The 72,089-nt window shown below is 43.6% G+C and overlaps 3 non-coding genes and 1 pseudogene across 3 annotated transcripts; 3 read left to right on the forward strand and 1 right to left on the reverse strand.

The window, feature by feature from the left end:
• Positions 1-148: 148 nt before the first annotated feature.
• On the reverse strand, positions 149-263 carry LOC136751926 (U5 spliceosomal RNA). The gene has a single exon (XR_010817113.1). It is a non-coding gene; the product is annotated as a U5 spliceosomal RNA (small nuclear RNA).
• A 42,355-nt stretch (positions 264-42,618) lies between these two features.
• On the forward strand, positions 42,619-42,745 carry LOC136752050 (uncharacterized; annotated as a pseudogene).
• A 5,241-nt stretch (positions 42,746-47,986) lies between these two features.
• Positions 47,987-48,101, forward strand: LOC136751911 (U5 spliceosomal RNA). The gene has a single exon (XR_010817098.1). It is a non-coding gene; the product is annotated as a U5 spliceosomal RNA (small nuclear RNA).
• A 13,570-nt stretch (positions 48,102-61,671) lies between these two features.
• LOC136752063 (U5 spliceosomal RNA) lies at positions 61,672-61,786 on the forward strand. Its single transcript, XR_010817234.1, has one exon. It is a non-coding gene; the product is annotated as a U5 spliceosomal RNA (small nuclear RNA).
• The last annotated feature ends 10,303 nt before the right edge of the window (positions 61,787-72,089 follow it).

The following is a 72,089-nucleotide window of genomic DNA, read 5'->3' on the forward strand; positions in this document are numbered from 1 at the left end:
TGCCAGCCAGACTGCCTGGCTGGCTGGATGGGGGGGCTGTTTGCTGCTGCTGCATACCTTAGCAAGCTTATTTGCTTGACCGGCCTTCCTCCTCCTCCGCCCACATGCCCACCTATGCCCGATCTGCTGTTCACCTGGATCACAGCTCCGCCCCAACAAGGCAGAGCCTCCCAAGAATGGTACAAACTCATCCACGTTCCCCTCCATGGAAAGCTTTAGCAAAAGGCAAAAGCGTTATAAGTAATGAAGAGGAACCCGAGACGCTTCCGACAAGCCGTACATATTTGTGTGAATTAAAGATCACATTTTATTACATTTTGTTTTTCTGTACTTTATTACATCTTATTTTGATTTATAATTGTATTGTTTATTTTCCATATATATGTATGTATGTATGTATGTATGTATGTATGTATGTATGTTTGCATGTCCAATTGCTTTCACAATATAAATGCACTGAATTGAGAGAGAGAGAGAGAGAGAGAGAGAGATAGAGAGAAGTGCTAGGGCACATCTGTAACATAAACTAGGGAACATTCGTCACATGCTTAGGGAAAGGTACTAAAAGGTCATATACTGGTAAGATGTTGGGCACATTTGAAACAACAAAAATGGCATTTGGTTATTTATAAGGGACATTTATACCAGTCTGTGCAAATATCTATGCATATTCCAATGTTTGCTGCAGGACTTACAGATTGAGTGAGGGGGTCAATATGTTTGATTCAGAACCACTGCTTCCTCCATTTTGTATTTGAGTAGAAGTGAAGAAACACTGCAATAATAATCAGCCCCGAGGCGGCTGCTTTTCTAAATCCTATTTAACATCACAATCATTCTGCGTCTACACACAGCACAGATACATTGTAAAAACCAAACAAAAAACACGAAATAACATGTAGAAAACCAGAAACGAACATACAAGTATACGAATATGCTAAGATCAGTCTTTTATTTGTATTTATTTGTATTGATGCATTAAGGGATTTACATCCAATTTGCTATTTCAGACACTTTCACTGTATTGACTAAAATATAGGATGAGTTCACATGCATTCGTCACCATGCACACAGTTCACTTTTTCATTCATTTTGTGGTGTATCTTTAATTTTATTCTTATTTAAAAAACAATTGGCTAGCCTATTGATTATGGATGCGACTGTTTTGTTGGTTTTTGCGGCACAATTGTGGGCAGATCAATAAACTGTTGGACCATCTCAGGTGATGTTAATGCTTTGATGGGATATTGTGCTTATTGATGAAGTCTGTGATGAAGGTCTAAAATCACTGTTGCATTGTCCCTGATGCCAGACACACAGCAATGCTCGAAAGGTCCCCCATTTCATAATTACATTATCATAAAGCACCCAAGTCATGGTGGTGGCAAAATGCTATTGGTTGGAAGGAAACCTTATAAAAGGGAAAACAAAGATAATTTGAGTTCTCTTAACTTCTTCATCCTGCAACGAGACACAAGAGAGAGCTGGAGAGGAGAGAGAGAGAGAGAGACACACTGCTTCCTGCCTGACCAGACTGGCCTATAAGCTGTACTGTGAGGAGAAAGAAGAAAATGGGTATTATCTGTTTCTTACTGTAATCCAGCAGAAGCTTAATATTACTTATTTTCAGTAATATAATTGAATGATATTAGTTTCGTATTTTTGTCAAAATAAATGATTATTGCACATCTGTGACTTGACCGCATCTTCCCTCTAAAAAGAATCTTAAAAGAGAAACCAATTGACTATGAGTTTTCAGTTCAACTATTTATTTATATTGACTGAAAACCCAAGCATTCAAAATTCTCTTACAATTGTTTATTAACAATTATAATTGCTTGGTTATTTGGCTTCACGGCTGTGCTGTCACCACTGTTGTTATTATTGTCTGTGTCTATTTGTGTTTTTAGTTATTATCTTTGATAGCTAATCCGACTCTGTTCCGTCCACGCTCTGGGGCTCCGGTGTGCTTCGGTTTCGGCTACAAATTGCACACTTTCAAAATAATAGTTCTGTTTATTGTAGCGTAAGGTACACTTATAAATTTCAATTCAAGAAGTGAATTTATAGTATCACCTTATCACGAATCCTGGAATCTTGTAGAACTCAATTTCCGTAATAATTGGACGCAGACTCCAATTCCAAAGATATAAATTGTCAAATTAATTCAAAAACAAAGACTAAATGTAGCACTACACCAATTATACAAAAGTGCAAAACTAATTAACATTCATCTCTAGATCAACAACTCAAAGACAAATCACTTCCGTGACCAAATCAAAGACCATTTGATCGCATATGATATCACACAAATGGTTAAACAAAAAAGGTTATAAACACATTGACTACAATACCGGTTAGTAAGACGAAGGTGAGTCTCTCATTAGTATTGTTAGTCAGACATTAAATAACTACGCAGGTTAGTATTTAATGTCAGGTAACTTCTCGTTATATATATATATATGTCTCATTTACGTAGGTGCCGAGAAAGATCCTATCATTACTTGTTACCACAATTTCCCATAACTGATTATTATTCAATGATTAAAGATAGGCAGGGCCACCTATAATCTGGTGTCTATTAACTTGTGTCAATTTCAGACTAAACAGTTAATCAGGAATGAGAAGATATTTCTCGGCGTTGACAGATTTTATTTCTAAAATTATCAACAAAACAGTTTAATGCAACACAAATTTATATTGAAGAAAACGAAATGATATTACACATTCTAGAGTTATGAATCACAGATTAACATTTCTAATTGATTTCTCAAATGTCATGAATCACAAACTGTTAAACTTATCTGAACTTCGTCGCAGAGAGGCCTCTCTGGCTTCGGGCTCAGATAAAAGCACACGGCACGAGGTCCGTGTGATTTGGACAAAGGCAGTCCGGTTCGGCTTTGTCCAAGAACTTCCACTGAATCGATGCACCTGGAAGTTGGGGTTTCTCGAATGTAGAGTCTTTTCCAAACCGATTTTCCACTGGTTTGAAGGCTCCAAGGTTGTGCACAAAATCTTCTTTGTAAGCAGGGTTTCCACCATAGTTACTTGAAGACAAAGTCTTTGAGGAAAGCAGGGCCTTGTTCGTTCCAAGGGTCGAGTTTCTTAAGACTCAGTAGCTATTTAAATGACTGACACTTTCGTATACAGTCGACTTAGTCAATTGTCCAGCTGTAAAAACTCCACTGATCAGGTTTGCACAGGCGGTCAGTGCAGTCTGTAAAATTCTTTATTTGAAAAAGTCCTTTAAAAGAATTCTTCGTACGGCTCAATCTCCTTCTCCCAGTTTAACTCTTCTGTTGCCGGCAAAGACTTGGTTGGTTTCTGGTTCCAGTTCTGGCAACAGAGCTACAGGTTGAGCTGTGGCAGCGAGTTACTGGTTCAGGTCAGAGAGAGAGAGAGAGAGAGAGAGAGAGAGAGAGAGAGAGAGACCGTGTGCTGTTCTGTATACGCCTGTCAGATCAATAGGTGATTGGTTCTTGAGTTTGTGAGATTGGATTTCGGTTTCAGCCCCCAGTGTTCTATTGGAGGGGGGCTTGATTTATGAATGATGTCAATCCATGCCATCTTTTGGAAATGCCGGTTGGCCCGGGTTCGTAGCTCTAAGTCAGGATTTCGGCTCTCGTCCACTTCAAAGAGTTTTTATTACCTACAGGCCCACTTCTCCAGACATCCCACAGCAGGATTCCAAACTATTTGGCCTATTTGTGGTGCCATCCTCCCCAAAACTGTCACTTTGATGTAAACCAGTTCCAAGCTGATGAGTTAAGAAAATCTGATAACTTTGGGGGGAGAGGTCTTCATTAGATCAGTGCATCAGCTCAGAGCTAAAATGCTCTAATCAAAATACACCAAACATAATGCTACAGTGTTTATTAATTTCTATGCCCCCAATGCTGTGAGAGACAGACTGTCAGTGTTTTCGGTGCTCAGCAAAGCGCTAGCAGACTGTGGGGCTGAGGAGATCCTGGTTTTGGGGGGGTGATTGGAACTGTACTGTGGACTATAGATTAGATAGCAATCATTTGGAGCCCAGTCCACAGTCGACAAAACAGCTGGAAGGTAATACACAGTTGCACAATGTGGTCGATGTCAGGAGGAATGCCAACCCAAAGGTGATACAGTACACCTGGGTGAGGCCGGGTTCTAGCATTATGTCGCTAGCCAGGCTGGATAGATTTTATACCTTTAGACATCATGTCAATCTGATCGGTGGCTTCCATATCACCCCCTCCTGACCACTGACCACTGTCTCATCACTGTGAGTGTCACCCTGCCTCCTGTCCGGCTGCGCAGTGCCTACTGGCTTTTCAATAATAGCTTGCTGCAGGACAGGATTTTTTGTAATTCTTTTCTTTTTTTTTGGCAGAGATCAGAGCGCCCTAGGTTTGCCTCCCTGAGACAGTGGTGGGACATTGGCAAGGTTCAGACCAGGCTCTTCTGCCAGAAGTACACTGAGCATAGGACTGACAGCTTGAATGAATCTATGAAGGAGTTAGAAGGAGAGATTCAGGTGCTCCACCGAGCCTTGGACTCTGGAGATTCAGTGGCATTAGAGGACCTCAATGCGATGCAGCAGGCATTGTCAGAGCTGCTAAGGACGCGGGCTCGAGGAGCAATGGTGCGCTCGCACTTCCAGAGCCTGACACAGATGGATGCGCCCATCAAGTTCTTCTTTGGGTTGGAATGCAGGCGGCAGCAGAGCAGGGTGATGCTCTGCCAGAGGACGGCTGAGGGCCGCGTGCTGCAGGATGGGCAAGAGATGCGTAGTCATGCCGCCCAGTTCTATAGGGAGCTGTACTCCGCAGAGCCGGGCAGCCTGGAGCAGCAGCAGCAGTTTCTGCAGGGTCTGCCTAAGTTCCCACAGGATGGGGTCAAGGGGCTGGAGGCCCTACTAACTCTGGCAGAGCTGACCTGCGCAATGCAAGAGCTCAATAAAGGCTGGGCACCGGGGCTGGATGGGCTCACTGTGGAGTTTTTCTCAGAGTTTTGGACTGAGCTGGGCCCGGACCTGCTCTCAGTGCTGCAGGAGGAACTGTGAGCTGGGCTGCTGCCCATTAGCTGTCGTAGAGCTATTCTGACCCTGCTGCCCAAGAAGGGGAATCTGTCCTCCATTGTGAACATGAGGCCAGTGGCACTGCTGTGTCAGCACTATAAGATCCTGTCTAAGGCTCTGGCTAAGCGGCTCAGAGACATCATGCCGGCCGCAGTGCCTGTTTCAGGTGCTGAGAGCAGTTGGTGTCGGCCCACGGTTCGTAGAATTTATTCAGCTGCTGTACTGTCATGTGCTTATTGTGCTGAAGATCAATGGTGGCCTGAGTGAGCCTATCCCCATCCATCGAGACATCAGACAGGGCTGCAGTCTGTCAGGGATGCTATACTCCCTTTCTATCGAGCCCCTGCTGCACAGGCTGCTAGCCGGGCTGTCCATCCCTTGTCACCCAAGGGTGTCGGCCTATGCTGCTGAGACACACAGTCTGGCCAGCGAGACGTCCAGGTCATTGTGGGAGTGTCTGGAGGAGTTCAGCAGGGCATCCTCAGCCAGGGTCAACTGGGGCAAGAGCAGCGCTCATCTGGATGGGGTATGGGAGGTTTTTGCACCCCCTGCCCTCCCTGCGGGGCTGCAGTGGTCTCTCTCAGGCCCTCGGGTGCTGGGTGTGACTTTGTGCGAGACGCAGGAGAACTGGGCTGGCCTGCTGGAGAGGGTACAGGGCCGGTTGAGGGCATGGCGCTGGCTGCTGCCCCAGCTCTCCATTAGGGGGTGAGCAATTGTTATTAATATCTAGGTGGCCTCCATGCTCTGGCACACTTATGCATGTCCGGCCCTGGTGTGCCAGATACAGACCCCGCTCCTGGATTTCTTCTGGGACGGGCTGCACTGGGTGCGCAAAGCAGTGCTGTACCTGCCGCTCCAGGAGGGGGGACAGGGGTTGGTAGATCTGTTAAGCAGGCTGAGTGCCTTTCGGATGCACTACCACTGCATAGGACACATCTGTAACATGAACGCTACTGAATGGCACATACATTGAAAACTACGGAGAATTGAGACTTATCCAATTTACACTTCATAAATCATCTTAAAACGTTTCCAACCAAGGCAAAACCCACTTGAAATACGTTCATTCACATTTTTGGTAAATAAAAAGAGAGATTGTTACATATGTTCCCTATGATGCATCTACAGAGACAGAGAGAGAGAGAGAGAGAGACACAGAAAGGCAGACAGACACTAACACAGCCACCCACTCTCCCACTCACACACACACACACACACACAGTATCTCTCTGTCTCTCTCACACACACACACACACACACACACACACACACTCTCTATCTCTCTCTCTCTCTCTCTCTCTCTCTCTCTCTCTTTCTCTCTCCCAAAATTCAAATTCAAATTCAACGTGCTTTATTGGCATGAACAAAAAGAAGTATTGCCAAAGCAATGGTGACAAACAACAGTTTTGAACATTTATATGTACATTTGCATACATAAATACACAATATGTATGTTAAAAACAGGTAACTGATTAATTTCAATTAATAAAATTCAATCATAGTTCAGAGAGACATAAAACTGATATTGATACTAATAATTGGGTGTAGCATAGGTGTCATTGCCTGTGTCCAGGGGTGTCCCCTGTGTGAGTGGACTGAGTATCCACTGTGTCCCTCAGGCTGTGGCAGGCAGCTGTATACTGGGCTGCCAGTAATATGCAGCTGGTCTCCTCTCCCAGAAGGACTGGCACTTTCTCCGAGTCTGGCAGGTCTGGAAATCTCTTATAGAGATCTGCTATTTTGGGGAAAAATTTTGCTCATAAATGTTTATATTTTTCACATTTTTGAATAAAGTGCAGCTCTGTCTCGACCTCTCGGCGTTGGCAGTGGGGACACAGCCTGTCCTCTCTGGGCAGCCAGGTCTGCCTGTGTCGGCCCGTCTCGATGGCCAGGCTGTGCTCACTGAGCCTGTATTTGGTCAGGATCCTTTTGTGTTTTTTGTTCGTTATTCATTTAAGGTTTTCTGACAATGTGTAGTGTCTTTTTAGGGCCCAATAGCACTGCAGTTTACTTTGTGCTTGTGTGTGTGTTTCCCAATGGGTGATGTAGTTTTCTTTGTGCTGTGTGATAATTTGGTTGACTCTGATTGTGTGCATGTGTGTGTTGCTGTCCTGAGGCTGGCCGGTGTTGGTGTGTGTCTGCGCAGTGAGCCTGCGGACCAGCTGGCTGAGGGGGCTCCTCTCTGGGTTCAGCTCTTGGCATTGCAGGGCCTTGTGGTGGTAGGAGTGTGTGTCACTGTTTATTAGATGGAGCCAGAATTTAATTGCTCTTTTGTGTATGTTGATTAATAATGTGTATTGGCCTAATTCTGCCCTGCATGCGTTGTTCGGTGTTTTCCTTTGCACCTGTAGGATATTTTTATGCAAGGTTTCTATTGGGTGTGTGTCCCATTGAGCAAACTCCTGCCCTGTGAGGGGACCCCACACCTCACTGCCATAGAGAGCAATGGGCTGGATTATGGATTCAAATATTTTTAGCCAGATTTGTACAGGTATTTTTATGCAAATGTGTCTCTTTATGGCATAGAAGGCCCTGCGCGCTTTCTCTCTCAGTGTCTTCACCGCCGTGTTGAAGCTTCCTGTTGAGCTGAGTGTGAGGCCTAGGTATGTGTAGTGGGTGCAGTGTTCGATGGTGCTGTTTGCTAAAGTGACGTGGTACCTAGTTCCCTGAGGCCTGGCCTTTTTCTGGAATATCATGGTATTTGTCTTTTTCATGTTTACTGCCAGGGCCCAGGTCTGACAGTACTGCTCCAGCAGTGCCAGGTTCTGCTGGAGCCCCTGCTCTGTGGGCCACAGCAGCACCAGGTCATCTGCGTTGAGCAGGAACTTGACTTCTGTGTCATGTAGGGTGAGGCCGGGGGCTGCAGCTTGCTCCAGCATTGTGGCTAATTCATTGATGTAAATATTGAATAGCGTTGGGCTCAGACTGCAGCCCTGCCTCAACCCACGCCTCTGAGTGAAGAACTCTGTTCTTTTATTGCCAATTTTAATTCCGCACTCGTTTCCTGTATACATTGATTTGATGATGTCATATGTTTTACCCCCTACACCACTTTGGAGAAGTTTGTAAAATAAACCTTCGTGCCAGAATGAATCAAATGCTTTTTTTAAATCTATGAAACAAGCAAATATTTTATTTTTATTTTGGTTGACGTGTTTGTCAATGAGGGTGTGTAAGGTGTAAATATGATCGGTTGTGCGGTGTTTTGGGGGAAGCCAATCTGACTCTTACTCAGGACACTGTGCTCGGTAAGGAAGGCCAGTATCCGGGTGTTAATGATACTGCAGAACACCTTCCCCAGGTTGCTGCTCACACAGATGCCCCGGTAGTTATTAGGGTCCAATTTGTCTCCACTCTTATGAATCGCGGTGATCAGTCCTTTATGCCAGCTGTCAGGGAAGTGGCCCACACTGAGCACCAGGTTGAACAGCCGTAGCAGGGCCTGCTGTAGCTCAGGGCTGCTGTGTTTCAGCATCTCGTTGGAGATGCCATCAGGCCCGCATGCTTTCCTGGGCAGCAGGGCACGCAGCTTCTCCTGCAACTCCTGCTCAGTAATAGTTGAGTCCAGGGGATTCTGGGTGTCTTTAAATGCCAATTCCATTCTTTTTAGTTTCACACTGATGTCATGCTGAGCTGATTTCTCAGTGTGGTGAATGTTTTCATAAAGTTTTTCAAAATGGTTTTTCCAAATATCTCAATTTTGAATGGCCAATTCTTCAGGTTTTAATTTATTACATTTTTTCCAGTTTTCCCAGAATCTATTTGTGTTAATAGACTCTTCGATTATTGTCAGTTGCTTTCGAGTGTGTTGTTCTTTTTGATCTAAGTGTTCCTTCGTTCCTCAGTTCCTTCCTTATTGTATTGCACTCCTTGTCAAACCAATTCTCCTCTTTGTATTTTGTTGGGATGTTCTTTTCAATTTTCAATTTTGACTGTAAAGCTGCTTTTTCAAATATATGATTTAAGTATTTTATAGCCAGATGTATTACTTCTTTACTATGTTGATTTGGGGTGACCAGAAAGGTTTGTATTAGTGATTGGATGTCTTGATTGCCAATTGCTTTCTGGTACTCTTCTGTGCTGTCTGGAGCCCATCTGTAGGAGTGTCTGAGGCTGTACAGCTTGCTGGGCTGTGTGTGAGCGCTGCTGCTGTGCTCTGTCCTCTTCAGGAACACAGTGATTTGGCTGTGGTCTGATAGAGGTGAATGCACTGAGAGAGAAGGGGTCTAGGTCTGTGTTGGCATAGTCTACCGTGCTGCTGCCAAGAGCTGAGCTGTAGGTGTATCTTCCCAGAGAGTCTCCCCGGATCCTGCCATTCACGATATACAGGCCCAGTCCCTGACAGAGCTGCAGTAATTTTTGCCCGTTTTTATTCACTCCCCTGTCGTGGCTGTGTCTGAGGGAGCTGATGTGGGTGTTTAAGGGGGTGTGGCCGAATATGTGGCTGTCTCCCTGTGTGCTGGTGAAGTCAGGCAGGCTGCCTGTCCGGGCGGTCAGGTCCCCACAGATCAGCACACTTCCCTGGACCTGGAAGTGGCAGACCTCAGTCTGGAGGTTGGGGAAGATCTCCTCATTGTGATATGGGGATTCTGAGGGGGGAACATACACGGCACACAGGAACACATCGGTTTGTGTAGAAATGATTTCTTTGCTTATTTTAAGCCATATGTGTGACTCTGCTGTTTTGATGGGCTGTATGGAGTCACTGAGCTCTGCTTTGTACCAGATTATTATGCCCCCGGAGTCCCTGCCGTGTCTGACGGAGGGCTTCTTCAGGGAGGGCACTATGACCTCTCTGTAGCCTGAGGGACAGTGACTGGACACGTCTGCCCGACACCATGTCTCTTGCAGGATGATGACATCCTTGTCTCTCACTCTCTCTCTGAACTCCAGGTCTGTGCTCTTCAGCCCGAACACTGAGGAGCCAAGGCCCTGGATGTTCCACATGGTGATAGATGGGGATCGCATTTCTTTCTACTCTAATTAAGCAATTTATATACTCCTTTGGAATGAGATACATCTGGAAATGTGTGAGGTGGAAAGTAAACAAATAAATAAATAGTAATACTGGTGATATGTAAAAATAGGAAACGAATAAATTAAAAAATAAAAAACTCCTGATTTACACTCCTATATACATACGCATACACACATATATCTACATATATACACATATATGTAAGCATCCATATATCTACATAATTTTTTGAAAATATGTCCATATATATCAGTATATAACTACATTTATACAGGGGTGATTTTCGGATGTGGTACTAGCTAGTCACCTCCTGCAGTGGTTTCTTTGTTATGCACAGTTACTTATCTTATCAGTCGGGTGCAGATGAGGTTGAGCAGGTGTCGGATCTCCTGCAGCTCCCCGGTGTCGGCCACTCTGCTGACCGCTGCTGCGTAGTTGCGCTGGCTGTGCTGCTGGGCTGCTCTGTGCATGTTCTGGATGGGCTCCACTCTGGGTCTGCTGTTCTGTGGTCGGCCGTATCCAGGCTGGGGTCTGCGGTGTCCGGGCTGGGGAAGGTGGTGTGCAGGTGGAGGGCGGGGGCTCCCAGGGGCCGCTCTCCTGATTGGCTCGGGGTTGTTCTGGGTGGTGTGGGTGCTGGAGAACCTTCTGTGGCCATGTGGGGGGCTGTCTGGGTTTCGGCCCAGGGCAATGTCTTTGAGTGTCTTTGCGAAGACGCTCACTGCTTGTTTGTGGAGATTGACGTTGTCAAACAAGCTGTGGGCCCCAAGAGTGGGGTGGTGTGCCAGGTGCACATTTGGCATCAGAGCACATCCCCGAGAGATCTCAGCGTTGATCATGTGGATGGTGTTGGGGTGGAAGGCCTTCCTGTGCAGCAGGGTGGAGATGATGATTTTGGCGTGGGTGAAGGTCTGGGTGGCCCTCTCCGCCACTCTTCTGATGGAGCTGGCCACCTTGTCCTGCTGGGTCCTCAGGTCGTTTGTGCCTGTGTGTATAATAATATGGCTGGGGGAGCCGAGGCTCTTCTCGGACTGCTGCTGAATGGCCCTCTCTGTGGTCGGACACCAGACCTTGGAGATCTTGCCATCAGGGAAGAGCCGCCTCTCATTTATGAGTTTGCCATTTGAGTCTATCAGCAGGGCTACTTCAGTGTTCTTCTTCATGGTAGTCTTTCTGCGTGAGGGGGTCTCATCTGTGTTTGGTTCAGCCTGTGTGTGTGGTGCGCAGGTTTTGTTAGTGGTTTCGGGCTCAGGGTGTGTGTGAGTGCTGGGTGCACTCTGTGTGTTCGGGTCGGGTTGTGTGTGTGTGTTGGGTGCAATGTGTGAGTGGTGTGTTGTGTGAGAGTCAGTATGTCTGGATGTCATTGGGGTGGGAGGGCTCTGCACATTGTGCACTGCTGGGTTTCTTGAGGGCTTGTTGTTGTGGGCAGTGAATTTGTATAGCTGCTGCTTCAGGATCTGCACTGTCTTTTCTCTGCATTGCAGTTCCTCTCTCAGGGCCGTCAGCTCCCTCCTCATGGCCTCCCTGTCCTGCTGCAGCTCCCTCACCTCCTCCCTCAGCTCCCTCACTGTGACCTTGTGCTCGTGTTGGACTCTGTTGAGCTGGTCTGTTAGCTGCTCTGTGGTGTTGGAGGTTGTGAACATGGCCAGCACCAGCTCTTTTAGCTCCATCAGCTCCACCTCCAGCAGGGACATGTTCTCCCTCAGCTGGGACACTGTGTCGGTGTCTGAGGGGTGTCCTGCGCTGGGATGCGTGTGGATTCCTCGCTGTTCTCTGGCGCGGCGCTCTCCCCTCCGTTGGCAGGGCAGTGTGGGGCTGGACTCTCCTCCTGTGTGGCTGCGTCTGTGCTCTTTTGGACACGTCTCTCCTTTTTCTTTCTGTCAGCCAGCGTTTTCAGTGAGTGGAACTGATTTTCAATGGTGCCCAGGCTGCCCTCGCTGTCCTGTATTAAGACTGTTCCAGTGTGGTACAGATTGATTGTCAGCATGGAGGAGTCTGGGTTGTCCTCCTCACTGATTGACACCTGCCTTCCTTTACTGATGCCTCTCTTTTTAATGTGCCTGTACAGTTGACAGATGGCAGCGTGCCAGGCGTCGGTGTGCTCGGTGTAGAAGACCAGGTTGCTGGTGACTTGCTGGTCTCCAGTCTGAGAGAAGTCGGCTCTGAGAGTCTCTGGGTTGTCCTTCAGTATGTGTTGTCTGAGACTCTTCCTGGCCTGAGCGTTCTTCAGGTGCTCTGGGTACTGGATCGCACAGCTCCTGCAGAGGGGCGGGGCTTGTGCTGCTGAGCTGCTCATTGTATCTTTTATGAATTGATACTTTCAAATTCAAACCTCTGTCACTTTTCAAATGTCAACAGCTTTTCAGTATAGACACAGTTCTGTGTTGATTATATATGTATAATATTGATGATAAATACATGTATAAGGTGAGAGGCTTACCATATGTCTTAATTAATCCTTTCTATGGCTGCAGATATAAATCCTTTCCTTGAGTGTTGTTATCTATTTTTTCTTTCTTGTATTCTTTATTTTCCTTTATTAGAATCTTCTCTTTTCCTTTTAACCTTTTACTTTCTTTCTCTCTTATTTCTGGTGTTCTTTCTTTTCTTTCTGGTATATATCCTCTTCTTTGCAGTTAAGTACTTAGTTTGATTTTGCTGTGTCCAAAGCTTATTTTTGATAAAAATTATCGTCTTCTTCTAGATATATTTATTATTATAGGATTGTATTGTATTTTGTTTCATTTATTTAAGTTTAATTTTCACTTCCAACTGATTTTCTAATTCCAAAGGAGCATATTAATACATTACTTTAGGAGCTTTGTTCAACATGACCTCTCTCTCTCTCTCTCTCTCTCTCTCTCTTTTAATTCTGTGCATTTGTATTGTCAAAGAAATTGGACATGCATACATACATACATATATACATACATTGGTATTACCTATGTGTATCTTTAAAAGTTTAAAATTCCTAAAGGTTTTTAATTGATCTTGCAAAATAAGTGTTTAGGGAAAATTTGTAACATAGAGTTAGAGTTAGCCACTGGGTAAGGGTTACATCTTCAGCAGTAAGTTAATTCATGTTAATTATTCTCATCAATTTTAGTCAATACAGTAAAAGTGTCTGAAATAGCAAATCGGTGAAACTCCCTTAATGCATCAATAAAAATAAATACAAATAAAAGGCTGATCTTAGCATATTCGTATACTTGTATGTTCGTTTCTGGTTGTCTACATGTAATTTCGAGTTTTTTGTTTGGTTTTTACAATGTATCTGTACTGTGTGTAGACGCGGAATGAGTTTGATTGTGATGTTAAATAGGGTTTAGAAACGCAGTTGCCTCGGTGCTGATTATTATTGCTGTGTTTCTCCAGTTCTACTCCACGCTTGGGAATGCCCACATCCAGTGACGTCAGCGTTCATTCCAAAACCGGTGGAAAAGCAAGCCGGTTCACAAAAAGATCAGCTGGATCCCAGGACGAGCAGCGGCTCTGGCTCCAGCACCGGCACCATGTCGGTGGAAAAGTGATAAGTGAGCTCACACTGAGCTCAGTGTAATGTCTGCTCTGGAGAGCTCACAGTGTGACCTATTTGTGATTTCACGTCTTTACTGGGTAGTCCTTGACAACTTCATCGACTCAATTCTTGGGCTTAATTGGTCAAAATTACCATTGGTTGAAGTTACTCAGGGACTGATGTGTAGAGAAACTTATTAAAACTGCAGGATTGTGGTTTTCCCAGAACAGAATTAACCAGCTCACCACAAAGGAACATGGATGTTGCTATTGCAACATGGATTACACAAAAACATTTAAACCCAAGTTTGCAGTGGTCCTTGGGCCATTGCGTGGTGATCCAGATCACTTCAGCACGAATTTTGCAGTGGTCTGGACTACAACTCCAGGGACTACTGTGCAGTGGTCCAGACCTCAGAAACTGTATGCATATGAACAGTGAAGTAGGCATCATAACTGTAGCCAATACTTTGTGGTTAAAATGCTTAATTGAATCCCTGTATTGTACGGAATAGACTAGAACCCTTAGAATGTAATAATATGAACATTTTCATGATTAGTATGATTGTAGTTTGGATGATATATTAATGCAAGTTGATAACATATTTTACAGAAAATGGGTTTTAGGAATTGTGTCAAAAAACTAAAAGAATTGTCTTAGGGACCACTGCTCCTTTTTTCCAGACCAATGTATAGCCCACATTTCTTTTAAATTATGTTTAAAACAAAATTGAGGAAGCAGTGGTTAGTTCTGAATCAAACATATTGACCCCCTCACTCAATCTGTAAGTCCTGCAACAAACATTGGAATATGCATAGATATTTGCACAGACTGGTATAAATGTCCCTAATAAATTACCAAATGCCATTTTTTTTGTTTCAGATGTGCCCAACATCTTACCAGTATGTCCTTTTAGTATGTCACAAAGGTTCCCTAATTCGTTTTACAAATGTTCCCTGTATGTTATGAATGTTCCCTAAGCATGTGACGAATGTTCCCTAGTTTATGTTATTAATGTGCCCTAGCACTTCTCTCTCTCTCTTTCTCTCTCTCTCTCTCTCTCTCTCTCTCTCTCTCTCAATTCAGTGCATTTGTATTGTCAAAGCAATTGGACATTCAAACATACATTTATACATACATACATACAAGCATATATATGGAAAAGAAACAATACAATTATAAATCACAATAAGATGTAATAAAGTACAGAAAAACAAAATGTAATAAAATGTGATCTTTAATACACACAAATATGTATGTATTTGCCTTTTGCTAAAGCTTTCCATGGAGGGGAACGTGGATGAGTTTGTACCATTCTTGGGAGGCTCTGCCTTGTTGGGACAGAGCTGTGATCCAGGTGAACAGCAGATCGGGCATAGGTGGGCATGTGGGTGAAGGAGGAGGAAGGCCGGTCAAGCAAATAAGCTTGCTATGGTACGCAGCAGCAGCAAACAGCCCCCCCATCCAGCCAGCCAGGCAGTCTGGCTGGCAGTGACTGAGTGGTTGACAGACGGCAAGCAACGCAATGCACGTGCTCTGTGATGTCATAGCAGTCAGCTCAGAGAGAGGTTCGTGATGTCATCGCTGAGCTGGCTGGCTCTGTGTGTCTTGCTGGCTGTGTGTGTTGAACCATCTTAGAAATAAGTGGAGAAGTCGCGGAGATAAAGCAAACAGAACTTTAATCGAGCTGCTCGGAAGCCCCACATCAGGAATAATTCCTTCAGTGAGACTTAATGTTTACAAACATGAGTACAACTTTATAGGAAAATGACATAACATCTTATGGCCGTTCATCCAATCAGAAGATACAGGTCCGGGTCCGTTTACGATCTGTCCTCCTGTGAAGAGGTGATGGATCCAAAGCAGATGTCCGTCTTTGATGTGCACTAGGAAGATGCGATCCCACGGTCATCATTTACCTATTGTCAATCGCTCTTTAACAAAAACAATTCCTCCCTATCTGGAGACATGATTAAGTCATAAACAAATTCACAGCAGACATCTGTAGGCTATTTCGGCACTGTGTAATCTTTCATTACTGACAGTAGTTTCTAACAAACCAACCTTCTTGACCCTTTACTTGTCCTGCTAATTCTAATCTGCTAATCTACTTCTAATGCTAGTATTAATATAAAACATTATATAATTATCACAAAACACTTTCTTCAACTTCCTATACAGAGTCTTCATTCCCTGCTGTTTGGCAATAGAGCAAAGCGGAAAGAAGCCAAAAAGTTATGTTTGTCAGTTACAAGTTAATCCCCTTAGGGGTTAGGAAGATTTGATGCTTCTTGATTGAGGATTGCAGCTCCTTCATCCCAACCCTTCCCTGTGGGGTGTATATGTGTGTACGGCGAGTGTAAGGGTGTCCCTGCTGTCAGGGAAAGCGATATGTGTGTGCCCCTAAGTGTGGATGTACAGAATGTCCTGAAGGCGTCTCATGGAGCTGAGTGACCTTTGTAATAATATCTTACCAATGCATCCTTTGGTTTTCCTTGAGTCATGAGGTTTAATGCCTTTGATACTAAATCCATTTGTCCTCAGTCACATGGAGCCTCCAGAACCAAGGGGATAGAATAAGATTTGTGTCAATGGGTGTGTGAGTTTTGCTTCTCCCGAGTGAGGGACGGTGTCGTTTAGTAGAAATTTAGAGAAAGTCTGCCAACGAGGGTGTTTTAATTGCAGCTGTAACCATAGTAGATACATTATGAGGTTTACAAAGTTTTTGAGACAGTGTATTTAAGAAATAAAAAAGAAACTTACAGACATAGCAGAATATTAACTACTGATATCAATCCTTGTAACACAATCATACCCAGATTACCAAAGGTATCAGCAAGCCATCCCCAGAGGGGTTTTCCTCCGGAGGACTGGTGTATCTTTGTAGTTGCTGTCCTAATGTGCTCTATAAGATTACCAATGTGTTCAGAGTTATCTGGTATGTAAGTACAACATTCCTGCCCTATAATGGCACATGTCCCTCCTTGTGCTGCTAGCAGGAAATCTAGAGCTAGCCTGTTCTGGAGGGCAACAGTTCGCATAGCCACTATTTCAGTTGTTAAATTGCTGAGAACTTCAGTTGTAGAAATACTTAATGTTTCTAATATACCAGCTACTAATCTGATTTCCTTTATTGCTCTTCCGACTCCATACATAGGAAATAGTATGGAAGCAAACCTGTCTCCTTCCCCTATCTCACGTTTAGGGTGAGTAAATTGTTCTATATCTGGAAGGTATTTATCTTCAGTGTGGCGCAAAGCTGGCACCACAAATCCTAAATAACAAGAACCTGTGAACTTACAAGGAAGTTCCCAATATGCCCGCAAGCCACATATCCAATAAGTCCCATTCCATGGGGCGTAAAATCGACAAGTCTGATACCTAAAGTCAAGACCATCGATAGCCACAGTATGATTACAAGTGCTATTACCTATAAATTGGGATTGCATGGTTTGGTTATAGTATGAAACATACACAGATCCTTTGTTACTGTGAGCCAAGTCAATATATGGCATTTTAAAATCTCTTCTATTCTGATCCATCTTCGGTACCATTCTCCTGTGATGCCTAAGGCATAATCATATGCATATCGTACATTAGAGGGAACTCTAAGTTGTGAATAATCAGAAAATACTAGAAATGGAATGGGGATCATTGGAACCCCTTTCTTAGTGTCGTGTGGAATGTGGGAACAAACCCAACATTTTGTTTTATTAAGGGCATTTGCATAGGTGCGTGTAATTTGGATACATTTGTTATCTGTCCATGATTCAACTAAGGACAGGCAGATCAGTCCAAATACTGTAGTGTACACAGTCGTCTTCATGCTGGATTATCTCTTAGTACCTGTAGGGGGACAAAACCTTTACCAGTTAGGGGAATGTCTCTCAAAATTCAGGAAATCTGCAACTGTTGCTTTCCTAGGAATGAGAAAAGATAAAGGTTTAGTACACAGTTCTCCTGGATTATAATTTTTTACTTGTGACCAATGTTTCCATCTTGTACCCCCCTCCTGTCCGTCAATACAGACTGAAGTGTCTGTAGAAAGAAGGACATTATGCGGTCCTGTCCATTTGGGCCTAAACCCTGGTCTGCTTGGGATTATTTTTACCATCACTTGCGAACCAACCTCAGGAAGTGTTGTTGGCATTTCCTCTTTGAGTTCCAAGTCCCTGAGGGACTGGAGATCACGTGCTTGTGTTCTACGTTTTTTTAAGTGTGTACATAGCTGTGCTACATACTGTTTAAGATAGTCTTTGAATGGAGCACTGGGATCACTGGGACCCCAGATGCCAGCAGGGAGTTGCATAGCTCTCCCTGTCATTAACTCATATGGAGAAAGCTGAGTACTCCGATTAGGTGACGCTCTAAGTTTATACAGCACAGCGGGGAGTGCTACTGTCCATCCCTTGCCTGTAGTTAACAGGGCTTTTGCCAAACTTTCCTTCAGTGTCCGGTTAGTGCGCTCCACTAAGCCTGAACTCTGAGGGTGATAAGGTATATGAAATCGTTGTTTTACCCCTAGCAGTAAACATGCTTCCTTCATTACCTTACCGGTGAAATGAGTCCCTTGATCTGAGTTCATTTGACGGGGCACACCCCATCGGGGAATAACCTCAGTCGCTAGGACTTGTGCTGCAGTGATGGCAGAGCAGTCCCTGCAGGGGAAAGCCTCAATCCATTTTGTGAAATGGTCAATTATTACCAAGCAATAGGATTTCCCATGACATTTTGTCAGGGGTCCTGTAAAGTCAATTTGAATATTTTCCTACGGACCTCAAGGCCGGGGCTGGTGTGATTTAGTGACTTTGATCGGTTTACCTGGGTTTACTTGTGCGCAAGGAATACACTGTTGACACCACTTCGCAGTGTCCCTGCCTATGCCAGGCCACCACCAGTGTTCACGCAATTGAGTTAACATGGCCTTGCGACCCGTGTGAGCAGGGCCATGGTACTGGTCCAGAAGCGTTGAGCTAATACACTGGGGTGCTAATACACATTGTAAGTTAGGACTTCGCCACAAACCGTCTGAGTGCACTGCACCTCCCTTAACCCACTCTTGTACTTCATCCTCCTCACAGTTTTTCTGTAGCTGTGCGAGGTCAGTAGTTTCTGGTTCTCGGATGCTCGCAAGTTTACTAGAGCAGGGGAATCCTGCTAACGTCACATGACTGCCTGTCTCTGCTGCCTTTTTTGCAGCTAGGTCTGCAAAGTGATTCCCACAGGTGCGCGGGCATCCATCATCAGAAAGACTCTGATGAGCTTTCACTTTAACTACTGCTACCTTTTCTGGAAGGTGTGCTGCCTCAGCTAGGGCTATAACATACTCATAATTTTGTATTACTTCTCCTGCTGTTGTTATAAACCCTCTACGTTCTCAGGTTGCCATATAGTCGTGTACTACTCCAAATGCATAGCGACTGTCAGTGAAAATGTTAACTTTAATTTCGCTATTTTTAATGAATCAGTTAACACCACGAGTTCTGCCACTTGGGCTGAACAGTGTCCTGAAGGGATCCAGATTTTACAACGGTGCTATCATCCAATACCACTGCCCACCCAGTGTGGGGGACTCCATCTATTATTTTCCTGGATCCATCAACATATCGTGCCAAGTCAGGGTCTGTGAGGGGGTTTTCTAGGAAGCGACTGTGGTCCTCCTGGAGCACCAGCTCAGAGCATGTATGCTCTTCTTCCTCCCCTGCTGGGTTTACTCGTGTGTCTTTTATTATTTGTATGGATTTATCTCTGGGGAGCAAAATTGCTTCCCATCTAGCTCGTCTACGGAGACTGAACACAATTTGCCGGTGTGTAATAATTAAACTAATGTGTGTCCTGTGTGCAGAATCAACTGTGTGTTCATTACAATCGGCTCGCATGCCTGCACTGCCCATAACTTTACGCACAGCCCTAACATGATGTGGTTTTGGCATATTTAGAATGACTTCTTGCCTATTATGTGTCATAGATTTTTGTCCTTGTGAAATGTTGTGTCTGAGATATTGAACCTTAGTTAAGCCTATTTGTGCTTTCTTAGGGCTTGCTTTAAATCCTGCCTTTTGTAAGACACTGAGGACTGTAATTAATGCGCCTAAGTGTGCGGTCTCATCAGGAGATGCAATCAAAAGATCATCCACGTACTGGATGATGAATCTATTCCAGGGTGTCAGATCTATGACTTCTAAAGTCTTGGCCATTGCCTGGTGGAAGAGTGTTGGGCTGTTGTGAAATCCCTGTTGCACTCTAGCCCATGTGTACTGTTTGTCGCATACAGTAAACGCACATTTATCTTGGGAATCAGAGTGGAGTGGCAGGCTCCAAAATCCATTGCTAATATCTAGGACCGTAAAAATAGAGTGTTCGGGTTTCAAATCATTTCATATAGTGTTGGGATTGGCTACTATCGGGTGTAACCGGGGTGTAACTTTATTCAGTTGTGTGTAATCAATTGTAAGTTGCCATGAGCTGTCTGGTTTTGCCAGTGGCCAGATTGGAGAATTAGTGGTTGAATGCGTTTCGTGTATTATTCCTGCATGTTGCAATGTTTGAATAATTGTCTGAACTGCCGTAAAAGCTTCTGGTTTAATAGGAAACTGTTTATGTGCTTTGTGTACTGGACCTGGGATAACTATAGGTTCAATTTTTGCCAGACCACAATCTTGTTTATGTGTTGCCCAAACATCAGGAAATGCCTGACATACGTGTCCAAGTGGTGCGTCTGGCCATATATGAGGTGTTGACGGTGTGAGTAAGATACTAGCGTAATTTGTTACGTATCTTTGTGTATCCTTTTTATTCCCGTGTGTATTGGTCCATATTATGCGATTATTATTAGCATCCACTAGTGCGCCGGCTTCTCTAAGGATATCTATACCTAATATTGTCCCCTCTGGGTTTTTACAAACCCAAAAAGACACTGGTATGAGGAGATCGCCTATTTCTAGAAGTTGAGCTGTGCTGAGTGTGGCTGTGATACATGCGCCACCTACACCTGAGATCTGTAGTCTGCGTTTAGTCAGTGGGAGGGGAGATCGGTTATCGAGACAGAGACGCCTGTATCCACCGACATTGAACACTGCCGACCCCTAACAGTGCACTTATGTGGAGGCGGGGATCTTCCCCTGTACCGACCTCGGGGCCGAGGCGACCTATTTCCTATTGAGTTTCTCTGTCAGATCTCGGATGATGTGCAGAAGCTCCGCGTCTCCTCTGGGCTGATCGGGGTTTGTCTTGCAGGGCGCTTGGTGTCGCCTGGAGCGCCTGCCTTCCAGCACTTGTCCCCCGTGTGCCCTGTCCTCCCACAGAAAGTGCACTTAGGGCGGGTTGATTTAGACCGACAGTCTTTAGCAATATGTCCTATTTGTCCGCAATTTTAACATTTACCTACGTTTTGTGTTATGGCAGATATACACTCACCTAAAGGATTATTAGGAACACCATACTAATACTGTGTTTGACCCCCTTTCGCCTTCAGAACTGCCTTAATTCTACGTGGCATTGATTCAACAAGGTGCTGAAAGCATTCTTTAGAAATGTTGGCCCATATTGATAGGATAGCATCTTGCAGTTGATGGAGATTTGTGGGATGCACATCCAGGGCACGAAGCTTCCGTTCCACCACATCCCAAAGATGCTCTATTGGGTTGAGATCTGGTGACTGTGGGGGCCAGTTTAGTACAGTGAACTCATTGTCATGTTCAAGAAACCAATTTGAAATGATTCGACCTTTGTGACATGGTGCATTATCCTGCTGGAAGTAGCCATCAGAGGATGGGTACATGGTGGTCATAAAGGGATGGACATGGTCAGAAACAATGCTCAGGTAGGCCGTGGCATTTCAACCATGCCCAATTGGCACTAAGGGGCCTAAAGTGTGCCAAGAAAACATCCCCCACACCATTACACCACCACCACCAGCCTGCACAGTGGTAACAAGGCATGATGGATCCATGTTCTCATTCTGTTTACGCCAAATTCTGACTCTACCATCTGAATGTCTCAACAGAAATCGAGACTCATCAAACCAGGCAACATTTTTCCAGTCTTCAACTGTCCAATTTTGGTGAGCTTGTGCAAATTGTAGCCTCTTTTTCCTATTTGTAGTGGAGATGAGTGATACCCGGTGGGGTCTTCTGCTGTTGTAGCCCATCCGCCTCAAGGTTGTACGTGTTGTGGCTTCACAAATGCTTTGCTGCATACCTCGGTTGTAACGAGTGGTTATTTCAGTCAAAGTTGCTCTTCTATCAGCTTGAATCAGTCGGCCCATTCTCCTCTGACCTCTAGCATCAACAAGGCATTTTCGCCCACAGGACTGCCGCATACTGGATGTTTTTCCCTTTTCACACCATTCTTTGTAAACCCTAGAAATGGTTGTGCGTGAAAATCCCAGTAACTGAGCAGATTGTGAAATACTCAGACCGGCCCGTCTGGCACCAACAACCATGCCACGCTCAAAATTGCTTAAATCACCTTTCTTTCCCATTCAGACATTCAGTTTGGAGTTCAGGAGATTGTCTTGACCAGGACCACACCCCTAAATGCATTGAAGCAACTGCCATGTGAATGGTTGGTTAGATAATTGCATTAATGAGAAATTGAACAGGTGTTCCTAATAATCCTTTAGGTGAGTGTAGCTGCCACAGCATTTATTTTAGCTTTTGACTGCTTGTTTTCTACCTCTGAAGCCCATTGTACAATCTGCTGATATGTGTTTCCTACAGGCACACCCATATTGAGGATGTCTTGGTGTGCTTTACTAAACCCTTCCTGTAATCATTTTAAACAGATCACATTATCACAGTCCGGAGTGATCTCTAAAAGTAGTGAACTTTCGTTCTGCATAATCGCAGCAAGTCTCTCCTGGCTTCTGAACGAGGCCACAGACTAAACCCCAATTTCCCTGTCTTTACAGTCGCGATGAAGTGAGTGATCCTTAGATTATTATTATCATTTCCAGCTGTTATCCAGGTACCATCCTGCTGGGTTAACCTGTCCCAGATTGGCCTTGGACATTTAGTTTGATTTATTATATGTACGTCTCTAGCATGCATTTGGTGTCTAACATCTCATTACATTTTTCCCAGAAGTCCAGATTCCCATGATTGGGTTTAAGTTTTGGAAGGTTGCTTAATATTGTGTGTTTCTCTCCGGGTGTAAAGGGGCGATGCACCGACGTTGTTAATGCATAAAATTGTCCGGCAGAGAGATGTTGTCTAGTGTGCATTTCTGTAGGTGCTATTTGTATTTTTTCTGACTTGAATGAACTCAAATCTGGGTAAAGTTTAGACTCTGTTCTATTATGAGGGGGGTTGTCTGAATGTTTATATGGTGGAGGGGCAGAAGCCCCAAACCCACATCCCCCATATTTTTCGCATTCATGTTCCCAGGCTCTTCGGTCTAAATCGTCCCAGTCGGGTTCATTTCCCTACATTATTAGTTCATTCTTTATTTTTCTCTTCCTCATTTTCTAATTCTTTTCTCATTATCTATCTCTGTTTGCATCTCAGTGACTTTCTCTTTTAATTATTTTATTGTTGCTGTATTTTCCTCATCCATTGCGATTAGTTTCTTCTCTAATTTCGCACTATATTGACAAAGAATTACGGAAGCTTTATTGGTTTTCTCTCTCTTTTCCTTATTCCACCATTCTCTATGCTGTTTGGGAACCCAGTTAGGATCCCATCCTGCCTTTTCCATCTTAAGTTGAAGTTTTTTAAACTTCTCTTGTAGGTATTCACATATAGACACGTCTTGTAATGCCATAATGCCAACCCTATCTTTGCCAACGATGGGGCTATATCGCTGGACTTTATGTACCTCTGGTTCCGTCTGGTTATTGACTACCACTAACTCTGGCCCTGGCGTACAAGGATTTCCTTGCTTAACCTGGGGCTCAGCAGGCCTCGTCGTACCATTCGGTTCCCTTGGCATCTCTCCCCACAGATCTGTCTTACCTGGAGTTCACCCTACTGTGATCCTCCACTGTACAGTCAACCTTTCTGTTTGTTTTACCTCTACCTCTCCACAGGTTCTCTTTAAATTACAATCTGAGAGCCTCACACAATCCCGAGATCAAATCTAAATATACAGGGTGGTCATTTTAAAGGTACTCACCCATGCTTTGGTCCCGGGAGTGGAGGCAAGTTCAGATCCTCGTTCGTGACGCCAAGTTGTAGAACCGTGTCAGAAATAAGTGGAGAAGTCACGGAGATAAAGCAAACAGAACTTTAATCGAGCCGCTCGGAAGCCCCACGTCAGGAATAATTCCTTCAGTGAGACTTAATATTTACAGACATGAGTACAACTTTATTGGAAAAATGACGTAACATCTTATGGCCGTTCATCCAATCAGAAGATACAGGTCCGGGTCCGTTTTATGATCTGTCCTCCCGTGAAGAGGTGATGGATCCAAAGCAGATGTCTGTCGTTGATGTGCACTAGGAAGATGCGATCCCACGGTCTTCATTTACCTAGTGTCAATCGCTGTTTAACAAAAACAATTCCTCCCTGTCTGGAGAAACAATTCAGTCATAAACAAATTCTCAGCAGACAGCTGTAGGCTATTTCGGCACTGTGTAATCTTTCATTACAGACAGGAGTTTCTAACAAACCAACCTTGTTGACCCTTTACTTGTCCTGCTAAATCTAATCTGCTCAGCCTGTATACAAGACTACTTCTAATGCTAGTATTAATATAAAACATTATATAATTATCACAAAACACTTTCTTCAACTTCCTATACAGAGTCTTCAAAAGCTATCAGACTATAGCAGCTGGTGTTTGAACACACATACAATTATACAGCTTTTTCTGCAGCTTCACAGACCTAATTTTAAACGTTGTTGGTAAATTAGATAATTAGTGAGGACCCTCTATTTCCATTTCTTCCTTCATAATTGCTAAAATAAAATTTTACTAACATTTTATTGACCCTACCACTGCATAGGACACATCTGTAACATGAACGCTACTGAATGGCACATACATTGAAAACTACGGAGAATTGAGACAAATCCAATTTACACTTCATAAATAATCTTAAAACGTTTCCAACCAATGCAAAACCCACGTGAAATACGTTCATTCACATTTTTGGATAACAAAAAGAGAGATTATTACATACGTTCCCTATGATGCATCTACAGAGCGAGAGACAGAGAGAGAGAGACAGAGAAAGAGAGAGAGAGAGAGAGAGAGAGAGACAGACAGACACTAACACAGCCACCCACCCACCCACTCACACACACACACACTCTATCTCTCTCTCTCTCTCACACACACACAGCCAGCAAGACACACAGAGCCAGCCAGCTCAGCGATGACATCATGAACCTCTCTCTGAGCTGACTGCTATGACATCACAGAGCACGTGCATTCCGTTGCTTGCCGTCTGCCAACCTCTCAGTCACTGCCAGCCAGACTGCCTGGCTGGCTGGATGGGGGGGCTGTTTGCTGCTGCTGCGTACCTTAGCAAGCTTATTTGCTTGACCGGCCTTCCTCCTCCTTCACCCACATGCCCACCTATGCCTGATCTGCTGTTCACCTGGATCACAGCTCCGCCCCAACAAGGCAGAGCCTCCCAAGAATGGTACAAACTCATCCACGTTCCCCTCCATGGAAAGCTTTGTGTGTATTAAAGATCACATTTTATTACATTTTGTTTTTCTGTACTTCATTACATCTTATTGTGATTGATAATTTTATTGATTATTTTCCATATGTATGTATGTATGTATGTTTGCATGTCCAATTGCTTTGACAATACAAATGCACTAATTTGAGAGACAGGGAGAGAGAGAGAGAGAGGGAGAGAGAGAGAGAGAGAGAGAGAGAGAGAGAGAGAGTGCTAGGGCACATCTGTAACATAAACTTGGGAACATTCGTAACATGCTTAGGGAACCTTTGTGACATACTAAAAGGACATACTGGTAAGATATTGGGCATATTTGAAACAACAAAAATGCATTTGGTTATTTATTAGGGACATTTATACCAGTCTGTGCAAATATCTATGCATATTCCAATGTTTGCTGCAGGACTTACAGATTGAGTGAGGGGGTCAATATGTCTGATTCAGAACTAACCACTGCTTCCTCAATTTTGTTTTAAACATAATTTAAAAGAAAAGTGGGCTATACATTGGTCTGGAAAAATGAGCAGTGGTCCCTAAGACAATTCTTTTAGTTTTTTGACACAATTCCTAAAACCCATTTTCTGTAAAATATGTTATCAACTTGCATTAATATATCATCCAAACTTCAATCATACTAATCATGAAAATGTTCATATTATTATATTCTAAGGGTTCTAGTCTATTGTGTATTGTAATTATTATCAGGCCCTTCTCTTATGTTTTACAGTTGTTATTATTATTCCGTACAATACAGGGATTAAATTAAGCATTTTAACCACAAAGTATTGGCTACAGTTATGATGCCTACTTCAGTGTTCATATGCATACAGTTTCTGAGGTCTGGACCACTGCACAGAAGTCCCTGGAGTTGTAGTCCAGACCACTGCAAAATTCGTGCTGAAGTGATCTGGATCACCACGCAATGGCCCAAGGACAACTGCAAACTTGGATTTCAATGTTTTTGTGTAATCCATGTTGCAATATCACCTACCATGTTCCTTTGTGGTGAGCTGGTTAATTCTGTTCTGGGAAAACCACAATCCTGCAGGTTTAATAAGTCTCTCTACACATCAGTCCCTGAGTACCTTCAACCAATGGTCATTTTGACCAATTAAGCCCAAGAATTGAGTCGATTAAGTTTTCAAGGACTACCCAGTAAAGACGTGAACTCACGACTAGGTCACACTGTGAGCTCTCCAGAGCAGACATTACACTGAGCTCAGTGTGAGCTAACTTACCGCTTTTCCATCGACATAGTGCCGGTGCTGGAGCCAGAGCTGCTGCTCGGCCTGGGATCCAGCTGATCTGTTTGTGAACCGGCCCGCTTTTCCACCGGTCTTGGAATCGAACGCTGGCGTCACTGGATGTGGGAGTTCCCAAGCGTGGAGTAGAAGTGGAGAAACACAGCAATAATAATCAGCACCGAGGCGACTGTGTTTCTAAACCCTATTTAACATCACAATCAAACTCATTCTGCGTCTACACACAGCACAGATACATTGTAAAAACCAAACAAAAAACTTGAAATCACATGTAGACAACCAGAAACGAACATACAAGTATACAAATATGCTAAGATCAGCCTTTTATTTTTATTTATTTTTATTGATGCATTAAGGGATTAACTCCGATTTGCTATTTCAGACACTTTTACTGTATTGACTAAAATTGATGAGAATAATTAACATGAATTAACTTACTGTTGAAAATGTAATCCTTAGCCAGTGGCTAACTCTAACTCTATGTTGCAAATTTTCCCTAAACACTTATTTTGCAAGATCAATAAAAAACCTTTAGTATTTTAAACTTTTAAAGATACACATAGGTAATACCAATGTGCTTTAGCACTGCCGAAATTAATAATGCGTTTATCTTTAATAGTGAAGATATTGGATAGAATAAAGTATATATATATATATATATATATATATATATATATATATATATATATATATATATATATAAACGGTTTCCAAATATAGAACTGAAACTTTCAGACAAACCATGACAAATGGAATGTTAACATTTACACTTTTTAACAATTCTATATATCAATTATATTCATAACCCTAACCCTTACACTAACCCTAACTTTAAGTTACAAATGTTCCCTAAACACTTATTTTGCAGGATCAATAAAAACTGTCAGGTTTTTTTAAACTTTTACTGACACACATAGTTAATGGCAATGTGTTATAACTTTACCGAAAATAATAATCCGTATATCTTTAATTGTTTTGACGTTATTAAGATATAATGCATCTTTCTCATAGGGAACATTTGTAACATGATAGGAAAAGCAAACAAATGATGTAACTGAAAATATTCAATATTACAGCATACAATTTGTCAGGCTTCAAAAAAATGGAATTTATGACATACTCTGTAAAAATCAAGCAAACAGCATTTGTTGTTCATGAGAAAAAAAATTATAATCAAAGCTATCAGAATAAAGTTTTACTGACATTTTATTGACCCTACCACTGCATAGGACACATCTGTAACATGAACGCTACTGAATGGCACATACATTGAAAACTACGGAGAATTGAGACAAATCCATTTTACACTTCATAATTTATCTTAAAACGTTTCCAACCAAGGCAAAACCCACTTGAAATACGTTCATTCACATTTTTGGTAACAAAAAGAGAGATTATTACATATGTTCCCTATGATGCATCTACAGAACGAGAGAGAGAGAGAGAGAGAGAGAGAGAGAGAGAGAGAGAGAGAGAGAGAGAGAGAGAGAAGTCACTGAATGTATGAGCTCCTATCCACACAGCAATACCAACAGAGGCCAGCCAAACATACAACCCCCCCGCGCTGGAGCACACGTACCACGATGCCACAGCACCGGCCAGCCCCCCATCACCCAGCCTCCCACCCGCCCCACGAGCACCAGGCACAGCGCCCATCAGAAGCCGCTCAGCTATGCCGCAGCCCTGACCCAGGCCGCCACTCCGGCCCCCACCGAGCTGGGGGAGATCAAGCACCTGCTCAGCCTCCTCTGCTCCAGACTGCTGAGCTGAGCCAGAGAACTCGGGTAGGGATGGACAACCCCACTTGTAAATTAAAAATAAATACCTGTGTACATACAATGTAACCATACTTTACATAAAACTAATAATTATTATATTTGAAATTCTAGTTTAAACAAAACCTTCGATTAAAAAGTTGTATTGTTGATAGGCATTTTATTCCACCAAGTACAATGTTAGCAAAAATGAGCTCATTTACAGTCAGCTGCTGGAACATTCAGGGCCTGAACTCCTCGCCTTTCGGGCTAAAGAGCACAGACCCTGAATTCATTAAAAGCATTAAAGAATTAGATATCATAGTTCTGTTGGAGACATGGTGCCGTGCAGAGGTGCCCACACACTGCCCCCTGGGCTACAGGGAGGTTATTGTGCCCTCAATTAAACTGAGCACAGTGCGGCGTGGCAGGGACTCTGGGGGGATCATAGTGTGGTACAAAGAGGAGCTGGCGAACCACATCAGCCCAGTCAAACAGGGCCCAACGCACACATGGCTTCAAATTAAGAAGGGAATAGCCCAGTGTGAGAACCATATATACCTTTGTACAGCGTATACCCCCACCTCTGAATCCCCCTATTACAATGGGGAATTTTTTAACACCCTCCACACAGAGATCGGCCATTTCCAGGCCCAGGGGAATGTGCTGCTCTGTGGGGACTTCAATGCCCGGACAGGCACCGAGCCCAACTTCATCGGCACACAGGGAAACAGCCATGTGTTCGGCCAGGCCCCTCTGTACCTCACCCCCACCACAACCCAGAGGAACATCCCCGACGGGGTTTAATGGCAGGATCAGAGGGGACTCTTTAGGGAGGTTCACGTATTGCTCATCTCTTGGGACTAATGTAGTCGACTACGCCCTCACTGACATGGACCCCTCCTTCATCAGTGCATTCACTGTCAGGCAGCAAACCCCCCTGTCAGACCACAACCAAATCACAGTGTTCCTGAAAAGAAGAAGTCAGGCCAGCAACACACAGACACAGCCCAGTAAGCTGTACAACCTTAATCAAACATACAGATGGGCTCCAAACAGCACAGAGGAATTTAACCAAGCAATCAGTTCTACAGAAATAACAGACATCATCAACACTTTCCTCAGCTCACAGTACCAGCCTGACGTGACAGGACTAAATCTAGCCATAAATGATATCAATCAAGTATTTCAAATTGCAGCCACAATGGCAAATCTTAAAAAGACAAAGAAAAAGATCAACCAGAATCATACACACACACAGACATGGTTTGATGATGAGTGTAAATCAATAAGAAACAAATTTAAGGCACCTATCCAATCAAAAACATCATCAACCACAAGACACAGAACTATGCCAACAGTACTGTGAGACCCTAAAACACTACAAACACACCCTTAAAAATAAAAAACAGATACAAACAAACAAAACACTCACAGACATAGAGAAACCTGTTGACCAAAACCAGTTCTGGGAAATGTGGAACAATTTAAATTCAACAAAACAACAAGAATTGGCAATACGAAACGGAACCATTTGGAAAAAATACTTTGAAAACCTTTATAAAGATATCCAACAAAATGATCTGACACACAAACAAATTGAAACCAGGGAAAAACTGAAATTACTCGAACAATCAATTAAAAAAAATCAAAACCCAAATGACGCTCCAATCACCCTACAGGAACTATGTAAAAAGCTCCAGGCACTTCCACCCAGAAAAGCCTGCAGCCCGGACAGCATCAGCACTGAAATGCTCAAACACAGCAGCGCACAACTGCAGGAGGCTGTGCTTAAATTGTTCAACATGGTCCTCAGTACTGGTTACTTCCCTGACATCTGGAAGCAGGGGCTGATCACCCCAATCTATAAGAGTGGAGACAAATTCGACCCTAACAACTACCGGGGCATCTGTGTTAGCAGTAACCTGGGGAAGGTGTTCTGCAGTATCATTAACGCCCGGATACTGGCCTTCCTTACCGAGCAGTGTCCTGAGTAAGAGTCAGATTGGCTTCCTCCCAAAACACCGCACAACCGATCATATTTACACCCTACACACCCTCATAGACAAACACGTCAACCAAAATAAAAATAAAATATTTGCTTGTCTCATAGATTTAAAAAAAGCATTTGATTAATTCTGGCACGAAGGTTTATTTTACAAACTTCTCCAAAGTGGTGTAGGGGGTGAAACATATGACATCATCAAATCAATGTATACAGGAAACGAGTGCGGAGTTAAAATTGGCAATAAAAGAACAGAGTTCTTCACTCAGAGGCGTGGGGTGAGGCAGGGCTGCAGTCTGAGCCCAACGCTATTCAATATTTACATCAATTAATTGGCCACAATGCTGGAGCAATCTGCAGCCCCCGGCCTCACCCTACATGACACAGAAGTCAAGTTCCTGCTCCTGTCTCTCTGAACTATGATTGAATTTTATTAATTGAAATTAAACAGTTACCTGTTTTTAACATACATATTGTGTATTTATGTATGCAAATGTACATATATATGTTAAAAACTGTTGTTTGTCACCATTGCTTTGGCAATACTTCTTTTTGGTCATGCCAATAAAGCACGTTGAATTTGAATTTGAATTTTGAGAGAGAGAAAGAGAGAGAGAAAGAGAGAGAGAGAGAGAGAGAGTGTGTGTGTGTGTGTGTGTGTGTGTGTGAGTGGGAGAGTGGGTGGCTGTGTTAGTGTCTGTCTGCCTGTCTGTCTGTCTCTCTCTCTCTCTCTCTCTCTCTCTCTCTCTGTAGATGCATCATAGGGAACATATGTAACAATCTCTCTTTTTGTTTACCAAAAATGTGAATGAACGTATTTCAAGTGGGTTTTGCCTTGTTTGGAAACGTTTTAAGATGATTTATGAAGTGTAAATTGGATAAGTCTCAATTCTCCGTAGTTTTCAATGTATGTGCCATTCAGTAGCGTTCATGTTACAGATGTGTCCTATGCAGTGGTAGGGTCAATAAAATGTTAGTAAAATTTTATTTTAGCAATTATGAAGGAAGAAATGGAAATAGAGGGTCCTCACTTTGTATCTAATTTACCAACAACGTTTAAAATTAGGTTTTGCGAAGCTTCAACAAATGCTGTATAATCGTATGTGTGTTCATTCACCACGTGCTAAAGTCTGATAGCTTTGATTATATATATATTTTCTCATGAACAACAAATGTTATTTGCTTGATTTTTACAGAGTATGTAATAAATTCCATTATTATGAAGCCTGACAAATTGTATGCTGTAATATTAAATATATTCAAAGTTACATCATTTGTATGTTTTTCCTATCATGTAACAAATGTTCCCTATGTGATAGATGCATTATATCTTAATAATGTCAAAACAATTAAAGATATACGGATTATTATTTTCGGAAAAGTTATAACACATTGCTATTAACTATGTGTGTCCGTAAAAGTTTAAAAAATCCTGACAGTTTTTTATTGATCCTGCAAAATAAGTGTTTAGGGAACATTTGTAACATAGAGTTAGGGTTAGCCACTGGGTAAGGGTTACATCTTACACAAGGGTTACACAAGTGCCGGAATGAGGTCAAGGACTCTGCTGTTTTGACTTCGGTGGTGGAATGACCTGCCCACCAAAGTCAAAACAGCAGAGTCCTTGACCTCATTCCGGCGCTTACTCAAGACGCATCTCTTCCGACCGCACTTGTAATATTAGTCCTCTATCCCTGCTAGATTGCACTTCAGCTTATTATGCTCCTCTCGTTCTTGAATGTTTTCCTCCTTGCTCCCTTTCCTGTAGCCCTAGTCTGTAACCCTACATCTTGACAGCACTTAGCTTTCACCGTCCAGGATGTAGGAAGTCTTTTACTGTACTTGTGTAAATTGTAATTGGAATTTTTAAAATGTATTTTGAATTGCGATATATTTTAGCTAAGTTGAATTTGTAATGATTGATGTCTTGTAATTCTCTGTATTTTTGCACTTATGTTGCGAGTCGCCCTGGATAAGGGCATCTGCCAAGAAATAAAAATAATCAAATAATAATCTTTAACAGTAAGTTTATTCATCTTAACCTCTTCAATGTTAAAGAACAGAATTAACCAGCTCACCACAAAGGAACATGGATGTTGCTATTGCAACATGGATTACACAAAAACATTGAAATCCAAGTTTGCAGTGGTCCTTGGGCCATTGCGTGGTGATCCAGATCACTTCAGCACGAATTTTGCAGTGGTCTGGACTACAACTCCAGGGACTACTGTGCAGTGGTCCAGACCTCAGAAACTGTATGCATATGAACACTGAAGTAGGCATCATAACTGTAGCCAATACTTTGTGGTTAAAATGCTTAATTTAATCCCTGTATTGTACGGAATAATAATAACAACTGTAAAACATAAGAGAAGGGCCTGAGAATAAATACAATACACAATAGACTAGAACCCTTAGAATATAATAATATGAACATTGTAGCGTTATGTTGGGTGTATTTGGATAAGAGCATTTGGGCTCTGAGCTGAAGCACTGATCTAAAGAAGACCTCTCCCCCCCCAAAGTTATCTTATGTCCTTAGCTCATCAGCTTGGAACTGGTTTGCATCAAAGTGACAGTTTTTGGGAGGATGGCACCAAGAAGAGGCCAAATAGTTTGAAATTCTGCTATGAAATGTCTGGAGAAAGGGGCCTGTAGGTAATAAAAACTCTTTGAAGTGGACGAGAGCCGAAATCCCGACATAGAGCTACGAACCCGGGCCAACCGGCATTTCCAAAAGATGGCATGGATTGACATCAGTCAAAAATCAAGTCCCCCTCCAATAGGACACTGGGGGCTGAAACCGAAATCCAATCTCAAGAACTCAGGAACCAATCACCTATCGATCTGACAGACTATAAGGAACAGCGGACGGTCTTTCTCTCTCTCTCTCTCACCTGAACCAGTAACTCGCTGCCACAGCTCAACCTGTAGCTCTGTTGCCAGAACCGGAACCAGAAACCAACCAAGTCTTTGCCGGCAACAGAAGAGTTAAACTGGGAGAAGGAGATTGAGCAGTACGAAGAATTCTTTTAAAGGACTTTATTAAATAAAGAACTTTACAGACAGTGCATGCCCGCCTGTGCCCACCTGATCAGTGGAGTTTTACAAATGGACAATTGACTAAGTCGACTGAATACGAAAGTGTCAGTCATTTAAATAGCTATTTGAGTCTTAAGAAACTTGACCCTTGGAACGAACAGGGCCCTGCTTTCCTCAAAGACTTTGTCTTCAAATAAGTACGGTGAGAGACCCTGCTTGCCAAAAAGATTTTGTGCACAACCTTGGAGCCTTCAAACCAGTGGAAAATCTGTTTGGAAACGACTCTACTTTTGCGAAACCCCAACTTCCAGGTGCATCGACTGAGTGGAAGTTCTTGGACAAAGCCGAACCGGACTGCCTTTGTTCCAAACCACACGGACCTCGTGCCGTGTGCTGTTATCTGAGCCCGAAGCCAGAGAGGCCTCTCTGCGACGAAGTTCAGATAAGTTTAACAGTTTGGAGTTCATCATTCATGACATTTGAGAAATAAATTAGAAGTGTTAATCTGTGAGTCATAACTCTAGAATGTGTAATATCATTTAGTTTTCTTAAATATAAATGTGTGTTGCATTAAACTGTTTTGTTGATCATTTTAGAAATAAAATCTGTCAACGCCGAGAAATATCTTCTCATTCCTGTTTAACTGTTTAGTCTGAAATTGACACAAGCTAATAGACATTAGATTATTGATGGCCCTGCCTATCCTTAATCATTGAATAATAATCAGTTAAGGGAAATTGTGGTAACAAGTAATGATAGGATCTTTCTCGGCACCTACGTAAATGAGACTGATATATATATAACGAGAAGTTACCTGACATTAAATACTAACCTGCGTAGTTATTTAATGTCTGACTAACAATACTAATGAGAGACTCACCTTCGTCTTACTAACCGGTATTGTAGTCAATGTGTTTATAACCTTTTTTGTTTAACGATTTGTGTTATCACATGCTATCCCATGGTCTTTGATTTGGTCACGGAAGTGATTTGTCTTTGATTTGTTGATCTAGAGTTGAATTTTAATTAGTTTTTCCCTTTTGTATAATTAGTGTAGTGCTACATTTAGTCTTTGTTTTTGAATAAATTTGAAAATTTATATCTTTGGAATTGGTGTCTGTGTCCAATTATTACAGAAATTGAGTTCTACAAGATTCCAGGATTCGTGATAAGGTGATACTATAAATTCACATCTTAAATTGAAATTTATAAGTGTACCTTACGCTACACTAGTAAGAAATTAGGAAAGGAGAAAGAACAGCTGTTAGGATACAGAGTGATGTTTTCAGAGGGGGCGTTGGGGCAGTGAAAGTGTCTGTGAGGTCAGCTCCCCACTGAGAGAGATAAGAGAGCTGCCTTGTAACTAAATACAGATGTACTACTGCAAACCAAGCAACATTGTTAAGCGACAGTAATGTCCTAGGAAATCGAGAATAGTTACATTACTAATGCTAATAATACTGATGTTGATACAGATGAATAGAAAAATAACTACTATTATCTGTCTTCACAGGAACCAAACGTTTAGTCCAAAGGTTCCCTACTCACATTCCATGACACATCAGTGCATATTCTCCCCTCTCACATTGGCCTCCGCTCTAAATGCTGCATCCCATAATCCGTCCTCATGGCCACTGATGCCAGTGTGTGTGGACGGACAGGAGGGAGGGGGATGGTGGAAACATACGATGCTTACCATACTCTGGTAAAAGTAATAAACCAACTAACTCTGCTGATTCCAATTGACAACAGGAGGATGGCGATGTCCAGGAATAGACGGACAGATTATTAACAATGCATTTCTGATTGATTTCAGGTGCTGAAAAATAACAATTTTATCTTTGAGGAAAAGGCCTGAAGAAACAATATGGAAATAGATTGGGAAGAAACATGAATAGTCATACAACTCCAACCTCTTTTAAATCTAAGCACAAGGATACAGAGTCTGGTGGGACTATGGGCATTTCATGAACTATCCTTTCCATAGTTTATTAGAGTGACTACTGGATTGAAAGAATTGTGCTGTTTGGATGTGTGACTGAAGTGTGAAATGATATGTGATGTTTCAATGTGATGTAAGTGGATACACACTGAATAATGCTACTATGGTGTAGTATTTGCATTTATATAACTTGTATATAACTTAATGACGTTTCTTCATTTACCATTTATGGTTCTACAAAATACGTGATTTTATATTATCACCGGCATATCAGATATTGAACAATTAATTAGCGGTCTTTTTTTTTTTTTTTTTCTAATTGTAGGTCAAACCTACCCTGCAGTTTTACAGACACACTTTTGTCTACGGGAACCCAAACAGGAAGACACAGTCCTGTTTCATCACAAACAAGAAAACACAGTCAAGTTCATGGCAACCCAGGTTAAATAGGAAGACACAGTCCTATTACTTCATAAACAAGAAGACACAGTCAAGTCTATGGTAACACTAAGAAACTTTGTTTCTTAACAAGCAAGAAAACATTTCCTGCCTCAAGTAATTGATATAAGGCAAGCAACAACGTTTAATAAAATAAAGATTGCGTTACCTGATCGTCAGAGGGCCAGGCGAGCAGACAAGTGAAAGCGAAACACCGCAGTAGGGAATTTTTCAAATAGGTTCCTTTACCTTTTTCTATTTTGCTGGCTCAGTTTTGCTGGTCACTGGTCTGGCCATTCCAGTCCTCTCTGTCAGGGTTAGCAATCCCAGCCATGTAATGTGGAAGAAAAACCATCTTCAATCAGGTTGGAACGTTCGTTGCAATGCCTTTAATACACGCAGCGTGGCGAGGAACAGTGAATCAAGAAGATCCCAAAGTCGCTCTGCCTTCATTTAAAAGTCAGAGGCTTTTATACACAAAAAACAAAGATCTGGTTACAATCACAGAGTCATTACTATATTATCATTAGAGAGTTAGCTAAGCAGAATATATATCAGAGTTCATAGGTCAACACATGGATTAGGGGGCAGGCACTTCAATCGTACTGTTTGACATTGTCTCCAAGGTTCTCATAGTAAATAACGAACAGAAAACAAGCTACCTTCTGGCATGTCCTCCAGGCTTGACCTTATCTTTCTTAAGTATACAAGAGAGTAGAATAGATATGAGGGAAAGAATTCTAACTTTCCTTCCACAGTGCCCAACACCTACCAGTATGACCTTTTAGTATGTCACAAAGGTTCCCTAATTCGTTTTACAAATGTTCCCTGTATGTTATGAATGTTCCCTAAGCATGTGACGAATGTTCCCTAGTTTATGTTACAGATGTGCCCTAGCACTTCTCTCTCTCAATTCAGTGCATTTGTATTGGAGGGGAACGTGGATGAGTTTGTACCATTCTTGGGAGGCTCTGCCTTGTTGGGGCAGAACTGTGATCCAGGTGAACAGCAGATCGGGCAAAGCTGGGCATGTGGGCGGAGGAGGAGGAAGGCCGGTCAAACAAATAAGCTTGCTAAGGTACGCAGCAGCAGCAAACAGCCATCCCATCCAGCCAGCCAGGCAGTCTGGCTGGCAGTGACTGAGTGGTTGACAGACGGCAAGCAACGGAATGCACGTGCTCTGTGATGTCATAGCAGTCAGCTCAGAGAGAGGTTCGTGATGTCATCGCTGAGCTGGCTGGCTCTTTGTGTCTTGCTGGCTGTGTGTATGTGTGTGTGAGACAGAGAGAGATTTCTTGATTTTTAACACCTTTATTTTACTAAAAAAAAACAATTAAAACAAACTAGAAACACATAAAAGACATGAAAAAAACTCCCGACATAAAAACACAGTCTATTCTAAAAACGCTCAATAAAAAACACTACACACGTGCTACCTATAAAATATTCAAGTGAATTAAACCAGTTGGTTTAAATGTCCAAAGTCAATGGCACAGAGGGCAGCCCCGACCCCCCACATCTGCAGAAAAGTGTCCAGGTCTCCCGTCAGGCTGTAGAAATTGTAATCCAGTCGCACTCTGGAGTTTACGAGAGACCTGAAGAGGGAGAGTGCACACTGTTGCTGTACCCGCTAAGTCTGACTTCTCCTACTGCTCAGGATAGCCAGCTTAGCCTGCCCCACTAGAAAGTTTGCAAACTGACAAACATGTCTGTGGCGCTGCTTGTTCTGGACTCCCAAGATAAACACAGTGCGTGAGAAAAGGAGGCCCAGCTGCTTGAACAGGCTCTCCAGTGCAGTGAACAGCAGCTCTAATCTAGGGCAGTGGCAGAAACAGTGAAAAAGTGTCTCTCTCTCCCCGCAGTGGGGGCAGGTGTCGCTCACTCTGGGGTCTAGTGTATGTGCAAAAGAGTTTGTTGCGATGACGCCATACAGAAGCCATGCAGAAGCGGGGGCTTGTTCAGGCTCCTCCAGGCCGGGCAGGCATCTTCCCCCAGAGCCAGGTGCTCCCTCCAGGGGGTGTCAGGGAGGGGCTGCAGCTGCTGATGGTGCAGCTCCCTCACACTGAGCTGATAGAACTGCTGACGCTGAGCTGTGGAGACAGACACACTACAGAGACTGTGAGGCAACAGAAGGCGGCTTGATGACCTAGGGGGGACTGAGAGACACAGACAAACAAGGGGAAAGACGGTGTCAGGGTCCTTGGGCCAGCAGTGCTGCGTGAGAGCCTGGAAAAGCCGCTCCACAGCGCCTATGGGAAGGGCGTTCTGTACTGCCCAGAGAAATCTGGTTACGACTCTCAGTGACCTCATACCCAGCCTGGCAGCCAGGCTGTCGGCACCAACCCACTGTCCCCTGTTAAAATCCAACAAATCCCTCAGCCGGATCAAGTCGACCTTAAGCAGGACTGACCTGAGGCTGCTGGAGAGCAGGAGTGGACAGCTAAAACCGGGGTTCCACAGCAGTGGCTCCTCTAACAGCCAATACAGACTGCTGCCCCCCAGCTCCCTACCCAGGGAGAAGTGCTGCCACACCTCTAAAACAGAACTATAAAAAACAGGCTGGGATGGAAGTATATTGGGACGTGTCTTAAGTAAAAACATGTGTCTGTCATAACAAGTGTCCAGGGCGGGAGACACTGGGGATCTGGAGGGTACAGGAGCCTCTGAGCTGCCTGCAGCCGAAAGGCACTCAGCCTGCTTAACAGATCTACCAACCTCCTGGAGCGGCAGGAACAGCACTGCTTTGCGCACCCAGTGCAGCCCGTCCCAGAAGAAATCCAGGAGCAGGGTCTGTATCTGGGACACCAGGGCCGGTGGGGGGTCCAGACAGGCATAAGTGTGCCAGAGCATGGAGGCCACCAAGATATTAATAACAATTGCTCTCCCCCTGAGGGAGAGCTGGGGCAGCAGCAAGTGCCATGCCCTCAACCGGCCCTGTACCCTCTCCAGCAGGCCAGCCCAGTTCTCCTGCGTCTCCCCCAAAGTCACACCCAGCACCCGAGGGCCTGAGAGAGACCACTGCAGCCCCGCAGGGAGGGCAGGGGGTGCAGAAACCTCCCACACCCCAACCAGATGAGCGCTGCTCTTGCCCTAGTTGACCCTGGCTGAGGAGGCCCTGCTGAACTCCTCCAGACACTCCCACAATGACCTGGACGTCTCGCTGGCCAGACTGTGTGTCTCAGCAGCATAGGCCGACACCCTGACCGCCTGCTCTGGGTGACAAGGGATGGACAGCCCGGCTAGCAACTGCCTCAGCCTGTGCAGCAGGGGCTCGATAGAAAGGGAGTATAGCATCCCTGACAGACTGCAGCCCTGTCTGATGCCTCCATGGATGGGGATAGGCTCACTCAGGCCACCATTGATCTTCAGCACAATAAACACATGACAGTACAGCAGCTGAATAAATTCTACGAACCGCGGGCCGACACCAACTGCTCTCAGCACCTGAAACAGGCACTGCGGCCGGCATGATGTCTCTGAGCCGCTTAGCCAGAGCCTTAGACAGGATCTTATAGTCCTGACACAGCAGCGCCACTGGCCTCATGTTCACAATGGAGGACAGATTCCCCTTCTTGGGCAGCAGGGTCAGAATAGCTCTACGACAGCTCACAGGCCCTCCTGCAGCACTGAGAGCAGGTCCGGGCCCAGCTCAGTCCAAAACTCTGAGAAAAACTCCACAGTGAGCCCATCCAGCCCCGGTGCCCAGCCCTTATTGAGCTCTTGCATTGCGCAGGTCAGCTCTGCCAGAGTAAATAGGGCCTCCAGCCCCTTGACCCCATCCTGTGGGAACTTAGGCAGACCCTGCAGAAACTGCTGCTGCTGCTCCAGGCTGCCCGGCTCTGCGGAGTACAGCTCCCTATAGCACTGGGCGGCATGACTACACATCTCTTGCCCATCCTGTAGCACGCGGCCCTCAGCCGTCCTCAGGCAGAGCATCACCCTGCACTGCTGCCGCCTGCATTCCAACACAAAGAAGAACTTGATGGGCGCATCCATCTGTGTCAGGCTCTGGAACTGCGAGCGCACCATTGCTCCTCGAGCCCGCGTCCTTAGCAGCTCTGACAATGCCTGCTGCATAGCTTTGAGGTCCTCTAATGCCCCTGAATCTCCAGAGTCCAAGGCTCGGTGGAGCACCTGAATCTCTCCTTCTAACTCCTTCATAGATTCATTCAAGCTGTCAGTCCTATGCTCAGTGTACTTCTGGCAGAAGAGCCTGGTCTGAACCTTGCCAATGTCCCACCACTGTCTCAGGGAGGCAAACCTAGGGCGCTCTGATCTCCATCTCTGCCAAAAGAAAAGAAAAGAATTACAAAAAATCCTGTCCTGCAGCAAGATATTATTGAAAAGCCAGTAGGCACTGCGCAGCCGGACAGGAGGCAGGGTGACACTCACAGTGATGAGACAGTGGTCAGTGGTCAGGTGGGGGTGATATGGAAGCCACCGATCAGATTGACATGATGTCTAAAGGTATAAAATCTATCCAGCCTGGCTAGCGACATAATGCTAGTACCCGGCCTCACCCAGGTGTACTGTTTCACCTTTGGGTTGGCATTCCTCCAGACATCGACCAGATTGTACAACTGTGTATTACCTTCCAGCTGTTTTGCCGACTGTGGACTGGGCTCCAAATGATTCCTATCTAATCTATAGTCCACAGTACAGTTCCAATCACCCCCCCAAAACCAGGATCTCCTCAGCCCCACAGTCTGCTAGCGCTTTGCTGAGCACCGGAAACACTGACAGTCTGTCTCTCACAGCATTGGGGGCATAGATATTAATAAACACAAAGGTCCTTCCCCCGCTCTCAGCCTTTACCATCAACAATCTTCCACCAACAAACTCTGTTTTCTTAAAATAATCAATTTTAGAAGTGTGTGAAAATAAAATCCCCACTCCCCCACTCCCCCACTCACACTAGACCCTTGGCTAAACACACTCTCTCCTTTCCACTCCCGCTGCCACTCACACTCATTCACACTGTCTGCGTGTGTCTCTTGTACAAATAAAAATTGAGACATAAAAAAACATACTATTAACCATTAATTTTAGATTGCTAAGCAGTCCTGACAACACTCTTTCCACTTCTTTAACCTGTAGCACTCCGGCTCACTAAACTCCGCGAGTGCCACATCCTGCAGGATCACTTGTGCAGATGCCAGGAACTGCTTTGCATAAGGGAAGAAGTTTTCTAAAACTATATTCCTCTTCCCCTTTGTCTCCCTTAAAAAATCCTTAATGCTTTTAGCACTGTATCCCGCAGTGTCAGTGGAGGCAGGCTCGCCCTGGGAGTCAGCGATGTCCCCCTCAGCAGCGCTGTCCGAGTCTGCGCTCTCCACAGCCGCAGCACTGCACTCAGACTCCCGGCGCCGCAGCCGGTCGGCCACCTTGGGTTGAGACGGCAGGTTCCCCCAGACAGACTCCCCTGACTGCGAGTCCCGCCGCACCACAGCCCCCACACCGCCTCCGGGATCCTCCTCACCAGCCGTCCTCGCAATATTCGCCTTTTTAGACAACTGTATCAACGGCCTCAGAAGACGGGGCAGACTGCTTCTGCTGTCTTTTCCTGGGCACTTTAAACCCATCATCACTGGCTAAGTGTTCAGTCTTGGTGGCGGCCGCATCAGCAGCAACAGCAGCTCCCTCCTCGGCTAACTGAGCCCGTGCCTGCTCTGCATTCTCACTGCTAGCAGCTTCCCCACTAGGCTCCCCTACTCTGTCCGCACCGAGGCCAGTAGCCTTTGCCACCGCCTCCCCCTCACCGCTCCCCCGGCCGGCAGAGCCGACACCAGACGGCCCTGCCTGCTCCTCACCTTCCTCTCGCCCGGCCGCCGGAGCCTCTCCCTGAGGGCAAGAGCGACTGATGTGCCCCTGCGCCCCGCACCTCAAACACCTCATGGTATCAGTTGACACGAACACCACGTACACTAACCCCTCGATCTTAAACTTCAGAGACAGGCTTAACTCATCGGCGCCGTCCGCCAGCACCATAAAACCCTGTCTGCGGTAAGAGAGGACGTGTTTCAGCTCCGGGGCGCTGCAGCCCAGCAGCACCCTCCTAATGGCGCAGGTGAGCCGGCCATAGCGACTCAGATCCCCCGCCAGCAGATCGTTGCTCAGGAAGGGGGGCACATTGGAAGTAACCACCTTGACAGCCGGGTGGCCAGAGGGAGTTTGGGCAGGAAGGTCCCCTTCACTGTGACCCCCTCCTCCATCACATCCTTCACCAGCGCCTCAGAATTCAGGAAAACCACGATGCCCTTATTCATTCGAGCCGCAGAGACGATGTTATGGAAGCCGACCATCCTGCCGATCTCCATCGCACAGTCCTCTACCAACACCTACTCCTGGGACACGAGTATAAACCCGTGCTTTCGGGTCAGCGTTTCGTAATTAAATGAAGGGGGGGTCTCCCCGCCCACAACGCCATGTTGATCTAAATCGAAAAACAACCCCCTAAACCCGAATCGTGTAAAATCAACAAACGATTAAAAGTATCTATAAAAAAACAAGAAACGGAAAGAAAAAGAGTAGTAAAAACACACACACACTCTCTCCAAACAAAACTCCCACCACCACTGACTCCTCCCATAAACTCCCAGCATGCAGAGAGAGAGAGAGAGAGAGAGAGAGAGAGAGAGAGAGAGAGAGAGAGAGAGAGTGTGTGTGTGTGTGTGAGAGTGGGTGGGTGGGTGGGTGGCTGTTAGTGACTGTCTGTCTGTCTTCTGTGTCTGTCTGTCTCTGTCTCTGTCTCTCTCTCTGTCTCTCTCTCTCTCAATTCAGTGCATTTATATTGTCAAAGCAATTGGACATTCAAACATACATTTATACATACATACATACATACATACATACATACATACAAACATATATATGGAAAAGAAACAATACAATTATAAATCACAATAAGATGTAATAAAGTACAGGAAAACAAAATGTAATAAAATGTGATCTTTAATACACACAAATATGAATGGCTGGTCGGAAGCGTATTGGACTCGGGTTCCTCTTCATGACTCGGGTTCGTCTTCATGACGCTTTTGCCTTTTGCTAAAGCTTTCCATGGAGGGGAACGTGGATGAGTTTGTACCATTCTTGGGAGGCTCTGCCTTGTTGGGGCGGAGCTGTGATCCAGGTGAACAGCAGATCGGGCATAGGTGGGCATGTGGGCGGAGGAGGAGGAAGGCCGGTCAAGCAAATAAGCTTGCTAAGGTACGCAGCAGCAGCAAACAGCCCCCCCATCCAGCCAGCCAGGCAGTCTGGCTGGCAGTGACTGAGAGGTTGACAGACGGCAAGCAACGGAATGCACGTGCTCTGTGATGTCATAGCAGTCAGCTCAGAGAGAGGTTCGTGATATCATCGCTGAGATGGCTGGCTCTGTGTGTCTTGCTGGCTGTGTGTGTGAGAGAGAGAGAGAGAGTGTGTGTGTGTGTGTGTGTGTGTGTATGTGTGAGAGAGAGAGAGAGATAGTGTGTGTGTGTGAGTGGGTGGGTGGCTGTGTTAGTGTCTGTCTGTCTGTCTGTCTCTCTCTGTCTCTCTCTGGCTCTGTAGATGCATCATAGGGAACATATGTATGAATCTCTCTTTTTGTTTACCAAAAATGTGAATGAACGTATTTCAAGTGGGTTTTGCCTTGGTTGGAAACGTTTTAAGATTATTTATGAAGTGTCAATTGGATTTGTTTCAATTCTCCGTAGTTTTCAATGTATGTGCCATTCAGTAGCGTTCATGTTACAGATGTGTCCTATGCAGTTGTAGGGTCAATAAAATGTCAGTAAAACTTTATTTTAGCAATTATAGAGGGGATCAAATGCAAATAGAGGGTCCGCACTAATTATCTAATTTACCAACAACATTTAAAATTTGGTCTTGCAAAGCTGCAAAAAATGCTGTATAATCGTATGTGTGTTTATACACCAGCTGCTAAAGTCTGATAGCTTTGATCTTATTTTTTTTTTCTCGTGAACACCAAATGCTGTTTGCTTGATTTTTACAGAGTATGTCATAAATTCTGTCATAAAGCCTGACAAATTGTATTCTGTAATATTGAATATTTTCAAAGTTACATCATTTGTTTGTTTTTCCTATCATGTTACAAATGTTCCCTATGTGAAAGATGCATTATATCTTAATAATGTAAAAACAAGTAAAGATATTCAGATTATTATTTGCGGTAAAGTTATGAAACATTGCTTTTCACTATGTGTGTCAGTAAAAGTTTAAAAAATCCTGACAGTTTTTTATTGATCCTGCAAAATAAGTGTTTAGGGAACATCTGTAACTTAAAGTTAGGGTTAGTGTTAGGGTTAGGGTTATGAATATAATTGATATATAGAATTGTTAAGAACTGTAAATGTTTAAATTCAATTTTTCATGGATTGTCTGAAAGTTTCAGTTCTATATTCGGTTTTGAAACTGTTTTATTTCTATTTGTGTATATGAAAGATATACATCTATACAATATCTTCACTATTATAGATAAACACATTTTTATTTTCGGCATTGTTAAAGCACATTGGTATTACCTATGTGTATCTTTAAAAGTGTCAAATTCCTAAAGGTTTTTAATTGATCTTGCAAAATAAGTGTTTAGAGAAAATTTGTAACATAGAGTTAGGATTAGCCACTGGGTAAGTTAACTTCAACGATAAGTTAATTAATGTGAATTATTCTCATCAATGTTAAAGAACAATAAGTTCTATTATGTGTGTCGATGAAATGCTGATTTTCCATATCGTTTGCTTGTGTATTCTGCAAAACACATATTTAGGGAACATTTGTAACATTAGGGTTACGATTTGCCATAGACGCGGAATGAGTTTGATTGTGAAGTTAAAGACGCAGTCGCCTCGGTGCTGATTATTATTGCTGTGTTTCTCCACTTCTACTCCACGCTTGGGAACGCCCACATCCAGTGACGTCAGCGTTCGATTCCAAGACCGGTGGAAAAGCGGGCCGGTTCACAAACAGATCAGCTGGATCCCAGGCCGAGCAGCGGCTCTGGCTCCAGCACCGGCACCGTGTCGGTGGAAAAGCGCTAAGTGAGCTCACACTGAGCTCAGTGTAATGTCTGCTCTGGAGAGCTCACAGTGTGACCTAGTCGTGAGTTCACGTCTTTACTGGGTAGTCCTTGACAACTTAATTGACTCAATTCTTGGGCTTAATTGGTCAAAATTACCAATGGTTGAAGGTACTCAGGGACTGATGTGTAGAGAGACTTATTAAACCTGCAGGATTGTGGTTTTCCCAGATCAGAATTAACCAGCTCACCACAAAGGAACATGGTAAGTGCTATTGCAACATGGATTACACAAAAACATTGAAATCCAAGTTTGCAGTGGTCCTTGGGCCATTGCGTGGTGATCCAGATCACTTCAGCACGAATTTTGCAGTGGTCTGGACTACAACTCCAGGGACTACTGTGCAGTGGTCCAGACCTCAGAAACTGTATGTATATGAACACTGAAGTAGGCATCATAACTGTAGCCAATACTTTGTGGTTAAAATGCTTAATTTAATCCCTGTATTGTACGGAATAATAATAAGAACTGTAAAACATAAGAGAAGGGCCTGAGAGTAAATACAATACACAATAGACTAGAACCCTTAGAATATAATAATATGAACATCTTCATGATTAGTATGATTGTAGATTGGATCATATATTAATGCAAGTTGATAACATATTTTACAGATAATGGTGTAAGAGAATTTGAATGCTTGGTTTTTCAGTCAATATAAATAAATAGTTGAACTGAAAAATCATAGTCAATTGGTTTCTCTTTTAAGATTCTTTTTAGAGGGAAGATGCGTTCAAGTCATACATGTGCAATAATCATTTATTTTGACAAAAATAGGAAACTAATATCATTCAATTATATTACTGAAAATAAGTAATATTAAGCTTCTGCTGGATTACAGTAAGAAACAGATAATACCCATTTTCTTCTTTCTCCTCACAGTACAGCTTGTAGGCCAGTCTGGTCAGGCAGAAAACAGTGTGTCTCTCTCTTTCTCCCTCCAGCTCTCTCTTGTGTCTCGTTGCAGGATGAAGAAGTTAAGAGAACTCAAATTCTCTTTGTTTTCCCTTTTATAAGGTTTCCTTCCAACCAATAGCATTTTGCCACCACCATGACTTGGGTGCCTTATGATAATGTAATTATGAAGTGGGGGTCCTTTCGAAATTTGGCTAGGAACCGATAAGAGGACAGGTCCCTTTTGGTCTTCTGGACATACAGACATGGTTACCAGGGGCTACCAGAGGCTACCAGTGGCTACAAAGGAACTATCCATTGCTTATATTTAAATAAATCCTGTTATCCAATTAAAAAACATAACAGCCAACACTGTTACCCATCAGTCTGGTGTACTGTACGCTCCTATACTGTACTATCAAGAGTATGCGCTGCACACATTCATATCGGTTTCCTCTTTAAGTAAAGATGACATTTAAAAACCTTTACATTAAATGTTCTATTTAGCATTTACCAAATTTTATAATTGATAATTATATATATATACCTATGTAATTACATAATTATTTAAAAAGCTATAATTCTTCTAAATAGTTATTTCTGTTCTTATTATTGTAAATATGCAATTATTTTTAAAAGAGAAGACTCTGGAATAAGAAATTATGCAGGTTTTCCATTATGTAGAGAGGGAAAAAAACAGAGAAACTGTCAGGAGAGTTTTGATAAAAAATGAGTGAAATCCGCAGCAAGCAGTGGTCTGTCAGAGAGAGAGACTTCAGTAACAATATGGTCTCACCAGGTCAATAATTTGTTAAGAGTTGGCAAATGGCAGCAATGAAAGATGACTGAGCTCACCTTCCGAGAAAGGAAATACGTGTTACAGCGATATTATGATGATGGAGAGTTCATGTGATGATATAGATTGGACAGAAATGTTGTTTGTTAATGAAATGGTCATTATCTGGTCCGGTGTCACGCTGAATCCAGTGCCCCTACGAGTCATGTGTCCCGGGTTGGTTTGCGCATGAATAAATTCATTTTCTTAGCACAGGGCGAGTTACACAAAACATACATATTCTACAGTAAGAGAAGATCAAATACACAGTAAGATCTGTTACACTGATGTGCTTTGCGAGCGATCACACGCCAGCAGTTCTGACAATGTATTAATATTATTATTATTATTATTATTATTATTATTATTATTATTATGTATTTGTTAGCAGACGCTCTTATCCAGGGTGACTTTCAAAACAAAGGAGCATTGCTGTGTGTCTGGCAACAGGGACAATGCAACAGTGATTTTAGACCTTCATCACAGACTTCATCAATAAGCACAATATCCCATCAAAGCATTAACATCACCTGAGATGGTCCAACAGTTTTTGATCTGCCCACAATTGTGCCGCAAAAACCAACAAAACAGTCGCATCCATAATCAATAGGCTACCCTATTGTTTTTTAAATAAGAATAAAAGTAAAAATACGCCACAAAATGAATGAAAATGTGAACTGTGTGCATGGTGACGAATGCATGTGAACTCATCTTGTATTTTAGTCAATACAGTAAAAGTGTCTGAAATAGCAAATCTGTGCAAATCCCTTAATGCCTCAATAAAAACAAATACAAATAAAAGGCTGATCTTAGCATATTCGTATATTTGTATGTTCGTTCCTGGTTGTCTACATGTGATTTCGTGTTCTTTGTTTGGTTTTTACAATGTATCTGTGCTGTGTGTAGACGCAGAATGAGTTTGATTGTGATGTTAAATAGGGCTTAGAAACGCAGTCGCCTCGGTGCTGATTATTATTGCTGTGTTTCTCCACTTCTACTCCACGCTTGGGAACGCCCACATCCAGTGACGTCAGTGTTCGATTCCAAAACCGGTGGAAAAGCGGGCCGGTTCACAAAAAGATCTATCCTCTTCTTTGCAGTTAAGTACTTAGTTTGATTTTGCTGTGTCCAAAGCTTATTTTTGAAATAAATTATCGTCTTCTTCTATATATATTTATAATTAAAGGATTGTATTGTATTTTGTTTCATTTAATTTATTTAAGTTTAATTTTCATTTCAAACTGATTTTCTAATTCCAAAAGAGCATATTCATAAATAACTTTAGGAGCTTTGTTCAACATGACCTCTCTCTCTGTCTCTCTCTGTCTCTCTCTCTCTCTCTCTCTCTCTCTCTGAATTCTGTGCATTTGTATTGTCAAAGAAATTGGACATGCATACATACATACATATATACATACATAGATACATATATATGGAAAATAAACAATATAATTATAAATCACAATAAGATGTAATAAAGTACAGAAAAACAAAATGTAATAAAATGTGAATTTTAATACACACAAATATGTATGGCTGGTCGGAATCATCTTGGACTCGGGTTCCTCTTCATGACTTATAACGCTTTTGCCTTTTGCTAAAGCTTTCCATGGAGGGGAACGTGGATGAGTTTGTACCATTCTTGGGAGGCTCTGCCTTGTTGGGGCGGAGCTGTGATCCAGGTGAACAACAGATCGGGCATAGGTGGGCATGTGGGTAGAGGAGGAGGAAGACCGGTCAAGCAAATAAGCTTGCTAAGGTACGCAGCAGCAGCAAACAGCACCCCCATCCAGCCAGCCAGGCAGTCTGGCTGGCAGTGACTGAGTGGTTGACAGACAGCAAGAAACGGAATGCACGTGCTCTGTGATGTCATAACAGTCAGCTCAGAGAGAGGTTCGTGATGTCATCGCTGAGCTGGATGGCTCTGTGTGTCTTGCTGGCTGTGTGTGTGTGTGAGAGAGAGAGAGATTTTTTGATTTTTAACACCTTTATTTTACTAAAAAAAACAATTAAAACAAATTTGAAACACATAAAAGACTCCCGACATAAAAACACAACCTATTCTAAAAACGCTCAATAAAAACCACTACACACGTGCTACCTATAAAATATTCAAGTGAATTAAACCAGTTGGTTTAAATGTCCAAAGTCAATGGCACAGAGGGCAGCCCCGACCCCCCACATCTGTAGAAAAGTGTCCAGGTCTCCCGTCAGGCTGTAGAAATTGTAATCCAGTCGCACTCTGGAGCTTACGAGAGACCTGAAGAGGGAGAGTGCACACTGTTGCTGCATGCGCTAAGTCTGACTTCTGCTACTGCTCAGGATAGCCAGCTTAGCCTGCCCCAATAGAAAGTTTGCTAACTGACAAACATGTCTGTGGCGCTGCTTGTACTGGACTCCCAAAATAAACACAGAGCGTGAGAAAAGGAGGCCCAGCTGCTTGAACAGGCTCTCCAGTGCAGTGAACAGCAGCTCTAATCTAGGGCAGTGGCAGAAACAGTGAAAAAGTGTCTCTCTCTCCCCGCAGTAGGGGCAGGTGTCGCTCACTCTGGGGTCCAGTGTATGTGCAAAAGAGTTTGTTGCGATGATGCCATACAGAAGCCATGCAGAAGTGGGGGCTTGTTCAGGCTCCTCCAGGCCGGGCAGGCATCTTCCCCCAGAGCCAGGTGCTCCCTCCAGGGGGTGTCAGGGAGGGGCTGCAGCTGCTGATGGTGCAGCTCCCTCACACTGAGCTGATAGAGCTGCTGACGCTGAGCTGTAGAGACAGACACACTACAGAGACTGTGAGGCGACAGAAGGCGGCCTGATGAGCTAGGGGGGACTGAGAGACACAGACAAACAAGGGGAAAGACGGTGTCAGGGTCCTTGGGCCAGCAGTGCTGCGTGAGAACCTGGAAAAGCCGCTCCACAGCGCCTATGGGAAGGGCGTTCTGTACTGCCCAGAGAAATCTGGTTACGACTCTCAGTGACCTCATACCCAGCCTGGCAGCCAGGCTGTCGGCACCAACCCACTGTCCCCTGTTAAAATCCAACAAATCCCTCAGCCGGATCACGTCGACCTTAAGCAGGACTGACCTGAGGCTGCAAGAGAGCAGGTGTGGACAGCTAAAACCGGGGTTCCACAGCAGTGGCTCCTCTAACAGCCAATACAGACTGCTGCCCCCCAGCTCCCTACCCAGGAAGAAGCGCTGCCACACCTCTAAAACAGTACGATAAAAAACAGGCAGGGAAGGAAGTATATTGGGACGTGTCTTAAGTAAAAACATTTGTCTGTCATAACAAGTGTCCAGGGCGGGAGACACAGGGGATCTGGAGGGTACAGGAGCCTCTGAGCTGCCTGCAGCCGAAAGGCACTCAGCCTGCTTAACAGATCTACCAACCCCTGTCCCCCCTTCTGGAGCGGCAGGTACAGCACTGCTTTGCGCACCCAATGCAGCCCGTCCAGAAATCCAGGAGCAGGGTCTGTATCTGGGACACCAGGGCCGGTGGGGGGTCCAGACATGCATAAGTGTGCCAGAGCTTGGAGGCCACCAAGATATTAAAAACAATTGCTCTCCCCCTAAAGGAGAGCTGGGGCAGCAGCCACTGCCATGCCCTCAACCGGCTCTGTACCCTCTCCAGCAGGCCAGCCCAGTTCTCCTGCGTCTCCCCCAAAGTCACACCCAGCACCCGAGGGCCTGAGAGAGACCACTGCAGCCCCGCAGGGAGGGCAGGGGGTGCAGAAACCTCCCACACCCCAACCAGATGAGCGCTGCTCTTGCCCCAGTTGACCCTGGCTGAGGAGGCCCTGCTGAACTCCTCCAGACACTCCCACAATGACCTGGACGTCTCACTGGCCAGACTGTGTGTCTCAGCAGCATAGGCCGACACCCTTGGGTGACAAGGGATGGACAGCCCGGCTAGCAGCCTGTGCAGCAGGGGCTCGATAGAAAGGGAGTATAGCATCCCTGACAGACTGCAGCCCTGTCTGATGCCTCCATGGATGGGAATAGGCTCACTCAGGCCACCATTGATCTTCAGCACAATAAACACATGACAGTACAGCAGCTGAATAAATTCTACGAACCGCGGGCCGACACCAACTGCTCTCAGCACCTGAAACAGGCACTGCGGCCGGCATGATGTCTCTGAGCCGCTTAGCCAGAGCCTTAGACAGGATCTTATAGTCCTGACACAGCAGCGCCACTGGCCTCATGTTCACAATGGAGGACAGATTCCCCTTCTTGGGCAGCAGGGTCAGAATAGCTCTACGACAGCTAATGGGCAGCAGCCCAGCTCACAGTCCCTCCTGCAGCACTGAGAGCAGGTCCGGGCCCAGCTCAGTCCAAAACTCTGAGAAAAACTCCACAGTGAGCCCATCCAGCCCCGGTGCCCAGCCCTTATTGAGCTCTTGCATTGCGCAGGTCAGCTCTGCCAGAGTTAATAGGGCCTCCAGCCCCTTGACCCCATCCTGTGGGAACTTAGGCAGACCCTGTAGAAACTGCTGCTGCTGCTCCAGGCTGCCCGGCTCTGTGGAGTACAGCTCCCTATAGAACTGGGCGGCATGACTACACATCTCTTGCCCATCCTGCAGCACGCGGCCCTCAGCCGTCCTCAGGCAGAGCATCACCCTGCTCTGCTGCCGCCTGCATTCCAACACAAAGAAGAACTTGATGGGCGCATCCATCTGTGTCAGGCTCTGGAACTGCGAGCGCACCATTGCTCCTCGAGCCCGCGTCCTTAGCAGCTCTGACAATGCCTGCTGCATAGCTTTGAGGTCCTCTAATGCCCCTGAATCTCCAGAGTCCAAGGCTCGGTGGAGCACCTGAATCTCTCCTTCTAACTCCTTCATAGATTCATTCAAGCTGTCAGTCCTATGCTCAGTGTACTTCTGGCAGAAGAGCCTGGTCTGAACCTTGCCAATGTCCCACCACTGTCTCAGGGAGGCAAACCTAGGGCGCTCTGATCTCTGCCAAAAGAAAAGAAAAGAATTACAAAAAATCCTGTCCTGCAGCAAGCTATTATTGAAAAGCCAGTAGGCACTGCGCAGCCGGATAGGAGGCAGGGAGACACTCACAGTGATGAGACAGTGGTCAGTGGTCAGGTGGGGGTGATATGGCAGCCACCGATCAGATTGACATGATGTCTAAAAGTATAAAATCTATCCAGCCTGGCTAGCAACATAATGCTAGTACCCGGCCTCACCCAGGTGTACTGTTTCACCTTTGGGTTGGCATTCCTCCAGACATCGACCAGATTGTGCAACTGTGTATTACCTTCCAGCTGTTTTGCCGACTGTGGACTGGGCTCCAAATGATTCCTATCTAATCTATAGTCCACAGTACAGTTCCAATCACCCCCCCAAAACCAGGATGTCCTCAGCCCCACAGTCTGCTAGCGCTTTGCTGAGCACCGAAAACACTGACAGTCTGTCTCTCACAGCATTGGGGGCATAGATATTAATAAACACTAAGGTCCTTCCCCCGCTCTCAGCCTTTACCATCAACAATCTTCCACCAACAAACTCTGTTTTCTTAAAATAATCAATTTTAAAAGTGTGTGAAAATAAAATCCCCACTCCCCCACTCACACTAGACCCTTGGCTAAACACACTCTCTCCTTTCCACTCCCGCTGCCACTCACAATCATTCACACTGTCTGCGTGTCTCTTGTACAAATAAAAATTGAGACATAAGAAAACATACTATTAACCATTATCTTTAGATTGCAAAGCAGTCCTGACAACACTCTTTCCACTTCTTTAACCTGTAGCACTCCGGCTCACTAAACTCCGCGAGTGCCACATCCTGCAGGATCACTTGTGCAGATGCCAGGAACTGCTTTGCATAAGGGAAGAAGTTTTCTAAAACTATATTCCTCTTCCCCTTTGTCTCCCTTAAAAAATCCTTAATGCTTTTAGCACTGTATCCCACAGTGTCAGTGGAGGCGGGCTCGCCCTGGGAGTCAGCGATGTCCCCCTCAGCAGCGCTGTCCGAGTCTGCGCTCTCCACAGCCGCAGCACTGCACTCAGACTCCCGGCGCCGCAGCCGGTCGGCCACCTTGGGTTGAGACGGCAGGTTCCCCCAGACAGACTCCCCTGACTGCGAGTCCCGCCGCCACACAGCCCCAACACCGCCTCCGGGATCCTCCTCACCAGCCGTCCTCGCAATATTCGCCTTTTTAGACAACTGTATCAACGGCCTCAGAAGACGGGGCAGACTGCTTCTGCTGTCTTTTCCTGGGCACTTTAAACCCATCATCACTGGCTAAGTGTTCAGTCTTGGTGGCGGCCGCATCAGCAGCAACAGCAGCTCCCTCCTCGGCTAACTGAGCCCGTGCCTGCTCTGCATTCTCACTGCTAGCAGCTTCTCCACTAGGCTCCCCTACTCTGTCCGCACCGAGGCCAGTAGCGTTTGCCACCGCCTCCCCCTCACCGCTCCCCCGGCCGGCAGATACAATACAATTATAAATCACAATAAGATGTAATAAAGTACAGGAAAACAAAATGTAATGAAATGTGATCTTTAATACACACAAATATGTATAGCTGGTCGGTAGCGTCTTGGACTCAGGTTCCTCTTCATGGAGGGGAATGTGGATGAGTTTGTACCATTCTTGGGAGGCTCTGCCTTGTTGGGGTTTTGCTGTGATCCAGGTGAACAGCAGATCGGGCATAGGTGGGCATGTGGGTAGAGGAGGAGGAAGGCCGGTCAAGCAAATAAGCTTGCTAAGGTACGCAGCAGCAGCAAACAGCCCCCCCATCCAGCCAGCCAGGCAGTCTGGCTGGCAGTGACTGAGAGGTTGACAGATGGCAAGCAACGGAATGCACGTGCTCTGTGATGTCATAGCAGTCAGCTTAAGAGAGAGGTTTGTCATGTGATGTCAACGCTGAGCTGGATGGCTCTGTGTGTCTTGCTGGCTGTGTGTATGTGTGTGTGTGTGAGAGAGAGAGAGAGATAGAGTGTGTTTGTGTGTGTGTATGTGTGTGTGAGTGGGTGGCTGTGTTAGTCTCTGTCTCTCTCTCTGTCTCTCGCTCTGTAGATGCATCATAGGGAACATATGTAACAATCTCTCTTTTTGTTTACCAAAAATGTGAATGAACGTATTTCAAGTGGGTTTTGCCTTGTTTGGAAACGTTTTAAGATTATTTATGAAGTGTAAATTGGATTTGTCTCAATTTTCTGTAGTTTTCAATATATGTGCCATTCAGTAGCGTTCATGTTACAGATGTGTCCTATGCAGTGGTAAGGTCAATAAAATGTCAGTAAAACTTTATTTTAGCAATTATAGAGGGGATCAAATGCAAATAGAGGGTCCGCACTAATTATCTAATTTACCAACAACATTTAAAATTTGGTCTTGCGAAGCTGCAAAAAATGCTGTATAATCGTATGTGTGTTTATACACCAGCTGCTAAAGTCTGATAGCTTTGATCTCATATTTTTTTTCTCGTGAACACCAAATGCTGTTTGTTTGATATTTACAGATTATGTCATAAATTCTGTCATAATGCCTGACAAATTGTATGCTGTAATATTGAATATTTTCAAAGTTACATCATTTGATTGTTTTTCCTATCATGTTACAAATGTTCCCTATGTGAAAGATGCATTATATCTTAATAATGTCAAAACAATTAAAGATATACGGATTATTATTTTCGGAAAAGTTATAACACATTGCTATTAACTATGTGTGTCAGTAAAAGTTTAAAAAATCCTGACAGTTTTTTATTGATCCTGCAAAATAAGTGTTTAGGGAACATTTGTAACTTAAAGTTAGGGTTAGTGTTAGGGTTAGGGTAATTAATATAATTGATATATAGAATTGTTAAAAAGTGTAAATGTTTACATTCCATTTTTCATGGTTTGTCTGAAAGTTTCAGTTCTATATTCGGTTTTGAAACTGTTTTTTTTCTAATTGTGTATATGAAAGATATACATCTATACTATATCTTCACTATTTAAGATAAACACATTTTTATTTTTGGCATTGTTAAAGCACATTGGTATTACCTATGTGTATCTTTAAAAGTTTAAAATTCCTAAAGGTTTTTTATTGATCTTGCAAAATAAGTGTTTAGGGAGAAATTGTAACATAGAGTTAGGGTTAGCCACTGGGTAAGGGTTACATCTTCAACAGTAAATTAATTCATGTGAATTATTCTCATCAATGTTAAAGAACAATAAGGTCTATTATGTGAGTCGATAAAATGCTGATAATCCATAACGTTTGCTGGGGGATTCTGCAAAACACATATTTAGGGAACATTTGTAACATATGGGTTACGATTTGCCATAGACGCGGAATGAGTTTGATTGTGATGTTAAAGACGCAGTCGCCTCGGGGCTGATTATTATTGCTGTGTTTCTCCACTTCTACTCCACGCTTGGGAACGCCCACATCCAGTGACGTCAGCGTTCGATTCCAAGACCGGTGGAAAAGCGGGCCGGTTTACAAGAAGATCAGCTGGATCCCAGGCCGAGCAGCGGCTCTGGCTCCAGTACCGGCACCATGTCGGTGGAAAAGCGCTAAGTGAGCTCACACTGAGCTCAGTGTAATGTCTGCTCTGGAGAGCTCACAGTGTGACCTAGTCGTGAGTTCACGTCTTTACTGGGTAGTCCTTGACAATTTAATTGACTCAATTCTTGGGGTTAATTGGTCAGAATTACCATTGGTTGAAGGTACTCAGGGACTGATGTGTAGAGAGACTAATTAAACCTGCAGGATTGTGGTTGTCCCAGAACAGAATTAACCAGCTCACCACAAAGGAACATGGTAGTTGCTATTGCAACATGGATTGCACAAAAACATTGAAATCCAAGTATGTAGTGGTCCTTGGGCCATTGCGTGGTGATCCAGATCACTTCAGCATGAATTTTGCAGTGGTCTGGACTACAACTCCAGGGACTACTGTGCAGTGGTCCAGACCTCAGAAACTGTATGCATATGAACACTGAAGTAGGCATCATAACTGTAGCCAATACTTTGTGGTTTAATTACTAAATTTAATCCCTGTATTGTACGGAATAATAATAACAACTGGAAAACATAAGAGAAGGGCCTGATAATAAATACAATACACAATAGACTAGAACCCTTAGAATATAATAATATGAACATTTTCATGATTAGTATGATTGTAGTTTGGATGATATATTAGTGCAAGTTGATAACATATTTTACAGAAAATGGGTTTTAGGAATTGAGTCAAAAATCTAAAAGAATTGTCTTAGGGACCACTGCTCCTTTTTCCAGACCAATGTATAGCCCACTTTTCTTTTAAATTAAGTTTAAAACAAAATTGAGGAAGCAGTGGTTAGTTCTGAATCAAACATATTGTCCCCCTCACTCAATCTGTAAGTCCTGCAGCAATCATTGGAATATGCATAGATATTTGCACAGACTGGTATAAATGTCCCTAATAAATAACCAAATGCCATTTTTGTTGATTCAAATGAACGCAACATCTTACCAGTATGTCCTTTTAGTATGTCACAAAGGTTCCCTAATTCGTTTTACAAATGTTCCCTGTATGTTATGAATGTTCCTTAAGCATGTGACGAATGTTCCCTAGTTTATGTTACAGATGTGCCCTAGCACCGGTCAAGCAAATAAGCTTGCTAAGGTACGCAGCAGCAGCAAACAGCCCCCCAGTCCAGCCAGCCAGGCAGTCTGGCTGGCAGTGACTGAGAGGTTGACAGACGGCAAGCAACGGAATGCACGTGCTCTGTGATGTCATAGCAGTCAGCTCAGAGAGAGGTTCGTGATGTCATCGCTGAGCTGGCTGGCTCTGTGTGTCTTGCTGGCTGTGTGTGTGTGTGTGTGTGTGAGAGACAGAGAGAGAGAGAGAGAGAGAGAGAGATAGAGTGTGTGTGAGTGGGTGGGTGGGTGGCTGTGTTAGTGTCTGTCTGTCTGTCTGTCTCTCCCTGTCTCTCTCTCTCTCTCTCTCTCTCTCTCTCTGTCTCTCGCTCTTTAGATGCATCATAGGGAACATATGTAACAATCTCTCTTTTTGTTTACCAAAAATGTGAATGAACGTATTTCAAGTGGGTTTTGCCTTGGTTGGAAACGTTTTAAGATTATTTATGAAATGTAAATTGGATTTGTCTCAATTCTCTGTAGTTTTCAATATATGTGCCATTCAGTAGCGTTCATGTTACAGATGTGTCCTATGCAGTGGTAGGGTCAATAAAATGTCAGTAAAACTTTATTCTGATAGCTTTGATTATAATTTTTTTTCTCATGAACAACAAATGCTATTTGCTTGATTTTTACAGAGTATGTCATAAATTCCATTTTTATGAAGCCTGACAAATTGTATGCTGTACTATTGATTATTTTGAAAGTTACATAATTTGTTTGTTTTCCCTATCATGTTACAAATGTTCCCTATGTGAAAGATGCATTATATCTTAATAATGTCAAAACAATTAAAGATATACAGATTATGAATTTCGGTAAAGTTATAACACATTGCTATTAACTATGTGTGTCAGTAAAAGTTAAAGAAATCCTGACAGTTTTTTTATTGATCCTGCAAAATAAGTGTTTAGGGAACATTTTTAACTTAACGTTAGGGTTTGGGTTATGAATATAATTGATATATAGAATTGTTAAGAAGTGTAAATGTTTATATTCCACTTTTCATGGATTGTCTGAAAGTTTCAGTTCTATATTCGGTTTGGAAACCGTTTTTTCTAATTGTGTATATGAAAGATATACATCTATACTATATCTTCACTATTTAAGATAAACACATTTTTATTTTTGGCATTGTTAAAGCACATTGGTATTACCTATGTGTATCTTTAAAAGTTTAAAATTCCTAAAGGTTTTTTATTGATCTTGCAAAATAAGTGTTTAGGGAGAAATTGTAACATAGAGTTAGGGTTAGCCACTGGGTAAGGGTTACATCTTCAACAGTAAATTAATTCATGTGAATTATTCTCATCAATGTTAAAGAACAATAAGGTCTATTATGTGAGTCGATAAAATGCTGATAATCCATAACGTTTGCTGGGGGATTCTGCAAAACACATATTTAGGGAACATTTGTAACATATGGGTTACGATTTGCCATAGACGCGGAATGAGTTTGATTGTGATGTTAAAGACGCAGTCGCCTCGGGGCTGATTATTATTGCTGTGTTTCTCCACTTCTACTCCACGCTTGGGAACGCCCACATCCAGTGACGTCAGCGTTCGATTCCAAGACCGGTGGAAAAGCGGGCCGGTTTACAAGAAGATCAGCTGGATCCCAGGCCGAGCAGCGGCTCTGGCTCCAGTACCGGCACCATGTCGGTGGAAAAGCGCTAAGTGAGCTCACACTGAGCTCAGTGTAATGTCTGCTCTGGAGAGCTCACAGTGTGACCTAGTCGTGAGTTCACGTCTTTACTGGGTAGTCCTTGACAATTTAATTGACTCAATTCTTGGGGTTAATTGGTCAGAATTACCATTGGTTGAAGGTACTCAGGGACTGATGTGTAGAGAGACTAATTAAACCTGCAGGATTGTGGTTGTCCCAGAACAGAATTAACCAGCTCACCACAAAGGAACATGGTAGTTGCTATTGCAACATGGATTGCACAAAAACATTGAAATCCAAGTATGTAGTGGTCCTTGGGCCATTGCGTGGTGATCCAGATCACTTCAGCATGAATTTTGCAGTGGTCTGGACTACAACTCCAGGGACTACTGTGCAGTGGTCCAGACCTCAGAAACTGTATGCATATGAACACTGAAGTAGGCATCATAACTGTAGCCAATACTTTGTGGTTTAATTACTAAATTTAATCCCTGTATTGTACGGAATAATAATAACAACTGGAAAACATAAGAGAAGGGCCTGATAATAAATACAATACACAATAGACTAGAACCCTTAGAATATAATAATATGAACATTTTCATGATTAGTATGATTGTAGTTTGGATGATATATTAGTGCAAGTTGATAACATATTTTACAGAAAATGGGTTTTAGGAATTGAGTCAAAAATCTAAAAGAATTGTCTTAGGGACCACTGCTCCTTTTTCCAGACCAATGTATAGCCCACTTTTCTTTTAAATTAAGTTTAAAACAAAATTGAGGAAGCAGTGGTTAGTTCTGAATCAAACATATTGTCCCCCTCACTCAATCTGTAAGTCCTGCAGCAATCATTGGAATATGCATAGATATTTGCACAGACTGGTATAAATGTCCCTAATAAATAACCAAATGCCATTTTTGTTGATTCAAATGAACGCAACATCTTACCAGTATGTCCTTTTAGTATGTCACAAAGGTTCCCTAATTCGTTTTACAAATGTTCCCTGTATGTTATGAATGTTCCTTAAGCATGTGACGAATGTTCCCTAGTTTATGTTACAGATGTGCCCTAGCACCGGTCAAGCAAATAAGCTTGCTAAGGTACGCAGCAGCAGCAAACAGCCCCCCAGTCCAGCCAGCCAGGCAGTCTGGCTGGCAGTGACTGAGAGGTTGACAGACGGCAAGCAACGGAATGCACGTGCTCTGTGATGTCATAGCAGTCAGCTCAGAGAGAGGTTCGTGATGTCATCGCTGAGCTGGCTGGCTCTGTGTGTCTTGCTGGCTGTGTGTGTGTGTGTGTGTGTGAGAGACAGAGAGAGAGAGAGAGAGAGAGAGAGATAGAGTGTGTGTGAGTGGGTGGGTGGGTGGCTGTGTTAGTGTCTGTCTGTCTGTCTGTCTCTCCCTGTCTCTCTCTCTCTCTCTCTCTCTCTCTCTCTGTCTCTCGCTCTTTAGATGCATCATAGGGAACATATGTAACAATCTCTCTTTTTGTTTACCAAAAATGTGAATGAACGTATTTCAAGTGGGTTTTGCCTTGGTTGGAAACGTTTTAAGATTATTTATGAAATGTAAATTGGATTTGTCTCAATTCTCTGTAGTTTTCAATATATGTGCCATTCAGTAGCGTTCATGTTACAGATGTGTCCTATGCAGTGGTAGGGTCAATAAAATGTCAGTAAAACTTTATTCTGATAGCTTTGATTATAATTTTTTTTCTCATGAACAACAAATGCTATTTGCTTGATTTTTACAGAGTATGTCATAAATTCCATTTTTATGAAGCCTGACAAATTGTATGCTGTACTATTGATTATTTTGAAAGTTACATAATTTGTTTGTTTTCCCTATCATGTTACAAATGTTCCCTATGTGAAAGATGCATTATATCTTAATAATGTCAAAACAATTAAAGATATACAGATTATGAATTTCGGTAAAGTTATAACACATTGCTATTAACTATGTGTGTCAGTAAAAGTTAAAGAAATCCTGACAGTTTTTTTATTGATCCTGCAAAATAAGTGTTTAGGGAACATTTTTAACTTAACGTTAGGGTTTGGGTTATGAATATAATTGATATATAGAATTGTTAAGAAGTGTAAATGTTTATATTCCACTTTTCATGGACTGTCTGAAAGTTTCAGTTCTATATTCGGTTTGGAAACCGTTTTTTTTCTATTTGTGTATATGAAAGATATACATCTATACAATATCTTCACTATTAAAAATAAACGCATTATTATTTTCGCCATTGTTAAAGCACATTGGTATTACCTATGTGTATCTTTAAAAGTTTAAAATTCCTTAAGGGTTCTTTATTGATCTTGCAAAACAAGCTTTTAGGGAACATTTGTAACATAGAGTTAGGGTTAACCACTGGGTAAGGGTTACATCTGACACAAGGGTTACACAAGTGCCGGAATGAGGTCAAGGACTCTGCTGTTTTGACTTCGGTGGTGGAATGACCTGCCCACCAAAGTCAAAACAGCAGAGTCCTTGACCTCATTCCGGCGCTTACTCAAGACGCATCTCTTCCGACCGCACTTGTAATATTAGTCCTCTATCTCTGCTAGATAGCACTTCAGCTTATTATGCTCCTCTCGTTCTTGAATGTTTTCCTCCTTGCTCCCTTTCCTGTAGCCCTAGTCTGTAACCCTACATCTTGACAGCACTTAGCTTTCACCGTCCAGGATGTAGGAAGTCTTTTACTGTACTTGTGTAAATTGTAATTGGAATTTTTAAAATGTATTTTGAATTGCGATATTTTTTAACTAAGTTGAATTTGTAATGATTGATGCCTTGTACTTCTCTATATTTTTGCACTTATGTTGTAAGTCGCCCTGGATAAGGGCGTCTGCCAAGAAATAAAAATAATAAAATAATAATCTTCAACAGTAAGTTTATTCATGTTAATTTTTCTCTTTAATGTTAAAGAACAGAATTAACCAGCTCACCACAAAGGAACATGGTAGGTGCTATTGCAACATGGATTACACAAAAACATTGAAATCCAAGTTTGCAGTGGTCCTTGGGCCATTGCGTGGTGATCCAGATCACTTCAGCACGAATTTTGCAGTGGTCTGGACTACAACTCCAGGGACTACTGTGCAGTGGTCCAGACCTCAGAAACTGTGTGCATATGAACACTGAAGAAGGCATCATAACTGTAGCCAATACTTTGTGGTTAAAATACTTAATTTAATCCCTGTACTGTACGGAATAATAATAATAACTCTAAAACATAAGAGAAGGGCCTGATAATAAATACAATACACAATAGACTAGAACCCTTAGAATGTAATAATATGAACATTTTCATGATTAGTATGATTGTAGTTTGGATGATATATTAATGCAAGTTGATAACATATTTTACAGAAAATGGGTTTAAGGAATTGTGTCAAAGAACTGAAAGAATTGTCTTAGGGACCACTGCTCCATTTTTCCAGACCAATGTAGAGCCCACATTTCTTATTAATTATGTTTAATACAAAATTGAGGAAGCAGTGGTTAGTTCTGAACATATTGACCCCTTCACTCAATCTGTAAGTCCTGCAGCAAACATTGGAATATGCATAGATATTTGCTCAGACTAGCATAAATGTCCCTAATAAATAACCAAATGCCATTTTTGTTGTTTCAAATGTGCCCAACATCTTACCAGTATATGTCCTTTTAGTATGTCACCAACGTTCCTTAATTCGTTTTACAAATGTTCCTTGTATGTTATGAATGTTCCCTAAGCATGTGACGAATGTTCCCTAGTTTATATTACAGATGTGCCCTAGCACTTGTGCATGCATACATACAAACATACATACATACATATGGAAAATACACAATTTTATTATAAATCACAATAAGATGTAATAAAGTACAGAAAAACAAAATGTAATAAAATGTGATCTTAAATACACACAAATATGTATGGCTGGTCGGAAGCGTCTTGGACTCGGGTTCCTCTTCATTACTTATAACTCTTTTGCCTCTTGCTAAAGCTTTCCATGGAGGAGAACGTGGATGAGTTTGTACCATTCTTGGGAGGCTCTGCCTTGTTGGGGCGGAGCTGTGGTCCAGGTGAACAACAGATCGGGCATAGGTGGGCATGTGGGTAGAGGAGGAGGAAGACCGGTCAAGCAAATAAGCTTGCTAAGGTACGCAGCAGCAGCAAACAGCACCCCCATCCAGCCAGCCAGGCAGTCTGGCTGGCAGTGACTGAGTGGTTGACAGATGGCAAGCAACGGAATGCACGTGCTCTGTGATGTCATAACAGTCAGCTCAGAGTGAGGTTCGTGATGTCATGGCAGAGCTGGCTGGCTTGGTGAGTCTTGCTGGCTGTGTATGTGTGTGTGTGTGTGTGTGAGAGAGAGAGAGATAGAGAGTGTGTGTGTGTGTGTGTTTGTGTGTGTGTGTGAGAGAGAGAGACAGAGAGAGAGAGAGAGATATTTTTTGAATATTAACACCTTTATTTTACTAAAGAAATACTAACAAAACATTTAAAACAAACTAGAAAAACCTAAAAAACATGAAAAAAACACAGCCTATTCTAAAAACGCTCAATAAAAACCACTACACATGTGCTACCTATATAATATTCAAGTGAATTAAACCAGTTGGTTTAAATGTCCAAAGTCAATGGCACAGAGGGCAGCCCCTGTCCCCCCTCCTGGAGCGGCAGGTACAGCACTGCTTTGCGCACCCAGTGCAGCCCATCCCAGAAGAATTTCAGGAGCAGGTTCTGTATCTGGGACACCAGGGCCGGTGGGGGGTCCAGACATGCATAAGTGTGCCAGAGCATGGAGGCCACCAAGATATTAATAACAATTGCTCTCCCCCTAAAGGAGAGCTGGGGCAGCAGCCAGCGCCATGCTCTCAACCGGCTCTGTACCCTCTCCAGCAGGCCAGCCCAGTTCTCCTGCGTCTCCCCCAAAGTCACACCCAGCACCCGATGGCCTGAGCGAGACCACTGCAGCCCGCAGGGAGGGCAGGGGGGACAGAAACCTCCCACACCCCAACCAGATGAGCGCTGCTCTTGCCCCAGTTGACCCTGGCTGAGGAGGCCCTGCTGAACTCCTCCAGACACTCCCACAATGACCTGGACGTCTCGCTGGCCAGACTGTGTGTCTCAGCAGCATAGGCCGACACCCTGCCTGCCTGCTCTGGGTGACAAGGGATGGACAGCCCGGCTAGCAACTGCCTCAGCCTGTGCAGCAGGGGCTCGATAGATAGGGAGTATAGCATCCCTGACAGACTGCAGCCCTGTCTGATGTCTCAATGGATGGGGATAGTCTCACTCAGGCCACCATTGATCTTCAGCACACTAAACACACGACAGTACAGCAGCTGAATAAATTCTACGAACCGCGGGCCGACACCAACTGCTCTCAGCACCTGAAACAGGCACTGCGGCCGGCATGATGTCTCTGAGCCGCTTAGCCAGAGCCTTATACAGGATCTTATAGTGCTGACACAGCAGCGCCACTGGCCTCATGTTCACAATGGAGGACAGATTCCCCTTCTTGGGCAGCAGGGTCAGAATAGCTCTACGACAGCTAATGGGCAGCAGCCCAGCTCACAGTCCCTCCTGCAGCACTGAGAGCAGGTCCGGGCCCAGCTCAGTCCAAAACTCTGAGAAAAACTCCACAGTGAGCCCATCCAGCCCCGGTGCCCAGCCCTTATTGAGCTCTTGCATTGCGCAGGTCAGCTCTGCCAGAGTTAGTAGGGCCTCCAGCCCCTTGACCCCATCCTGTGGGAACTTAGGCAGACCCTGCAGAAACTGCTGCTGCTGCTCCAGGCTGCCCGGCTCTGCGGAGTACAGCTCCCTATAGAACTGGGCGGCATGACTACGCATCTCTTGCCCATCCTGCAGCACGCAGCCCTCAGCCGTCCTCAGGCAGAGCATCACCCTGCTCTGCTGCCGCCTGCATTCCAACACAAAGAAGAACTTGATGGGCGCATCCATCTGTGTCAGGCTCTGGAACTGCGAGCGCACCATTGCTCCTCGAGCCCGCGTCCTTAGCAGCTCTGACAATGCCTGCTGCATAGCTTTGAGGTCCTCTAATGCCCCTGAATCTCCAGAGTCCAAGGCTCGGTGGAGCACCTGAATCTCTCCTTCAAACTCCTTCATAGATTCATTCAAGCTGTCAGTCCTATGCTCAGTTTACTTCTGGCAGTAGAGCCTGGTCTGAACCTTGCCAATGTCCCACCACTGTCTCAGGGAGGCAAACCTAGGGCGCTCTGATCTCTGCCAAAAGAAAAGAAAAGAATTACAAAAAATCCAGTCCTGCAGCAAGCTATTATTGAAAAGCCAGTAGGCACTGCGCAGCCAGACAGGAGGCAGGGTGGCACTCACAGTGATGAGACAGTGGTCAGTGGTCAGGTGGGGGTGATATGGAAGCCACCGATCAGATTGACATGATGTCTAAAGGTATAAAATCTATCCAGCCTCGCTAGCGACATAATGCTAGAACCCGGCCTCACCCAGGTGTACTGTTTCACCTTTGGGTTGGCATTCTTCCAGACATCGACCAGATTGTGCAACTGTGTATTACCTTCCAGCTGTTTTGCCGACTGTGGACTGGGCTCCAAATGATTCCTATCTAATCTATAGCCCACAGTACAGTTCCAATCACCCCCCCAAAACCAGGATCTCCTTAGCCCCACAGTCTGCTAGCGCTTTACTGAGCACCGAAAATACTGACAGTCTGTCTCTCACAGCATTGGGGGCATAGAATTTAATAAACACTGTAGCATTATGTTGGGTGTATTTTGATTAGAGCATTTTAGCTCTGAGCTGATGCACTGATCTAAAGAAGACCTCTCCCCCCAAAGTTATCAGATTTTCTTAACTCATCAGCTTGGAACTGGTTTACATCAAAGTGACAATTTTGGGGAGGATGGCACCACAAATAGGCCAAATAGTTTGGAATCCTGCTATGAGATGTCTGGAGAAAGGGGCCTGTAGGTAATAAAAACTCTTTGAACTGGACGAGAGCCGAAATCCTGACATAGAGCTACGAACCCGGGCCAACCGGCATTTCCAAAAGATGGCAAGGATTGACATCATTCATAAATCAAGCCCCCCTCCAATAGAACACTGGGGGCTGAAACCGAAATCCAATCTCAAGAACTCAGGAACCAATCACCTATTGATCTGACAGGCGTATACAGAACTGCACACGGTCTCTCTCTCTCTCTCTCTCTCTCTCTCTCTCTCACCTGAACCAGAAACTCGCTGCCACAGCTCAACCTGTAGCTCTGTTGCCAGAACCAGAACCAGAAACCAACCAAGTCTTTGCCGGCAACAGAAGAGTTAAACTGGGAGAAGGAGATTGAGCTGTACTAAGAATTATTTTAAAGGACTTTATTAAATAAAGTACTTTACAGACTGTGCATGCCCGCCTGTGCCCACCTGATCAGTGGAGTTTTACAGCTGGACAATTGACTAAGTTGACTGTATACGAAAGTGTCAGTCATTTAAATAGCTACTGAGTCTTAAGAAACTCGACCCTTGGAACGAACAGGGCCCTGCTTTCCTCAAAGACTTTGTCTTCAAGAAACTATGGTGGAAACCCTGCTTACAAAGAAGATTTTGTGCACAACCTTGGAGCCTTCAAACCAGTGGAAAATCTGTTTGGAAAAGACTCTACATTCGAGAAACCCCAACTTCCAGGTGCATCGATTGAGTGGAAGTTCTTGGACAAAGCCGAACTGGACTGCCTTTGTTCCAAACCACACGGACCTCGTGCCGTGTGCTGTTATCTGAGCCCGAAGCCAGAGAGGCCTCTCTGCGACGAAGTTCAGATAAGTTTAACAGTTTGTGATTCATGACATTTGAGAAATCAATTAGAAATGTTAATCTGTGATTCATAACTCTAGAATGTGTAATATCATTTAGTTTTCTTCAATATAAATCTGTGTTGCATTAAACTGTTTTGTTGATAATTTTAGAAATAAAATCTGTCAACACCGAGAAATATCTTCTCATTCCTGTTTAACTTTGTAGTCTGAAATTGACAAAAGTTAATAGACACCAGATTATAGGTGGCCCTGCCTATCTTTAATCATTGAATAATAATCAGTTAAGGGAAATTGTGGTAACAAGTAATGATAGGATCTTTCTCGGCACCTACGTAAATGAGACTGATATATATATAACGAGGAGTTACCTGACATAAATACTATCCTGCGTAGATATTTAATGTCTGACTAACAATACTAATGAGAGACTCACCTTCGTCTTACTAACCGGTATTGTAGTCAATGTGTTTATAACCTTTTTTGTTTAACCATTTGTGTGATATCATATGCGATCACATGGTCTTTGATTTGGTTACGGAAGTGATTTGTCTTTGAGTTGTTGATCTAGAGATGAATGTTAATTAGTTTTGCCCTTTTGTATAATTGGTGTAGTGCTACATTTAGTCTTTGTTTTTGAATAAATTTGACAATTTATATCTTTGGAATTGGAGTCTGCGTCCAATTACTACGGAAATTGAGTTCTACAAGATTACAGGATTCGTGATAAGGTGATACTATAAATTCACTTCTTGAATTGAAATTTATAAGTGTACCTTACGCTACAATAAACAGAACTATTATTTTGAAAGTGTGCAATTTGTAGCCGAAACTGAAGCACACCGGAGCCCCAGAGCGCGGACGGAACAGAGTAGGATTAGCTATCAAAGATAATAACTAAAAACACAAATAGACACAGACAATAATAACAACGGTGGTGACAGCACAGCCGTGAAGCCAAATAACCGAGCAATAATAATTTTTAATAAACAATAAGCAATGCTCATTTTTTTCAGTCAATCTAAATAAATAGTTGAACTGAAAACTCATAGGTCAATTGGTTTCTCTTTTAAGATTCTTTTTAAAGGGAAGATGTGGTCAAGTCACAGATGTGCAATAATCATTTATTTTGACAAAAATAGGAAACTAATATCATTCAATTATAGTACTGAAAATAAGTAATATTAAGCTTCTGCTGGATTACAGTAAGAAACAGATAATACCCATTTTCTTCTTTCTCCTCACAGTACAGCTTATCTGGTCAGTCTGGTCAGGCAGGAAGCAGTGTGTCTATCTCTCTGTCTCTCCTCTCCAGCTCTGTCTTGTGTCTCGTTGCAGGATGAAGAAGTTAAGAGAACTCAAATTCTCTTTGTTTTCCCTTATATAAGGATTCCTTCCAACCAATAGCATTTTGCCACCACCATGACTTGGGTGCTTTATTATAATGTAATTATGAAGTGGGGGTCCCTTCGAATTTGGCTAGGAACCGATAAGAGGACAGGTCCCTTTTGGTCTTCTGGACATAAAGACAAGGTTACCAGGGGCTACCAGAGGCTACCAGTGGCTACAAAGGAACTGTCCATTGCTTATATTTAAATAAATTCTGTTATCCAATCAAAAAACATAACAGCCATTACTGTTATCCGTCAGTCTGGTGTACTGTACGCTCCTATATTGTACTATCAAGAGTATGCGCTGCACACATTCATATCGGTTTCCTCTTTAAGTAAAGAGGACATTTAAAAACCTTTACTTTAAATCTTCTATTTAACATTTACCAAATTTTATAATTGATAATTATATATATACAGTATGTTATTACATAATTATTTAAAAAGCTATAATTCTTCTAAATAGTTATTTCTGTTCTAATTATTGTAAATAAGCAATTATTTTTAAAAGAGAAGAGTCTGGAATAAGAAATTATGCAGGTTTTCCATTATGTAGAGAGGGAAAAAAAAACACAGAAACTGCATTCAACTTCCATAATGCACCATTTTGGGCAACACAAATGTTCCCATGTAAATTAGACTGAGTTGACTATCTAATTTACATAGAGGACATTTAGCACCCCCTGGATGTGCCCTGGATGTGCATCCCACAAATCTCCATCAACTGCAAGATGCTATCCTATCAATATGGGCCAACATTTCTAAAGAATGCTTTCAGCACCTTGTTGAATCAATGCCACGTAGAATTAAGGCAGTTCTGAAGGCGAAAGGGGGTCAAACACAGTATTAGTATGGTGTTCCTAATAATCCTTTAGGTGAGTGTAGATTGGACAGATATGTTGTTTGTTAATGAAATGCTCATTATCTGGTCCGGTGTCACGCTGAATCCAGTGCCCCTACGAGTCATGTGTCCCGGGTTGGTTTGCGCATGAATAAATTCATTTTCTTAGCACAGGGCGAGTCACACAAAACATACATATTCTACAGTAAGAGAAGATCAAATACAAAGTAAGATCTGTTACACTGATGTGCTTTGCGAGCGATCACACGCCAGCAGTTCCGACAATGTATTATTATTATTATTATTATTATTATTATTATTATTATTATTATTATTATTATTATTATGTATTTGTTAGCAGACGCTCTTATCCAGGGTGACTTTCAAAACATAGGAAAATTGCTGTTTGTCTGGCAACAGGGACAATGCAACAGTGATTTTAGACCTTCATCACAGACTTCATCAATAAGCACAATATCCCATCAAAGCATTAACATCACCTGAGATGGTCCAACAGTTTATTGATCTGCCCACAATTGTGCCGCAAAAACCAACAAAACAGTCGCATCCATAATCAATAGGCTAGCCAATTGATTTTTAAATAAGAATAAAAGTAAAGATACGCCACAAAATGAGTGAAAATGTGAACTGTGTGCATGGTGACGAATGCATGTGAACTAATCCTGTATTTTAGTCAATACAGTGAAAGTGTCTGAAATAGCAAATCGGTGTAAATCCCTTAATGCATCAATACAAATAAATACAAATAAATGGCTGATCTTAGCATATTCGTATACTTGTATGTTCGTTTCTGGTTTTCTACATGTGATTTCGTTTTTTTTGTTTGGTTTTTACAATGTATCTGTGCTGTGTGTAGACGCAGAATGAGTTTGATTATGATGTTAAATAGGGTTTAGAAACGTAGTCGCCTCGGGGCTGATTATTATTGCTGTGTTTCTTCACTTCTACTCAAATACAAAATTGAGGAAGCAGTGGTTAGTTCTGAATCAAACATATTGACCCCCTCACTCAATCTGTAAGTCCTGCAGCAAACATTGGAATATGCATAGATATTTGCACACAATTCTCTCTATCTCTCTCAATTTCAGTGCATTTGTATTGTGAAAGCAATTGGACATGCAAACATACATACATACATACATACATATGGAAAATTAACAATACAATTATAAATCACAATAAGATGTAATAAAGTACAGAAAAACAAAATGTAATAAAATGTGATCTTTAATACACACAAATATGTATGGCTGGTCGGAAGCGTCTTGGACTCGGGTTACTCTTATAACGCTTTTGCCTTTTGTTAAAGCTTTCCATGGAGGGGAACGTGGATGAGTTTGTACCATTCTTGGGAGGCTCTGCCTTGTTGGGGTGGAGCTGTGATCCAGGTGAACAGCATATCGGGCATAGGTGGGCATGTGGGCAGAGGAGGAGGATGGCCGGTCAAGCAAATAAGCTTGCTAAGGTACGCAGCAGCAGCAAACAGCCCCCCCATCCAGCCAGCCAGGCAGTCTGGCTGGCAGTGACTGAGAGGTTGACAGACGGCAAGCAATGGAATGCACGTGCTCTGTGATGTCATAGCAGTCAGCTCAGAGAGAGGTTCGTGATGTCATCGCTGAGATGGCTGGCTCTGTGTGTCTTGCTGGCTGTGTGTGTTGAACCGTCTTAGAAATAAGTGGAGAGTCGTGGAGACAAAGCAAACAGAACTTTAATCGAGCCGCTCGGAAGCTCCACTGTCAGAAATAATTCCTTCAGTGAGGCTTAATGTTTACAGACATGAGTACAACTTTATAGGAAAAATGACGTAACATCTTATGGCCGTTAATCCAATCAGAAGATACAGGTCTGGCTCCGTTTACGATCTGTCCTCCCGTGAAGAGGTTATGGATCAAAAGCAGATGTCCGTCTTTGATGTGCACTAGGAAGATGCGATCCCACGGTCATCATTTACCTATTGTCAATCGCTCTATAACAAAAACAATTCCTCCCTATCTGGAGAAATGATTAAGTCATAAACAAATTCACAGCAGACATCTGTAGGCTATTTCGGCACTGTGTAATCTTTCATTACTGACAGGAGTTTCTAACAAACCAACCTTCTTCTCCCTTTACTTGTCCTGCTGAATCTAATCTGCTCAGTCTGTAAACAAAACTACTTTTAATGCTAGTATTAATATAAAACATTATATAATTATCACAAAACACTTTCTTCAATGTCCTATACAGAGTCTTCAAAAGCTATCAGACTTTAGCAGCTGGTGTTTGAACACACATACGAGTATACAGCATTTTCTGCAGCTTCGCAAGACCTAATTTTAAACGTTGTTGATAAATTAGATAATTAGTGAGGACCCTCTATTTGCATTTCTTCCTCCATAAATGCTAAAATAAAGTTTTACTGACATTTAATTGACCCTACCACTGCATATGACACATCTGTAACATGAACGCTACTGAATGGCACATACATTGAAAACTACAGAGAATTGAGACAAATCCAATTTACACTTCATAAATAATCTTAAAACGTTTCCAAACAAGGCAAAACCCACTTGAAATACGTTCATTCACATTTTTGGTAAACAAAAAGAGAGATTGTTACATATGTTCCCTATGATGCATCTACAGAGCGAGAGACAGAGACAGAGAGAGAGACAGAGACTAACACAGCCACCCACTCACACACACATACACACACACACACACACTCTATCTCTCTCTCTCTGTCTCTCACACACTCATACATACACACAGCCAGCAAGACACACAGAGCCATCCAGCTCAGCGTTGACATCACATGACAATCCTCTCTCTTAAGCTGACTGCTATGACATCACAGAGCACGTGCATTCCGTTGCTTGCCGTCTGTCAACCACTCAGTCACTGCCAGCCAGACTGCCTGGCTGGCTGGAAGGGGGGGCTGTTTGCTGCTGCTGCGTACCTTAGCAAGCTTATTTGCTTGACCGGCCTTCCTCCTCCTCTGCCCACATGCCCACCTATGCCCGATCTGCTGTTCACCTGGATCACAGCAAAACCCCAACAAGGCAGAGCCTCCCAAGAATGGTACAAACTCATCCACGTTCCCTTCCATGAAGAGGAACCCGAGTTCCGAGAGACAGAGAGAGAGACAGATACAGAGACAGACAGACACAGAAGACAGACAAACAGGCACTAACACAGCCACCCACCCACCCACTCTCACACATACACACACACTCTCTCTCTCTCTCTCTCTCTCTCTCTCTCTCTCTCTCTGCATGCTGGGAGTTCATAGGGGAAGTCAGTGGTGGTGGGAGGTTTGTTTGGAGAGAGTGTGTGTGTGTGTGTTTTTACTACTCTTTTTCTTTCCTTTTCTTGTTTTTTTATAGATACTTTTAATCGTTTGTTGGTTTTAAACGATTCGGGTTTAGGGGGTTGTTTTTCGATTTAGATCAGCATGGCGTTGCGGGCGGGGAGACCCCCCCTTCATTTAATTACGAAACGCTGACCCGAAAGCATGGGCTTATACTCGTGTCCCAGGAGTAGGTGTCGGTAGAGGACTGTGCGATGGAGATCGGAAGGAAGGTCGGCTTCCAGAACATCGTCTCTGCGGCTCGAATGAATAAGGGCATTGTGGTTTTCCTGAATTCTGAGGCGCTGGTGAAGGATGTGATGGAGGAGGGGGTCACAGTGAAGGGGACCTTCCTGCCCACGCTCCCTCTGGCCACCCCGGCTGTAAAGGTGGTTACTTCCAATGTGCCCCCCTTCCTGAGCAACGATCTGCTGGCGGGGGATCTGAGTCGCTATGGCCGGCTCACCTGCGCCATTAGGAGGGTGCTGCTGGGCTGCAGCGCCCCGGAGCTGAAACACGTCCTCTCTTACCGCAGACAGGGTTTCATGGTGCTGGCGGACGGCGCCGATGAGTTAAGCCTGTCTCTGAAGTTTAAGATCGAGGGGTTAGTGTACGTGGTGTTCGTGTCAACTGATACCATGAGGTGTTTCAGGTGCGGGGCGCAGGGGCACATCAGTCGCTCTTGCCCTCAGGGAGAGGCTCCGGCGGCCGGGCGAGAGGAAGGTGAGGAGCAGGCAGGGCCGTCTGGTGTCGGCTCTGCCGTCCGGGGGAGCGATGAGGGGGAGGCGGTGGCAAACGCTACTGGCCTCGGTGGGGACAGAGTAGGGGAGCCTAGTGGGGAAGCTGCTAGCAGTGAGAATGCAGAGCAGCCACGGGCTCAGTTAGCCGAGGAGGGAGCTGCTGTTGCTGCTGATGCGGCCGCCACCAAGACTGAACACTTAGCCAGTGATGATGTGTTTAAAGTGCCCAGGAAAAGACAGCAGAA

The sequence above is a fragment of the Amia ocellicauda genome, chromosome 6 (assembly GCF_036373705.1).
Source record: "Amia ocellicauda isolate fAmiCal2 chromosome 6, fAmiCal2.hap1, whole genome shotgun sequence".
Lineage (NCBI taxonomy): Eukaryota > Metazoa > Chordata > Actinopteri > Amiiformes > Amiidae > Amia > Amia ocellicauda.